The 72,089-nt window shown below is 34.9% G+C and overlaps 1 protein-coding gene and 1 pseudogene across 1 annotated transcript; both read right to left on the bottom strand.

Moving 5' to 3' along the window:
- Positions 1-21,665: 21,665 nt before the first annotated feature.
- On the bottom strand, positions 21,666-22,166 carry LOC149569923 (UDP-glycosyltransferase 84A1-like). The gene has a single exon (XM_089817037.1). The coding sequence runs from the start codon at positions 22,164-22,166 to the stop codon at positions 21,666-21,668; it is 501 nt and encodes a 166-aa protein (XP_089673163.1).
- A 16,625-nt stretch (positions 22,167-38,791) lies between these two features.
- Positions 38,792-55,572, bottom strand: LOC149569922 (TPD1 protein homolog 1 pseudogene; annotated as a pseudogene).
- Positions 55,573-72,089: the final 16,517 nt, after the last annotated feature.

Raw genomic sequence — 72,089 nt, 5'->3', positions numbered from 1 at the left:
TTGATCAGATAGATGGATCAACTAGGGGTAGTGAAGTGCTTTTCTACATTCAAAATTCATTCTAGAGTGGGTGGCATTGATCATGAAGATCAAATCACATAAAAATTCCCAAATCTCTTCATTCCTAAGCACCTGAATCAGCAGGGTCAGCAAGTCAACTAACTCTACATCCAAAATGGGCTACGTGGACCAATAACCTCTTTCCTTTCTGCCACCTCGCAAGGTCTTCCCAAGTTGACCACCCCTTTCATTACTAACTGCGCCATCTTCTCAAACTCCAACTTCGATGGTCACATTAACTGCCAGCACATCTAACTGTTACTGCCTCCACCGGACCCACTGAGACACGTGTCACTTAGGCACTATGTTGCTAGGCATATCCTCTAGGAACTTTCTCATAGCAAGATAGTGCCCATCATGGATCTAAACTGATCTGATGATCATGAAGACTCGCCATAATACTGTGCTATCTTCTTAAAACCTCTGGGTCCACGAAACACTTGGCACACCTGACATCTGACTTGGCCCGAACAGGTACCATCCCTGCAGTTTCATAATGTTCGACCCCACCCTGCTACATCTTGTTGAGGCACTATGTCACTATGGGTAATATTCTCATAGCTTTCCATAGCGAGATAGCACCCACCATTGATCTCCACGAGATCAATGATCATGGAAGATCCTCATAATACTGTGCTTGCCTCCATAAAGCTTTTGGTCCATGGATCCACTTGGCAACCACCTGGCACAACCCGGCATCCTCATCTTGGTGAGATCTAGTCCCACCGATCCACGTCGCACAATGGCGCTATGTTGCTAATGATAACGTCCTCATAGCTTCTCGTAGTGAGATAGTGCCTACCATCAATTTCCTTTAGATCTACAGTGATCAACAAATTTGTACAACTGTGCATCAACTTGGCTAAGTGGACCAATAAAAAACCACCATTGTACTATGACCCACCTGACAACTGCCACCGAGGATGAGCTGTACTATCACCTGGAGAAGGGCGGGCCCATTATGTTATCTGTGCCATGTGTCGTCGAGGCGATATGTTGTTATGGATAATGTCCTCGTAGCTTTCCATAGTGAGATAGCACCCACCCTTGATTTCCTTAGATCTAACGACGAGAAAGATGGATCTGATCTATCAGTACCAACCAATGAGAACTGGCCACGTACCAAATTGTCTAACAAGTCCTCGCAGGGCCCACATTCTACACAATCATACCTCAGCTAATGAGAAAATTGAGCACTGCCAATGTGTCTGACAAAATTCATCATCAATATCTGACGAGGCATACTTGGGACCCACCTTCCTTTTGATGTTGCTGTAGTATCACTTTTCGTCTGGCCGCTATGTTGCTAATGGCGAGGAACACCAATTTTTGATAGCGCCATAGCGCCCACCGTGGATAGAACAAAACCCAACGCCAGAGAAACAACAACATAAAAGGGAGGACCCACCTACCACGTGGCGAGAAGGTGCTATGTCGCTATGGAAAAACAACGTGCAACTTTCAATAGCGACATAGCGCCAACCATTACGATCTTGATCCGACGATGGGGACTTGCAGGCCCACGGAAACACTAAAATGTGCAGGGAAGGGAATATCATAAGGTTCGATCATTTAATTTTTTTGATATTCTTGGGATGTTTTAAAATTGACATTAAACTAGGAAGTGGTCGTTGGGCGGGCAATATATAAAATTCAAAAATTAGGCAGGGGGGCACAATATGTAACAGTTTCTCAGGAACAAAAATAGGTGTTTACAAACTAGTATTCTAATTTACTGCTTTTGCAACTTGACAAACTCCACAACTCTTTACAAATTACTGAACATCCATATACTTTTGGGGCCAATAATACTTATCCTTCAGCAAACTCAATGTCTTATCAATTCCAAAATGTCCATCCAATCCAACACTATGCTTTTCCTTGGTCAAATTAACTCTCGTATAACTTCTAGGGATACACAATTGAATACCTTTAAACAACGTGCCTTCTTGAATGAAATATTCATCATACTTACTGATCTGATATGTCAAATTTGGTGCTCTACACTCTCTCCATGCCTCAGAAAAATTAGCATCAACATGAATCAAGTCTTTCATTTCATCAAAACCAAGAACTTTAACCTTCATCTTAGTTAATAAAGAACATCTTCTGCTCAATGCATTAGCAACTTTGTTACTAACTCCAATCTTATGCTTGCTCAAAAATGTAAAAATCTGCAACTACTCAACCCACTTCATATGTCTCTAATTCAATTTATGTTGACTTCCTAAGTACTGTAAAGCTTTATGATCAGTATACAACACAAACTCCTTAGGAATCAAATAATGTCTCCACTTCTTCAAGGCTTGAACAATAGCATTAAATTCTTTATCATACACAGAATACTTCCTTTTAGCATCATTCAACTTCTCACTAAAGAAAGCAACATGTTTTCTTTCTTGAGTCAGTACAGCTCCAATTGCACTACCACTAGCATCACATTCAACTTGAAATACCTTGTTAAAATCAGGCAAAGCCAATATAGGTAACTCAACAACATTTTGTTTCGAAGTCTCAAAACTCTTATCAGCTCCATGTGTCCACTTGAATTCATTTTTTATCTCCCCTCATTTTCTTAGTCATAGCACTACAAACAACATAGAAATTCCTTATAAATGTTCTATAAAAACTAGTCAAACCATGAAATGATCTTACTTGACCCACATTCTCAAGTGTAGGCCATTCCAAAAAAAAATTAACCTTCTCTAGATCCATTCTCAAACCATCAGCTGAAATAACAAATCCCAAATACACAATCTCCTCTTGCATGAAAGAAAAATAGCATTAAATTCTTGATCATACACAATACTTCCTTTTAGCATCATTCAACTTCTCACTAAAGAAAGCGACATGTTTTTTTTCTTGACTTAATACAACTCCTATTGCACTACCACTAGCATCACATTCAACTTGAAATACCTTGTTGAAATCAGGTAAAGCCAATACAAGTAACTCAGTAGCATTTTGTTTCAAAGTCTCAACACTATCATCAGCTCCATATGTCCACTTGAATTACTTTTTATCTCCCCTCATTGTCTAAGTCATAGCATTGCAAAAAACACTAAAATTCCTTATAAAGTTCCTATACAAACTAACCAATCCATGAAATGATCTTACCTCACCCACATTCTCAAGTATATGCCATTCCAAAATTGTTTTAACCTTCTCTAGATCCATGTTCAAAACATCGGCCAAAATAACAAATCCCAAATACACAATCTTCTCTTGCAACTTCTCCTCTTTCAATATCTATAATACTTGTCTAACATGCTCAAAATGTTCTTCCTTAGTCTTGCTAAATATCAAAATATCATCCAAATAAACAATCACAAACTTACCCAAGAATATTTTCAAAACTTTATTCATCAATCTCATGAAAGTATTGGGTGCATTATTCAAACCAAAGGCATAACCAACCATTCATACAAACCATCTCTTATCTTGAAAGTAATTTTCCACTCATCACCTTCTCTGATTCTAATCTAATGATAGACACTCTTCAAATCAATCTTGGTAAAGTGCTTTGCTCCACTCAAACAATCCATTATGTCATCCATCCTTGGCATAGGAAACCTATATTTCACTATAATCTTGTTAATAGCTTTGGAATCAGTGCACATTCTCCATTATTTGTTCTTTTTAGGTGTTAACATAGCAAGTACAACACATGGACTCAAACTTTCTTCGATCAAACCTTTCTACAACAACTCATGCACTTGTCTATTAAGTTCATTCTCTGTGGGTGTCAATCTATATGGTGTTTTTTTCAGCAAAGTACCTCCAAGAATTAGATCAATACAATGACTTATACTCCTTACTAAAGGTAAACCATTAGGAATATCCTTAGCAACAATATCTTATACTCATTTAGCAATTCTACAATTTCTTCTAGCACTCTGCTACCACTAATGGTCATTACTTGATCATTACCAACTTTTGTTGCTTAGTCATTACTACCAACACTTGATGCTTTAGGAACCATAGTAAAAAAAACTTGATTCTTCTTTACTTCCTATTCAAATTACTTTCCATTAACCATGCAAACTTTGTTGCAATACAACTAACCTCATCTAGACTTTCAATTAGAGGCAGCAATATTTGTTTCTTCCCACTTACCTAAATAGTATATTGATTCAATCTTCCATCATGTATAGCATATCTATCATATTGCCAAGGTCTACCCAACAAAATATGACAACAATCCATAGGCATAATATCACATAAAACTTCATCAAGATAATCTCCAATCTTGAACTTCACAAGGCATTTCTCACTTACCAATATCTTATGCTCATCTTTGATCCATGAAAATTGATAAGGTTTGGGATGTTTCAACCTCTGCAACTGCAACTCTGTAACTAGCTCTTCTAATGCCAAATTTGTAGAACTTCCACTATCAATGATCACCTTGCAACATTTTCCAGCCATCTTGCATCTGGTCTTGAAAAGACTTCTCCTTAAAACAGGTTCCTCATCACTTCCCTTATTACACAAGGTTCTTCTTACTATTATATTTTCACCATCCTTAGGTCCACTTGGTGAACCCTCATTATCTCCTTGAACTACAACATTTTTGTTACCTTGTCTATTTTCAAAGGATCTATATTCAAAGGATCTATGCCCTTCTTTACCACATCTAAAACAATTACCATGAAAATTACCTCTAGAAGAAGAGTTACCTCATCCTCAGTAAGAACTAGTAGCTCCTCGGTAAGAACTACCACCTTTCTATTTGGTCTTCTCTTTGTCATCATTCTTCCATTCAGATTCGCCCTTGTCTTGCACAAAATTGTCAAATTTTCCATCTCCTCCATAAGATCTACCTCTACCTCTCTAAATCTACCACCTCTACCTCTTTGTCTTTGTTCATGCTTCTTTATCAAGATCTCCTCAACCTTCAAGGCATATTGATATGCTTCATCCACACTTTCCAATTTCAAAAAACTAATTTCATCTTGAATTCTAGATCTTAATCCATTTAGGTACGTTGTAATTTTGTCAACATCATCATCCACATGTCCAGATCTATTTTTCGATCTATAGAATTCCTTAGTATACTCCTTCATATTCATGTCTCTTTGTCTCAAATTTTACATCTTTCTTAGTATGCTAACTCGGTAATCAACAGGAAGGAATTTTTTCTTTACCTTGTTTACCATCTTTACACAAGTTTTGATCTTCTTCTTTCCTCTCCTTTGACTATCAGTTTGCAAGTGTTTCCACCATAGTGATGCATGTCCTTTCAACCTAGTAACTGCAATCTTCACCTTCCTATTATTAGGAGTGTTTTCATACTCAAAGAACTTCTCCATTTTAGAGATCCAATCCAACAAAGCATTGGTGTTCAATTTTATATCATAAGGGACAACTTCTATAGTAGGCTTTGAATTTTACATAGATAATACTCTCAACAACCTTGCTTCAACTTGGTCTTTTTCAAGTTTTGGATTAGGGTTTGGTGCTAGTGCTTCATCATCACTTATATCATCAAGATGTGGTCCTCTCCTCTGGGCTATCTCCACAGCATCTAATCTACCTGCAAGTTGTCTCAATGTATCTAATATCGCATTATCAGAATTTCCTCTACCTCAAACCATCTTTACAAATTAGGTTCCTATAATATTGTAACCCTTTGCAAGTTATAGGTCAAATTTGCAGATCTGCTACCCCATAATCAAATTTACTTAGGGCTCTACATAATCCAATCACCACAAGGATGACCCTGGCTTTGATACCACTTGACATAGGGATGGGGAAGAAGAACTAGGGCCAAAGGCACACCCAGTTATCCAAACCACCCTACAAGAGTTAACACAACAGAAACAAAACACAAGAACAACACCAATGAGGAAGAGAATAGAAATGGTTATTGATTCATCAGATAATCTACATACATGCCTAGCTTTATGGCCTTCTAGGTTACGACCAAATTTACAATAAACAACTTCTAGATTTATGATCCAACTTCAAGTTCTCACTTTTAGACTCATACCCTTATTCTATTCTCCACTATGTTCTACCTACCTCCTTAAACTCACTCCTAGACCCCCTTAAATACTTTCCAAAATGGCTTATAGAATATTCTAGAACATAAAAAAGCCACAAATTGGATTACATCAAATATTAACTACCTATACCATTATTAAATAAAAGCAAGGTCGGCCTAGATAGGGGTGGGACATAGATGACTTGGCAAATGAAAGCTTTTCAAAATTGGCACTCAGCATCCACATGAACTTAGTGTCCAAAGGAATCACTTGGTAGCTACTACGAACTCCACATCCTCCAATTCTCATCAACCAAAGGGTCACTTGACAACCAAAGGAATCTTTCAGCAACCAAAGGATCACTTGAAAACTAAAGGAATCACTTAGCAATAACTAAGAACTCAACAACAACTAAAAACTAGCACTTGGTAATAACTGGAACTTGATAGGAACTGGCAGAACGAACAAAAGTGTAGGATTACAAGGAAATCAGGATGCTCCTGCATCAAAAAATATATTCTTTTATATTTTTAGAGTCGAACCCTTGCCTTCTCTTTTTTTTAAATTCTTTGTGACAAGTTCTTGCATGAAGGTGTTCTTCAGGTTTTGTGTATTTGTATTGCTCAAATCCTTCAAGACTATTTCGATGGATCATGTTAATACTCCAAGATTGACCTCAAATATGGTAATCATCATATCTAGGAATAATACATGGTTATGAATAGAAGACAACTTTGAAAACTAATTTGGAATTGGATTAATGGTTTTTCATGCTTTTTGGGTTTAGAAATGCTCCAAACACATTCATGGGGTTGATCAATGAGGCCTTAGTTCAATTTATGGGAAAAAGAACATAGTATACCTTGATGAAATTTTGGTGTTTAGTAGTTCAAAAATGGAGTATCTAGAGTATCTTAGGCTAGTGATGCAAAATCTTGAGGAGAAAAACTAAATATCAACTAAGAAAAGTGTGAGTTCCTTACAATAGAGCTAGTCTATTTGGGTTTGGTCATATCATATGATAGTCTAAAAATGGACCCATTAAAGGTGGACACCATCTTGAATTGGCAACTCCAAGATCATTACAGAATGTAAGGATTTTTCATGGCCTTGCAAACTTTTATAAGACATTTATTAGAGGATTTAGTGGTATTTGTTCAATCCTATTCTCAACACCATTAAAGATGGACTAAAATGAAAATTTATATGGACTAAGGAGGTTGAGGATGATTTTCAATACCTTAAAAAGAGAGTTACAAGGTTGTCTACACTTATATTACCCAGTTTTGATAAGGTGTTTTCCATGGAGTGTGATGCCAATAAGTATGTGATTAGAGAAATGCTATGCCAAGAAGGGCATCGTCTAGCATTCTTTTTAGAGAAATTGAATGAAGCCAAGAAGATGTATTTTACCTATGATCTTGAGCTCTATGCTCTAGTGTGAGATTTAAGAAAATGGATGCAATAACTAATGCTAAGGGATTTATAGAATTTATTGATAACCATGCTCTAAGTTACCTAAACAGGAAGATAAATTGAACCATAGATATGTTTAGTAGATGGAGTAGTTTCAATCATTTACATTCATCATTTAGAACAAGAAGGGAGAAGGTAGTAAGGTAGTTGATGCCTTCAACAAAAGAGGTTTATTAATACAAGAGATCCAACTGTTATAATTCTTTAGAATAACTGAGAGGGGGAGTGAATCAGTTATTCAAGGTCCAAATGCCATAATAAAACTTTTTCCCTTTTTCTCTACAAATCCTTAATGGTGTATAACTAAACTTATCATGCATGCAATTTAAATATTGAAAAAACTAAGAAAAGAAAACATGCATCACACCATAACACTAAGAATTTGATAACCCAGAAACCCTCCAAGAATAAGAAGGTAAAACTGGGGTGGGGATGATACCCACAAAATAACTGTGCAATTGATTTTAACCACTTATGATGGTCTGCCCTATGAGAAGCCTGCCCTGTTAAAGGCTACAACACATTGTTAAATGCGGCCTTGTTAGATGATTTCACCAAAGTGTTAGGAATGGGCTTGGTTAAAGGACTTCGAAACATTCACTTGGAATGTCACCCTATTAAAAGATTTACAATATGGCTATTAAACCAACCTAAGTCCATAGGATTTATCTTAACTGTTACAATTGATAGAAAGTAACAATAATGGCTTTGATCTGATACAACTTACAACATAACTTGCAGATTACAGATCACACTTCAGTTCAATCCTTTGCTTGGCTTTTAATCACTTCAGTTCTGTTAGCTTGTCTTCCTCTCAAGATTTGTTTCCTTGAGTCTTCTTTACTCATCATACCAATGCAATCATATATGTGGTTGTCCAGTGAAACAGAGTATTCTTTTTTCTCTCTTTCTCCTTAGGACTTTTCTTCAACAGCTCATGCTTCCATAATTTCTCACCATCGCCACACTTCTGCTTCATGACCTTATGACTTCTTAAATAGAAACCTAAAATATCTTTCCTGCTCAATTCTCCCTCTCCAATTTAGGGTTTCAATGGATTAGGTAGGATACAATGTATCTACCTTATATTTCTTCTTCATCTAGAAACCTTGTGTAGTATCTAGTTGTATTTGCTAAAAACCTTTTTACTTGGTGTTTTGTGCCACTAGCTCATCACTCTTATCTTCTATCTGGTTTACAAACTTCTAGGTAACAACCTTGTTAGCTCAAATCTAGTGAATATTCGATTTCAAAATAATGCAGCAACTCGGCATTATTGGTTTGCTGATACTCAGCTTGTTTTGTGTTATTCGGCACTTGTTTCTTGCTCGACATCTATATCTTTACTCAGCACTTGTTTCTTGCTCGGCACTTGATGTTTACTCGGCACTTGATATTTACTCAGCACTTGATATTTACTTAGCACTTTTTTTCTGCTCAGCACTTTTTATTTACTCAGCACACTCTAAAAGTGAACTTGCTCAGCTTCAACTAAGAATCTGTTTGGCACTAATTAGCTTGCTCGGCATTCTCTTATGAACTTAGTTAGTCTGTCACAAATAACATAGCTAAACCCTTACATCTTTGATATGTTTTAATGTGTCTATTATATGTGTCTTAGAATATGTCAACAATACACTATTTCATCAATGTCCTAGTTGATCCTTGCACTTCATTATAACATCATAACTTCAACCTTTCTCTAGGTACTCTAGTTACATCTTATTGATTGCCGCCTCCTTGTCAATCAACCAATTGATAGTATTTGGATCAGTAAAACAATTGTCATTCCTGCAAGTAGCAAGTTTGACATCAATGACAAAATAATGATTGAAAATATTCTTTGCCAGTTCCATCATTCTTATTCAATCATTTCCAACAATATCCCTCTTTGGCATTGATGGCAAACCAAACTGATCATATATCTTTACCTTTTTAGTTTCTCATAAGTCTCCCTCTTTCATATATATCTCCCTTATGAGTATCTCTCTCTTATTTTGTTTATTTTAATCAGTTTCTTCATATCTCCCTCTTTGACATAAATGCCAAAGATGTAGCATCTTTAACATGTGAAATATAGGCTTTGCATCTCATATTTTCTCCCTCTGTCACCATGCTTGTGACAGATTTGGAGTTTCTTGTTTGTCTTGTCATCCTCTGCATCACTCTTCTAATATTTCAATGATCTATTCTTGTTGATGCAAGGCAACGTCTTTGTTGCTTTTAAACTGCTTGAGTTAGGGGTATTACCCCTAACTTGCCTCTTAGATATTCATAAGCATCCTTGGGCAATGGTTTGGTTAAGATATCTGCAATTTGTTCCTTTGTGTGAATATACTCCATCTTCACTTGTTTGTTTTCTACCAGTTCTCTTACATAGTGATACTTGATTGCAATATGCTTGATTTTTGCATGCGTTACTGAATTTTTGGATATGTTTATAGCACTTGTGTTATCACAATACAATATCATAGGTTTGGTTACCCCTTCTTTCATTCCTTTCAATAAATGTGTGAGCCACACAATGTTTGTGCAATTGACTGTTGTTGCCATGTATTCTGATTCTATAGTGGACTGAAATGTGCATGTTTGCTTCTTGCTGGTCCAAGTAACTAATATTTTTCCTAAAAATAGTGCTCCTCCACTTGTGTTTTTATGTCATCAATGTTACCTCCCCAATCTACATCTGTGTATGCATTGAGCTCAACTTTTCATTATTTTTATAATATAGACCAAAGTCATCAGTTCCTTTAAGATATCTCATTATTCTTTTTACTGCTTTGAGATGGTTCTCTTTGGGATTAGCAGAGAATCTAGCCACTATTCCAACTGCTAATGCTATGTCTAGTCTGCTATGTACAACATATTGTAGTTTTCCAATCATGGATCTGTACTTTTTTTATTAACTTCAACTGATAGATCATTTTTGGATAGCTTATGTCCTGTTGCCATTGGTGTGTTGATAGGTTTGGAATCTTCTAATCCAAATATTTTAAGTATCTCTTTGATGTACTTTGATTGTGTCATAAATATACCATGTTTTAGCTCATGTACTTGTAAACCAACAAAGAATTTGATTTCTCCAAACATAGACATTTCAAATTCATGTTTCATTTTGTCAGCAAAACTTTTGCAAAACACTTCCTTTCCTCCAAACATTATGCCATCTACAAAAATTTCAGATACAATAATGTCCTTACCTTCTTCAGATTTGATGTACATGTTGTTGTTGTCATCAGTTCTTTCAAATCCAATTTGCACTAGATACTTGTGAAGTCTCTCATACCATGCTCTAGGTGCTTGTTTCAGACCATAGAGTGCTTTTTGTAGTTTACAAACCATATCTTTGTTGTTTTCATCAACAAAACCATCTGGTTGTTCAATGTAGACTTCCTCTTCCAATATACCATTCACAAATGTAGACTTTACATCCATCTGATTGACTTAAAAAATTTTATATGCAGCATATGCAAGTAAAGTTCTTACTCCTTCCATTCTTACAACAGGGGCAAATGTTTCCCCATAGTCTAATCCTTCTTCTTGAGCATAACCTTTACATACTAGTCTGACTTTGTTTCTAGTAATTTCTCCATTCTCATCTAGCTTGTTTCTGAGTACCCATTTGGTACCAATCACATTTTTGTCAACTGGTCTGAGAACTAAACTCCAAGTTTTGTTCTTCTTTATTTGATCAATTTCTTCTTCCATAGCTTTATACCAGTCACCATCTTGTAATGCATCATACACTATCTTAGGTTCAATTTTTCTTAGTAGACATGATTCATTTCTTAGTCTATTCCTTGTCATTGGTCTTGCATCTTTGTCACTAATTATCTGTTCAGCAGGGTAATGCCTCTTCACATATTTGGACAATCTTAGTTCTGTCCTTGTTTCCATATTTGATCTTTCAGATTTAGGATCACTATGCACTTCATTGTCAGGTAGCTCTACATCTCTGTCATATGTACTAACTTCAAAGTCAGAATGAGCATTTTCTTCATTCTACAACTCGACTTTTGAATGCAACTCGGCATTCACTAGTTGTGAGTTGGTTGAAACTGAAACTTGTTGTTGAATCCTAGTTTGATTGATGGTATCTTTGTCAATGGGCATTCCTTCATAAGAATACATAAAGGTTCTGTAGTCATCCATTTTCTTTGATTTTTCAACTTGGACATTTGCATGCTCATCAAAGTTTACATTTACACTTTCCACAATTTTGTCAGTGTTAGTATTTAAACACTTGTATGCTTTACTTCTAGTGGAGTAACCAAAAAATATGCCTTCATCACTGTTTGCATCAAATTTTCCATTTCTAGCATCTTTAAGGATAAAACATTTGTAGCCAAATACTTTGAAATGCTTTACATTGGGTGAGTGACGATACCATAATTCAAAAGGTGTTGCATTTGTACCTTTTTTGACTTGTACTCAGTTTAGTGTATGAACAACCACACTTACAACTTCTCTCCAATATTTTAGAGAAACAGTCTTTTCCATCATTAATGTTCTTGCACATTCAATCACAGATCTAATTCTTCTTTCAGCAATTCCATTTTGTGGGGGAGTTCTTGGGGCTGATGTTTGTCTCTTGATTCTTTTGTCATTGCAGAATATTTCAAATTCATTTGATGTAAATTCACCACCTCTGTCCGATCTCAGACATTTCAAATTTTTTCCTGTTTCCTTTTCAACTCTAGCCACATACCACTTAAACATTTGAAAAGCATCAGATTTTTTCTTTAAAAACATAACAATCATCATCTTGGAATAATCATCAACAAACAACATTATTTATTTGTCTCCTTTGTAGCTTTGCACTTCCATTGGACCACATAAATCAGTATGGACTAACTCAAGTACTTCTTTAGATGTATAGTTTTTACTTTTAAAACTTGACTTGGTCATCTTTCCTAGCTGACATTGTTTGCACATGATATTGTTAGGTTTCTTCAGTTTAGGTAAACTTCTGACTTTCTTCATTTTACTGATATTGACCAGATTATCAAAGTTGACATGACATAGCCTTCTATGCCATAACCATACATCATCAAATTTTGCAACAAGACAAGAGGTATTTTCCAGATCAAAATAAAACATATTATTTCTTGTTTGATCTCTTTTTCCTATCAGTCTACCATCAGTATCATAGATTTTTGCAGTTTTATTTCCAAATTCTACTTTGCAACCTACATTGCCTAACTCTGAGACACTTAGCAAATTGTAGTTTAGTCCTTCAACATAGTATGCATTATCGCATGAAATTTTTTCTGTAAGCTTAATGGAACCTTTTCCTTTGACTTGACATGGAGCATCATTACCAAATCTAACACAATTTCCATCATACTGAGTAAAGTTAACAAACTTACTTTTGTCTCATGTCATGTGATGTGAGCATCCACTATCTATGATCCATTTATCATTATTGTTCATGCATGTTACCAGTTTTGTTGGCTCTCCTTCATTAGATTGGTCCTTCATGGCCATATAAACAACTTCATCATCATTATCATCAGAATCCTCTTCAGAAATATAGCACTTCTTGCCTTTGTCTTTGTAATCTCTCTTGTCATCTTCTCTTCTATTTTTGTACTTGTTGCCTTCCTTGTATTCCTTTTTCTGTATACACCTTGTAGCAATATTTCCTACTTCATTGCAATTAAAACAAATGATAGGCATCTTATCTTTGAATCTTCCTTTGCCTTTGTGAAATCTTCTAGCTAGTAGTGCTTCCAATTGTTCCACATCTTCCTCATCAGTGCTACTATCACTGGACACATGTTTCATCTTTCTTCTTTCTTTCTTTGATTTCACCTTATCAGCATCTTTTAATGATAGCTTGGCTTTGAAAGAAAATTCAACATTCTTAGGTCTGTAGTTGTCAATGTTAGATAACTCAAATGCAGTGAGTCTTCCTACTATGCCTTCAAAACTTAGATTGTTTCCTAGCACACATCTTAGCTCTTGTATAGCTAATATTCTAATAGCATAGATAGGGAGCAAGGTTCTTAAAAACTTACTATTAACAGTATCATCATCTAATTGACCATTCAAGCATCTTATTTCACTTACCACTTCCTTTATTCTAGCAGCATACTGAACATCATTCTCACCTTCTCCATTTTCATATCATCGAAAACTTTCCTCTGAGACTTTCTCTTTTTGCTCTTTGGACATTTTGATCTCCTCCATAAATATCAGACAGGGCTTTCCACATCTTGAATGCAGTGTCACATCCTTTGATATCATCAAATTCAGCGTAGTTGAGTGCAGAAGCAATTTTCAGCATTGTTTGATTGTGGTCCCGTTTGTTTTTTAAATATTCTGTAGTAGGAGCACCAGTTGGATCAACATGTTCAGTGTCAATTGAATTTTGGGCATAATCTCCTATGGATCCAAGATGTAGCTTCATCAAGCTTTGCCAAGCAAAAAAGTTGTCTTTGTTGAGCTTAGGAGCTTCTCTCTTAGACATTTTGATCTTTTCTGCTTCTGGTCCTTTTAAACTAAATCAGCAGTTGATGCTCTGATACCAATTGTTATAATTCTTTAGAATAACTGAGAGGGGGGGGGGTGAATTAGTTACTCAAGGTCCAAATGCCATAATATATATTTTTCCCTTTTTCTCTACAAATCCTTAATGGTGCATAACTAAACTTATCGTGCATGCAATTTAAATATTGAAACAACTAAGAAAAGTAGACATGCATCACACCATAACACTAAAAATTTGATAACCCAGAAACCCTCTAGGAATAAGAAGGTAAAACTGGGGTGGGGATGATACCCACAAAATAATTGCGCAATTGATTTTAACCACTTCTGATGGTCTATCCTATGAGAAGCCTGCCTTGTTAAAGGCTACAACACATTGTTAAATGCGACCTTATTAGAGGATTTCACCAAACTGTTAAAGGACTTTGAAACATTCACTTGGAATGTCACCCTGTTAAAGGATTTACAATATGGCTATTAAACCAACCTAAGTCCATAGGATCTTAACTGTTACAATTTCTAGAAAGTAACAATAATGGCTTTGATATGATACAACTTACAACATAACTTGTAGATTACAGATCACACTTCAGTTCAATCCTTTGATTGGCTTTTAATCACTTCAGTTCTGTTAGCTTGTCTTCCTCTCAAGCTTTGTTTCCTTGAGTCTTCTTTACTCCTCATACCAATGCAATCATATTTGTGGTCGTCCAATGAAACAGAGTATTCTTTTTGCTCTCTTTCTCCTTAGGACTTTTCTTCAGCAGCTCATGCTTCCATACTTTCTCACCACCACCACACTTCTGTTTCGTGACGTTATGACTTCTTAAATAGAAATCTGAAATATCTTTCCCGCTCAATTCTCCCTCTCCGATTTTAGGGTTTTAATGGATTAGGTAGGATACAATGTATCTACCCTATATTTCTTCTTCATCTAGAAACCTTGTCTAGTATCCAGTTGTATTCACTAAAAACCTTTTTACTTGGTGTTCTGTGCCACTAGCTCATCACTCTTATCTTCTATTTGGTTTACAAACTTCTAGGTAACAACCTTGTCGGCTCAGATCTAGCAAATCTTCAATTTCAAAATAATGCAGCAACTCGACATTATTGGTTTACTGATACTCATCTTGTTCTGTGTTATTCGGCACTTGTTTCTTGCTCGGCATCTATATCTTTACTCAACACTTGTTTCTTGCTCGGCACTTGATGTTTACTCAGCACTTGATATTTACTCGACACTTGTTTTCTGCCTGGCACTTGTTATTTACTCGGCACACTCTAAAAGTGAACTTGCTCGGCTTCAACTAAGAATCTGTTCAGCACTAACTAGCTTGCTCGACATTCTCTTATGAACTTAGTTAGGCTGTCACAAATAACATAGCTAAACCCTTACATCTTTGATATGTTTTAATGTGTCTATTATATGTGTCTTAGAATATGTCAACAATACACTATTTCATCAATGGCTTCGCTGATCCTTGCACTTCATTATAACATCATAACTTCAACCTTTCTCTAGGTACTCTAGTTGCATCTTATTGATTTCCGCCTCCTTGTCAATCAACCAATTGATAGCATTTGGATCACTAAAACAATTGTCATTCTTGCAAGTAGCAAGTTTGACATCAATGACAAAACAATGATTGAAAACATTCTTTGCCAGTTCCATCATTCTTATTCAATCATTTCCAACACCAACTACAGAGTGTGGGATTAGATTAGATCAAGGATCTATATCAGGAGGATGGTGACTTCAAATAAGCTACTAATGTTTTCTCTAACTTTGCTAACCATTTCCATGGTGAGTTATATATATATATATATATATATAGTTGAATGTATGGTTATATTTTGTATGTCATGGATGTATGACATGTAGTTCAACATCATTGAATTGACATCATGAATGCTTTATTAATGAATAATTATTGTTAATCCTTGATTTTGTTTAGTAAAATGGATGGTTGAATAGACAACTAAGTTTCCATGTATGTTTTCCCATAATTTTTGCAATTGATGATCTGGTAATTGTTTAGTAGAATTGAGATCCTATAGTCTTGCCACATTACTATGTTTGTTCATCTTTTTTTCCATATCATGCTTTTATAGACCGTCATTTGTTGTCCACCATCCATCATTTTGTCATAGTAGAGATAAAATCAGTTTCTATAGTAGTAAATTAAGTTGACATCTAGTCCACAAAAAGTTGGTCCGTAAGGTAGCTGGAATTAGAACAGAATTGGCATTCAAAATTCTAAAAGAAATCTAATCCATTGTTTGGGTCCGCACAATCGGAATTGGAATTGGAAAAAAGTAGAATCCGGTATCCCCAGTTGACCCTCAAAACAAGGATTCCAAATTCCTTCAAATACTTGTCATTTGGAATTCTCATTTTAATTCCCATTTTTTGAAAATGAGGATTTCAACTAAAGTAAAATTTGATTGGGTTTGACTTCCGGATGCCCATTTGGGGGCACTTTTTTTTGCACTAATTTTTTAAATTTAATTTTTTTAAATGGGGGGAAAATTTTCCGCTATTACTTGCTCATATATTTGCCACTGTTGAGTAATTTATCAGTCTTTTTCTGCCTGATCCGCCTCAGTAGTTACGGCAAAAAAGTTTGGTGAAATAACTTTTTCACATACATTGTTTCTTAGTTAAATGAATTGTATGCAGGACAAAAACAATCTACTCTATTGATTTTTTTTCTGGCGTAAAAGTGTTTCCAGGTAAGATTTCATAAAAAATTAATATAAAAATTTAGACTTTGCACCTGCGAGTTTGAATGTTGTGATGATCAAATTTTTTATTGGATCTCTATAAATATATATATTTTTAATGGGATGTTTTTTACTCTTATTTCATCAATTCTTGTGATTCGGATTCATTCAACGAGACTTGAACAATATACATATTTCATATTAGTAATTATGTGAATTATAATCGATGGTATTTTTTTTATAGAGCAAGAGTCATAAAAGTTTTAATATCCATTAGTACAATCTCGTCCTCAGCCGTTATGATAATGTTTACTTTCAACATGACTTAATCTTTTTATACTTGTTAAAAATGTTTGGACTTCAACAAACCAAATAAGTATTGAATTTTTTTGCATGATGATAATGCTACAGCTGGATAATAATATTTTGCATGTTATTTTGGCTAGTATTCCAATTCCACAATGTGCAACCAAACGAAGGAAATCTGTATTCTCACAATGAATTCTTGGTCAACCAAACAGTCTCAAATTGGATTCCCTAATCATAATTTGGATTCCAAGTTCCAGAATCCCAAAGCCAACATTCTGAATTTCAATGCTTAATTTATATTCCAGCAACCAAACGTGCCCTAATGGATTTGAACCGAAGACATATCTTGTGAATTTGGAGTGCTTTATCTATCTTCAACATTCTCCTATCATTTTCTTCCCCACATATTAGCATCGACAGAGGACATACTAACATCACGCTTAGAACTTCAGCTGAAATGTTTGACATGGGAGGCAACTCCCCCTTATTTTTGTTTTCAACCCTTTCGATAATCAACAGTTAATGATGTTACAATAAATTCTCAAAAATGACATATTAATGTTTGATTCTTAAATTAAATATGTTAAATAGTCAAAATTGATATATTCCTTAATGTATGATGTTTAAGAATGACCCCTTAAACCAGTCCAAACTACGAAATGCAATAAAAGTGGTGACAATGCAACATAAGGGAATTACGGAGAAGGTACTAGCTTACAATGTACATAATAATGATTTTAGTGCAAAATAGGAAAATTGTATATTTGATATGATTTACAATGGGCGATTCAGATAAATATTGCCATCATTGTTGTCACTCCCACGATAAAAGTGGCAAAGCAATCATTAGGAAAGAATCGAAGTAAAAGCTATACACCATATCACATCATAGATATTTTATGACTAATTAATTCAAGCAACGTCTATACAGCCACCAAAATGCACTTCCTTACGAAAGAGAGGACTTAGAATTTTTTTTTGAAAAATTAGAAAAAGCAATGTAAAGGAAGTGCATTTTCGTGGCTGTATAGCCACAGACATTAATTCACACCCTAAGGAAAAAGATTACACATGGCTTGACAAACTTGAAGTGCAAAATACGAGGGCTACTTACTATTCCCACCTCTTCACCAACTATACGTACCTATCATTTGGGCTCTAAGTAGTCTACATTATGTAGTTGTGAGTTGTTGTTTTCAAATATGAGATATTGAGTTGCTGGCTATTGCATGAGCCACATATTATACTTTGCTTTATGCTTTATGCTTTGCATGAAATGTACGAAGATTAAAAAGTACATTGGAAAAAGTATGCTAACACTATATTTTTAATAAAAAGTAGAATGGGAAAAACAATGTTAATTTGTGGTACGTGAGATTTTCAGACACTCAATAATGTGCATGAAATCTATGCTGTCAATGTGAGTAAACCAATACCCTAATCGCAATAATAATAATAATAACAGTAAAACTTTAATCATCCTCTGACAGTCCCTTTTCGAGGTCCCATCTCTTACAGTCCATTCATGTCTGCATGTTTAAATTCCATGGCAGAGGAGTTAGGTGTGACATTGAGTTCAATTGTGATATGAATATCAGGATTTAACTGTGTGATTTTGAGTCAAACTCGATGACCCATATTTCATGAGTAGTGATTCAACATGAATCCATCTCTCATGAGAATAAATGGAACACTTAGCACTCATTGGATCTAGGTGATGCTCACAGGGGTGAAGCACCGGGACTTCCCGGGAGGTCACCCATCCCAGTACTACTCCAGCCTGAGCACGCTTAACTACGAAGTTTCCTCCTTAGTTAAACCCAAAGCTTGCAACCCCATTTGCAAAAACTTCACCAAGTGTTGTGCCTTATGAACCATTCATTAGAAAGCCCCTTAAGCTCATCAATTGATAAGTAGGAGATAATTTCCACAGCTAGTCAAATTGTGATATGAATATCAAGATTTAACTGTGTGATTTTGAGTCAAACTCGATGACCCATATTTCATGAGTAGTGATTCAACATGAATCCATCTCTCATGAGAATAAATGGAACACTTAGCACTCAGGCTGGAGTAGTACTGGGATGGGTGACCTCCCGAGAAGTCCCGGTGCTTCACCCCTGTGAGCATCACCTAGATCCAATGAGTGCTAAGTGTTCCATTTATTCTCATGAGAGATGGATTCATGTTGAATCACTACTCATGAAATATGGGTCATTGAGTTTGACTCAAAATCACACAGTTAAATCCTAATATTCATATCACAATTTGACTAGCTGTGGAAATTATCTCCTACTTATCAATTGATGAGCTTAAGGGGCTTTCTAATGAATGGTTCATAAGGCACAACACTTGGTGAAGGTTTTGCAAATGGGGTTGCAAGCTTTGGGTTTAACTAAGGAGGAAACTTCGTAGTTAAGCGCGCTCAGGCTGGAGTAGTACTGGGATGGGTGACCTCCCGGGAAGTCCCGGTGCTTCACCCCTGTGAGCATCACCTAGATCCAATGAGTGCTAAGTGTTCCATTTATTCTCATGAGAGATGGATTCATGTTGAATCACTACTCATGAAATATGGGTCATCGAGTTTGACTCAAAATCACACAGTTAAATCCTGATATTCATATCACAATTTGACTAGCTGTGGAAATTATCTCCTACTTATCAATTGATGAGCTTAAGGGGCTTTCTAATGAATGGTTCATAAGGCACAACACTTGGTGAAGGTTTTGCAAATGGGGTTGCAAGCTTTGGGTTTAACTAAGGAGGAAACTTCGTAGTTAAGCGCGCTCAGGCTGGAGTAGTATTGGGATGGGTGACCTCCCGGGAAGTCCCGGTGCTTCACCCCTGTGAGCATCACCTAGATCCAATGAGTGCTAAGTGTTCCATTTATTCTCATGAGAGATGGATTCATGTTGAATCACTACTCATGAAATATGGGTCATCGAGTTTGACTCAAAATCACACAGTTAAATCCTGATATTCATATCACAATTTGACTAGCTGTGGAAATTATCTCCTACTTATCAATTGATGAGCTTAAGGGGCTTTCTAATGAATGGTTCATAAGGCACAACACTTGGTGAAGGTTTTGCAAATGGGGTTGCAAGCTTTGGGTTTAACTAAGGAGGAAACTTCGTAGTTAAGCGCGCTCAGGCTGGAGTAGTACTGGGATGGGTGACCTCCCGGGAAGTCCCGGTGCTTCACCCCTGTGAGCATCACCTAGATCCAATGAGTGCTAAGTGTTCCATTTATTCTCATGAGAGATGGATTCATGTTGAATCACTACTCATGAAATATGGGTCATCGAGTTTGACTCAAAATCACACAGTTAAATCCTGATATTCATATCACAATTTGACTAGCTGTGGAAATTATCTCCTACTTATCAATTGATGAGCTTAAGGGGCTTTCTAATGAATGGTTCATAAGGCACAACACTTGGTGAAGGTTTTGCAAATGGGGTTGCAAGCTTTGGGTTTAACTAAGGAGGAAACTTCGTAGTTAAGCGCGCTCAGGCTAGAGTAGTACTGGGATGGGTGACCTCCCGGGAAGTCCCGGTGCTTCACCCCTGTGAGCATCACCTAGATCCAATGAGTGCTAAGTGTTCCATTTATTCTCATGAGAGATGGATTCATGTTGAATCACTACTCATGAAATATGGGTCATCGAGTTTGACTCAAAATCACACAGTTAAATCCTGATATTCATATCACAATTTGACTAGCTATGGAAATTATCTCCTACTTATCAATTGATGAGCTTAAGGGGCTTTCTAATGAATGGTTCATAAGGCACAACACTTGGTGAAGGTTTTGCAAATGGGGTTGCAAGCTTTGGGTTTAACTAAGGAGGAAACTTCGTAGTTAAGCGCGCTCAGGCTGGAGTAGTACTGGGATGGGTGACCTCCCGGGAAGTCCCGGTGCTTCACCCCTGTGAGCATCACCTAGATCCAATGAGTGCTAAGTGTTCCATTTATTCTCATGAGAGATGGATTCATGTTGAATCACTACTCATGAAATATGGGTCATCGAGTTTGACTCAAAATCACACAGTTAAATCCTGATATTCATATCACAATTTGACTAGCTGTGGAAATTATCTCCTACTTACACATTGAGTTCAGATAATACATCTCAAATTGCGTGCAACACTCAACCCAACACAATTGACACAGACGCTATAGATGGTTAATACATAAAACCTACCTAAAGCATTATCTATGAAGGCCAATCACAAATGGCCCTCAGACATGATTTTATGGTCGCAGTTATCTTCCCTACAAACTGTATAGTTGACCAATTTTCAAAAAATGGAAAACATCATAGATTTTTCTGAAAATTTCAACATTTGATCTTTGATCATTGCATAATTTGTAGTCAAAACAAGCCACCCTTAAACACCACTCACTAAGCTTTGACCGCTTAGGTGGCTGGTGTGGGCCCATCCAACATTTTGTCCCTTTTCCGTTTTCTATTACGGATGTTTTAACTCTCCCTGGGCCCGACAGCTGCAGTTAGCCAGTGACACCGACAGCTGCAGTTAATTTGAATTTCATTTTAAATTTCCACTCCCGCCTGTGAAATGGGATCGTACGAACCTGTAAAGATAAAATTTGATTTAAATGAGACACTGACCGGTCTTCAAGTGGTAATAAAGAGAGAAAATTGTGGCCGATTGCGTCCAGAAGAAGGCGTGGGGAATGTCGAGCTTTGCTGCAATTTTGGGAACCCAGGGAAGGAAGGAATCATAGATGACGCATGATATAGGATTTGGGGAAGTTTTGAAACGGAGGAGGGAATCGAACCCGTGACCTGTCATGGTGTGGTGCATGTGATGGAAGAGGAAATCATTCATGTGGGGATCAAATGGCACATCAGAGGGGATTTCATCGGGAATCCATTCCAACTGAACAAGTCCTGGACCGCTCAAGCAGTTGAGATATTCTGCAGCCTTTTCAATTCTGCAATGATCGAAATGGAGGCTTACGAAAGAAACGAGTAAACCCTTGGAAGCCAGATTTTTGGCGAATTGAAGCATGGGATTTGTGTGGCCGAGAGTGGAATAGGGCACCACCGCAACATGCCCTGAAAATTTCTCGCTTCCAATCTCTTTCTCCATTTCCTAGCTGCTCCTGGTCAAGAGCACAAAAGCAGGTGTGCATATAAAATTGAGTATGGTGATAAATGAATATCTATCATCTGCGAATCTTTCCTCCATATGGATTGACGTGCAGGTTGGCTTTATTTTATATGAAAGCTGACAAAGATTCAATATCCTAATCACTTATTTCACACTTTGATATATATATATATATATATATATATATATAATTTGAAAGAATGTTTTGTAGTGAGTTCATATTTATGTGCAACCGCAACCATTAGTGGATAGAGTGAAAATCTTGTAAGTTTATGTGTTTTATAAATTTTTGAAAAATTCGTATAGTGTATTAGTTTTTTTAAGAAAAGAAATATCGATTGAATTATTCTTTAATTTTCAACCTTGAATAATGATTTTTTTATAATAATAAAAAAACTATTATTTATAAATATTTTTATTTTAATGATCTTAGGTGAGTTCTTTAAAAGTGAACTAATATGATTAAAAGATGAAGGATTTAACTTTATATAATTTCATGAATAATTAATTTTAGAGAGAATTTAATTCTATGATTTAGCATGTGATGAAGGATGACGAAATTATTTTCTACATACACATTTAATATAGGTAAATTGTTAGAAATTGGACATAAATTTGAATTTGGTTTTTCTTTATTTTTACAATTTTACATTTCAATTTTTGAAATTGATATTTCTAGATTTTCTTTAATATATTTAATAAAGTATAAATATATATTAATTATATAATATGATCAAATTCAATTTGTCAAAATAATTCTCTTATTCATAGCAATTTAATTTAATTTTTTTCCAAATTTATATTCATATCAAGGATTCTAAAATCCATATATTCCAATTATTAAAAATAAACAAAGGTAAAACTACATCACAATAGCATGTTAAGATGGAAAGAACTTAGCTATCTACAAGAGGAAACATGGTGGCATTTTTGTTTTTGTCTAAGGATATTCGTTCAATGACAAAGGCAATAAATTCACAATTTGTCATTTATAAAATCATGTATCTATTTAATAAAACAACTTAATCGGTTCCTACTTCTAAGGTATGGTGGTCACAGAGAGTCATCTTTAAACAGTTGCACATAGAGGCATCAAACAAGAATCTTTACTATAAAATTCAATAATGTAGTGTATTATTAATATGCATGATGCAACATTGAAAAACAAAGTTGAAGAAAGAAGTTGAGAGTATAATACTAACTTAAAAATAATGATTGTATCATGTTGGTTATATTCTATATATGGGAAATAAATCTTTCCTGTGTCAATGAGTTTCCTTGTTCATACCTTAGGAGTAGTTGAAGATAATAAAATGGGAATTACAAGAACTTGCATCATAGATTCACATGATGGATTGTTGGAGTTCAATGGAAGATGGTTTTTTGAAGGATTACGATGATACAAAAAGATTATTTTTATAGGATGGTATGCTTTGATGCAATGTACAAGTAAAAGGGACATGAAAGCCCCAAATTTAAAATGTTATCTAGTGGTCCATGACTCTTACCAAGTTAGAATGATTTGAAATCAATCTATTGAACTGAAAGATGTGGATTGTATACTACAAAACCTAATCAATATGGTAAAATTGAGTATTGAATAATCACCAAAAGTATTGATGCAGATCTAAGATCTAAAAGAAGCTGAGGACCGTTATTTACAGATGGGTCATCATTGGCCTTTCTCAAACTCGTAAGAAAACTGTTCACACTGACATTTTCTCTATGACTTTTGCATTCATTGTCAAGGATAACTTTAAGAAACCCCCCTTTGGAGAAATGTATAATTTTTTGGCAAATCAAACATTAGTTCATGGGAAAACAATTAATTTATATTGGCGAATTATTTTTTTTGAGTCAAAAAAATTGTAATTTTATTGGTGATTTTTTTCAACTATATGAAAAATCTATAAAATCCTGGTGAATATTTCATTATTGATGAAAATCATGGACATAACTACACATACCTAGAAACCATGATTTTATTATTATTATTATATGGATCCTAATTGATTATTGAACTTGAACATTAAATTTATTGAACTTTTATCATTATAGTTTCCCTCTAAAATTGTGAATGGTGGTATGCAAGAAACACCCCTATTATTTATTATCATTGGAGGATCCTAAATCAATGGCTTGAATCCTATTTCGGGCCAAACTTTTAAAAGGATACCGAGTTTTTAAAAAAGTTCCAAAAGTAAAGGCACATGTTCCCAATCAAATCTATTTTGAGCCAAAGTGAGAAAGGATAAGAAGTTTCATGGAAAGTCACTAGAATAGACACTAGTACATTTTTACTCATTTTTCAACGAAAATTGGTCAAATTTTTGACCAATTGTAGTATCACTATTTTTGTGGTCAAAAATTTGACCAATGATTGTATGTGTTGGAAGTTCAACCAATCATTTGGTCAAAATAGGCTTCTTTTGGTGTGAGGACCATTGGTCAAAATTTTGACCAATCTTGGTTGAAATGGCCACCAAACATTGGTCAAAAGTTTGACCAATGTTGGCCCTTCATCGATCAGTACGCCAAACCCACGACCAATGTTGGCCCTTCATCGACCAACATGTCAAACCCACGAACAATGAATTGGTCAAAATTTCCACCAAAGTTTGGTCAAAAGTTTGACCAATGTTGGTCCTTGATCGATCAGCATGCCAAAGCCACGACCAATGCGTTGGTCAAAATTTTGACCAAGATGATTTGTTTTTAAAAAAATTTAGTGAGAGATAAATATCCAAACTAATCATCGACAATAGACTAGTCAGTGATTAGTTTGGATATTTATCTTCAGGTCTTTGGTGGGTCTACTACCACGTTGAGATGAGATTTCACAGACCTATATTGATGGCACTACAAGTGGCTACAGATGGATGAGGTTCTGATATTGTCTGCATATACAAGTCCAAATGTGATTGTACCTTGATCATTACCCTCTCATACCCTTCTAAATCAAGCCACTTCAACCAGGGAATTTATAATCCCCAATATTAACACACCCATGATACACAAAAGACTCCTCAATCACCTTGGAAATAATCTCCTTCAAGACCCCTAACTCCTCTCCAAAATACTTCTCATTAATGATCATAGACATGGGCATCTTGAAGTTTAAGAAGGAGAAGAACCTCTTCATGTTAACACTATTCTACAGCTGAGCCTGCTCAAACAGAGAAGCAACTGCTTTGCAAAATTGGTGATTTTTTTCAATACAAGTGTGTCTCCAAACCCTAGAGTTTTTTTTCTCATGATGAAATTGGTTATTTTTTAGAAGCAGGTTATGATTTAAACGATTTAGTTTTTCTTCATGAGAATAGATTGCCAAATGATGATGCACAACAAAATCCAATGGAAATGCATGCACTGAAACAAATACCAAGAAAAAATGAAAATGAGATTCAAATTCCAAATAATAGTGAAAATGAAATGCCAATTGAAAATAACAATGGTATGAATGTAGACATGGAAACACCAATTAATGAACAAACATGTCAGAATGATACTAAAGTGCGTGAACATAATTTTCATTTTCCTAGTGATGTGCTAGATAATCTTGAGGGATTGGTTTCATGGAGACAAATTAGGACACATGCTAATAGATTATATAGACATTTTTTTTATAATAAGAAATTTGGGTTTCAATGTCAGTTGATGTTGCAACTAATTAAAATGTCTAAAATGTGAAAAGTAATGAAAAGGTTAGGAATGTATGCAAAACCCAAGAATAAAAATGAGTCTTTAAAACAAGTTGTATCCATTGTTGCTAGTGCCTTTAATGTTATCGGAAAGAGAAGTCACTCTAAAGATAAGAATGCAACACATCAAGCAATAAAAACAGCTTTAGTTAACAAATCAACTACTGACAAAAGATTGATTAGTAACATATAAGTGGATATCTTAATGTGAATCGTAAGACTTTAGAAAGAGTTGTAAAGAGAAGGGTTAACTTTGAATGTGATCGAACAAATAGTTTGTGGACTTCTAGTGGTAGATTTCTGAGATCTGATATGAAAGTTACTAGTGAAGTCAAAAGTTTGGTTGAAATTTTTTGGCATGATAATACAAGAGTATCACCTAATTCAAGAGATGTTCTCATTGGAATACTTTAGAATAACTAAGAAGGGGAGGGCGGGGGTGAATCAGTTATCCAAGGTCCAACTATATAAATAAAACTTTTCACAGCTTAGTGAACCCATAAAAGATTTATCATCATGCATACATCCATAAGATTATGCAATCACTTAAAACTTGTAGGTTACTGTTAAATCAACTTGCAAAAATGTAAACATGAAACATAACAAATTCATCAACACACTTGACACAATAATTTACGTGGAAACCCAATTTGGGAAAAACTACTAATAACATGCTACCCTTTTTCACTCTTCTAAAGTGATGCCCTGTGAAAGGCCAACCCTATTAAAGGTTACAATACACACTGTTAAATGTGACCCTGTTAAAGGATTTCAATCACCCTGTTAGGAGTGATCCTTGTTAGAGAACTTTATACCATTCACTTGGAATGTCACCCGATTAAAGGATTTACAATTGACTGTTAGGTCAACCTTAATCCAAAGGATTTTCCCTAGACTAATACAATTATTAGAGAGTAACAGTAAGGCTTGATCTAATAACAACTTACAACTCCATTTGCAGATTACAGATCTCTGTTTTAGTCCTCCATTCTGCCTGGCCTTTACTCATCGCAGCTCTGAGAGCTTGTTCACCCTTCAAGCATTCATACCCTTAAGCCTTCTTTCTTAACATGCCACTGCAGACTCTTCAATTAGGTCACTTGATGAAGCAAAACCCTTGACTCCTTATCTTCCTTAGGTTCTTGCACATGACAACCTTGCTTTATGACCAGCCATTCCTATAAATAGGAAATTAAGATCTTTTACCACTCATTCTCCATCGTCCAATTTAGGGTTAGGATGGATTAGGTAGGATACAATGAATCTACCCCACATTCCATATCTCTTCTAGAAACTTCTCCTTGAATCCTCTTTGAATTCACCTCAAAATGGTTTACCTTGAATTTTGTGCCACTAGCTAATTAATCTTATCTTCTTCCTGGTTCACACAATCCAAGAAAACAAACTTGTTGGCTTAGATACATCGAATTTGTGATCTTTCAAATAATGTAGCCACTTGGTATTAACTTGCTTCTGATTCTCGACACATACTGCGTTGCTCGACATCTTTTTTAAAATTACTCAACACGAACTAAAGTTTACTAGTGCTCGACATCAACTAAACTTTACTCAGCATCCACTATTATGCTCGACATGCACTAGAATATACTTTTACTCGACTCCAATTGATTTTCTTCTCGGCTTGCACTGACTTTGCTCGACACCTACTATCCACTCGGTCAAGCTTTGCAGACAAACTTTGTGTAACTTCTTTACTAATTCTTAACTAATTCTTGTACTTCTTTACATAATCATAACTCAACCTTTCTTCTTGGTGCTATTGTTACATCTTTTGATCAAATCCTCTTCATCAATCAAATAAGTGATAGTACTTAAATCATATAAGCAGTTGTCATACCAGAAAATAACAGGTTTGACATTAGCGACAAAACAATGATTGAAACATGGGTAAGTGCACCCAGTTGTGGTGCCAAAAGGGGGGTATAAGTGGACACCTTTTACCTAAAATTTGCAATTTCTGAACTTCTACAAGAATTTGAAGATAGTTATGCTCAAAATTTTAAGATATGACAAAAACAAAAGTCATAGTCCTTTGAATCTAGTTTCTAAACTACTAAATTTTTTTCAAAATGGTTTAGTTTTAGGTCCTCAAAAAAGGGGGCCACAAAAAGTGGTATTGTTTATTTCAAAAAAACATAACACAGTACAAAGTGTGGCCCCCCTAAAATTTTAACTTTTTTTTTGAAATTCTTTAATCGCTTTAGTCAAAAGTTACTTAACACTATGTAGTTTATCCCAAAATTTTTGGGTAATTTTATAATGTGTATTTATTTAATGAATTTTTTAACTAGACACATCCCAAAAATGTGAAATATATGTGTGCTCCTCCTAGAAATAATTGAAAACTAATCTAAAATCAAAACTTTTTTTTTTTCAAAGTGTGTAGAATGGAGTCTAGTTTCTAAAAAACTAAGTTGTTGCAAAATTCGATGAACGAGCTAAAATCTATAGCCCAATTAGTACATGGTGGTTTTTGACAAAAAATGAGCATACATCCAAAAGAAATTATAGATGAAAGGCTTGAAATAGTTCAAATTAAAAATAAATTATATGGTTAGATAGCTAACACAGAGACCTACAATGTCATGTAACCCAATCTTATCAATACCCAACCACGAGGAATCTTGAAGGAGAGCACACAAGAAAATCAATCATTTTTTGTATGTTTTCTGGAAAACATGTCTCAAACCTGTTTATAAACTCAAAACCTTTGGGTTGGATCTCCAAGGAAAAACCAAGCCTTAGGCTTGGTTTTAATGGAAAGATTTCAATAGCGCGTGCGCACTATAGCGCGCGCGCTATTGAAAGCATTTGAATTCTCAATAGCATGTATGCGCTATAGTGTGCATGCACTATTCGAACCTAAATAGTGCAGAGTTGCAAAGCAAGAGTGAGAGAGAGTGGGGGGCAATGGCTATGTGTGTGTGTGAGAGAGAGAGAGAGAAAGAGATAGAGAGAAAGTAGGGGATGGGAGAGGGGAGAGAGTAGGGGATGGGAGAGAGAGGAAGTGAGAAAGAGTAGGGGTGGCAAAGAGAGTTCGTGATGGGAGAGAGGAAGTGAGAAAGAGTAGGGGTGGCAAAGAGAGTACAGGATGGGAGAGAGAGGAAGTGTGAGAGAGTAAGGGTGGTAGAGAGAGTACGAGATGGGAGAGAGAGGAAGTGTGAGAGAGAGTAGGGGTGGCAAAGAGATAGTATGGGATGGGGGAGAGAGGAAGTGTGAGAGAGAGTACAGGGTGGGAGAGAGAGATTGAAAGTAGGGGATGGGGGAGAGAGAGAGTAGGTGGTGGGAGACAGAGTGGGAGAGGGAGAGCGAGAGAGAGGAGGATGGGAGTGCATGTGTGTGAAAGAGAGAGTAGAGAGTAGGGAATGGGAGAGGGGGGAGACAGAGTAGTTCGAGAGAGAGTAGGGGATGGGAGAGAGAGTAGGCGATAGGAGAGGGAGTGGGAGAGGGAGAGAGAGGAGGGATGGAAATGTGTGTAAGAGAGAAAGAGAGAGAGAGTAGGGGATCTAGGAGAGAGTGTGAAAATGTGAGAGAGAGTAGGGGGTAGCAGAGAGAGTAGAGAGGGAGAGAGTGAGTGAGTGAGTGAGAGAGAGAGAGAGAGAGAGAGAGAGAGAGAGAGAGAGAGAGAGAGAGAGAGAGAGTGAGAGTGAGAGTGAGAGTGAGAGTGAGAGAGAGTAGGGGATGGGAGAGAAGAGAGAGAGAGGGGGATTGGTGTTAAAGAAGCAGAAAATAAATCTCTTAATAGACTTGACTTGATAGTCATTTTGTAAATCATCTTACAAGATGACATTTCAAGATTGAAGATTTTGAAGACCTCCAACCAGACCACTCATAATAGGGTCATACTTAGCAGTATGTTTTATAACCTTTAACAAGGTTGGCTCTTAATAGGGCTCACTTAAAAAGAGTGAAAAATATTGTAACTACATGCATGGTAGTTTTTCCAAATTAGATTTTGACGATAAATCTTGGTGTCATCTATGATTATGTTATTTCCTTTATGCTTTAAGTTTTTGCAACTAAGTTACTAAAAGTTATAATAGACTAATAATCATAATATTGCTTTGTTCACTAAGTATTAGTAATTATTTACCATTAACTAAGCTAGACAGTATTGCATTATCAGTGAAAATCTGTATTGACATCTAAGGGACAAGGAGTTGTTTTTGTGGTAAGTAATTCATAGTATTATATCAAGATAAGTTCAGTATTATGAAGCCTCACAAAGCTAAACTCATTATCCATCTTAGTGACATTAACTAGATTAAAAGGGTTGAAATAATAATTATACCTTTGCTACTTATCATAAATTACTAAATTCTCATCAAATATTATATCCCAACTAGAAATTACTCAAATAGCCAAATTGTTGACTACTCTGTTTAAATAAAAATTAAAGTGCAAATTCAAACAAGAGCGATGAAGGGGAAGGAAAAACTCAATCTCTAGTCTACATTCAAATCACAAGCAAAATAACCCATATTAATATATCAATTCCTCACAACTATAGATCATCTTATTGCTCTAACATAGCCTCTGTTATGATTAATTGCATATAGACATCCATATAGCACAAGTCAATGCTATTCTATTATAACAAAACCATTTGTTCATAAATAAAACCAATAGTACATTTATATACCATTTGTTCATAAAACCATTTGTTTTATCCAAACTAACAGGACTGTAGCTCATACCAAAAATGCCAGAGAATGTCATTCCATCCATACCTAATTCAAGCAACCTAAATACTAACTGTATATCCTAATACTGTATCAGCTATACTTATATGGGGCCCCTATACCACTGAGGCTATAACCATGTGAGGAAACGAAAGGAAAAACCAAAAGGAGCCAGCCCTAGGGCCATATCAATTCTATACTACTAAATTGATAAATTTAACCAGAGCCTAAAAGGACAGACTTAAACATAGCCAAAAACCTAAACCATCACAAAGCTTTTTTAAAACCAAACCTCCTCCTCTTTCTTCTAGCAAACCATGACTATATCCTTAGCTTTGTCCTCGTCATCTACAGTTGATCCTGGTGGAAACACATACATCATGAGCTCTCTGCTGGATTTTATAAAATTCAGCAATATGAATTCCACTCTACCTAGATCATCAAAATTGATACCTGGCTCGACATAGGCTTCAAACACTTGAAGAAAGTTGATCAGCCAATTCTTATTAGGGTCTTCATGAATTCCTCTCCATCTCAGCAGGAAGTTAATATTGGCCTCCATCTTTGGCCATGCATTAAAGAATTTTATATTATCTCAATGAACATAGACGACCTCCAAGCGACATTAATAAGCAGAAGCTCCTTTGGTTCATATGCCATGTAGACCTCAAGAAGCGGGATACGTAGTTTCTCATCCATGCTCATAATAGCATTTTCTAGACCCACTAGCCAGGTGATGTCAAAGATGTTATAGCATAACCTAACGATTTCCCCTTTCTCAACATTAGCCCTAGCTAGTTATCCTATAAATGAGCCTATGACAGAGTTGTTAGTGCACCAGGTATAATCATAATCAAACATTCTCTCCCCAATAGCCCATGAGATAACAAACCTAGTAACATTGTCTACTGGATTTAGGATCCTATTCCACCTCTCATCTTTCACAAACCCTCTAAACGCCATAGTCCTCACTTCTAGAGCATGAAAGAGGCAATTGAAGACTCCATGCTAACAGAGAAACTACAGGGTATGCAAAGAAAGAAGAGTTGTGGAAAGTTTTAGAAAGTCATGCCTTAAATAACATATGGCAACACTCGGGGTGTTAAGCATTAATTAATGTCAGCTAACATGTATGAAGACAGTCATTCAAAGACACTAATAAGATTAGACTTAATATTTCATGATTATTACCAGGATACCTCATGAGTATTAATAACACTTCTCGCTATGGGTGTATTTCTAATAATTGCTACTTATAATGAATCGAGATTGATCCTCTTAACTTTCCTTTACTTTAAGCCTTTGTTTTTTAAACTAACTTAATTTAATTATATCCTGCTATGTGTATAAAGTCTTCTCCCTCCACTCCTTGATTCGCCAACTTATCAAATACTAAATTGCATTCAGGATAAATATGTTGGATTCTAATCTCCTCAAATTGATCTATAAGGCTTAATACACTTTCCAGTTTAGCATTTAAAATCTAGTTCAATGTTTGTCACTTTCTGATTGCATTTAAGATAATTTGTGAATCTCCTTCAATTATTATTTTGAAATCTTCATCTTTATGCTTAATTTTAAGCCTTCTTTTAATGCTTCCAATTCAGCTATATTATTAGTTACATTGCCTAATGGTTGTTCTCTTTTTAATAACCATTCTCCATTTTCTAATTTTACAATGCATCCCAATCCTACTTTCCCAGGATTCCCTCTAGATGCTCCATCAAAATTTAATTTCTTTCACCCTATCGGGGGTGCTACCCATTTGCATTCTTTTATGGCTATATTATCCTTTTTTTGGATAAACTAATGGGGGGTTAATCATATGTATCCAATTTTTCCTCATAATCCCATCCCATTTTGAGAATGTACCTTCAACTTTAGGAGTGTTCCTAAGATGGAAATTCATAAATTTTGTGATGCTTGCCTCGACTTTGTTAAGAAACGATGTCTTGCTAAACTTAATATTTTTAAATATTCATCTATTTCTTTCCTTTCATATTTCCCACACAATGATTGTAGGTGTGAGATTCTATGGAAAAAGGTCATATTTCAATCACCCTCCTTCAACCACTGAACTCCAGATCTTTGTTTCCAAAAAACTTCCTCCCAATTTAGGAGTGTCTTCCATAAGTTTCGACATTCCCTCTCCTCCTATTGATGTTCAGCATTAGTATTGTCCTGAATAATTTGGTTTTGAAGGGATTCCAACTAGCTCTCAGTAGATTTCTTTTCTTTGGAGATGTTTCCAAAAGAAGATTTGCTCCATCCCTGCACTTCTTTTTGGATTCTTTCAATTCTTTTGGCGATACGAAACATGGTCATTCCCTCAACCAGGTCCTTCCACCACTACACAATACAATATTTGAACTCAGTGTGTGAGAGCCACATGATTTCATACCTAAAAGGCCTCTATCTAGTAGGTTGATTCTCCAACCATGAGAACACTAGCATAGAGTGATCTCCGAAATGGTCCTTGGCTCTGCCTTTAAGGAAGAATGTTGATGAATGTCCCAACCAGAAGAAATAAGAGCTCTATCAAGTCTAACTTGAATCAAACATTTCCCCAATCTATTAATTGACCAAGTGAATGCAAGACCCTGAAGATCAATATCAATCAAGTCATTCCTTGCAAGAAAGCCCTCCAAATCTTGCATACTATCAGAAAAGTCTTCCAAACCCCCCAGTTTCTCCAACAGATATAGAGGGGTGTTAAAGTCCCCCATGCACAATATTCTTTCTTGTCTCATAGTCTCAGCCACTTTAGTAGCCTCATCCCAGACAGCTAGTCTACCATTCCTAGTGTTAGGGGCATAGAAATTGAAAAGATTCCAACTAACAGCATGGAAGGTGAAACTCGCGACCACAAAATGGGGATTAATATAGGTGATCATTACCACCACCTTATCTGGGTTCCACAATGTGGCAATGCCACCAGAGGCATCATTAGCCTCACTGTAAGAAAATTTAGCCCCCAGCCAAATGTAAGTAGCAACTCTAGAGAAAACCTTCTCAGTTATTTTAACTTCCTACAAAAGAATCAAGTCAGCCTTAAGCTCTATGATCTTTTGTTTTATTTCATACTGTTTCCTAGGGCTATTCAACCCTCTCACATTCCAAGATATGAGCTTTATCTTTTATGATATTGAGTTTCCTTCAGGGCATTTTGTTTCCCTTGTGCTATATCCTTCTTTGTTTCCTTTTGACAGACATTCCTGGTCAGAGGTCTCCCAATCCTTGAGGATGACCCTACATCCACCTTATATTCTCCTCTAGGCTTCCGCTTCGGGACCGTCGAGTCAGCATCATTGTTGAGAAGGTCAAGATTTGGTAGCTCAGTTGTGGGGGAAAGCATTTCAACAATACCTAGGAGTGAAACCATGAGTGTGTCATCAATGAGCAATGATCCATTCCCTAAGAGGAGGGGTGAACAACACGAAGTAGCACCACTGTCAGCTTTCATCGCTTTAAACATCTGTCCATCTCTAGGTTGGAACAATTGTAGAGTGAGCATGTCAAAGATCCCCCCCTCTTCATGGACAACAATATCATCTGTAATAGTTTGGGCTTCTCCACCCTATCCAACGACATCCTCCTTCACAAGGGTTATTTCTTTCTCACCATTTTTCTAGGGGTTTCAACTAGGTCCTGAAAGGCCTCCTCATAAGTTTCCTTCAGGCCAATCGATTCCTTATTCACTGGGCTTTCAGCCTTTTCATCCCTCTCAGCAATTTTTGAGCTTTCAACCACCACCACTCCCAGTGAGGACACTTTGCCTTTGAGTTTGTCACCCTTCAGACAATCCACAACCAAATGGCCAAATATGTTACACTTTTGGCAAAAGGGGGTTGCATCCTCATAGATTATCGGTTGTGACCAGTTGCCCCATTTAGATTTTAGGTCAACCATTGTCGACAAGGGTTTATTCATTCCAACATTGATACATAATCTAGCAAAACTCAGTTTAGTTCTAGAACTAGTCATATTTTCCATTTTAATGAACTGGCCAAAGGAGTTGCCAATCCATCTAAACACCCGCTCATCCCAAAATTCTAAAGAGAGACTAGGCAACCTTATCCAGATCGAAGCATACTTGTAGAGCTCCCTCTCTTGGTTGAAACTTGGCTTCCATTTTGCCATCAACAAGGGGTGTTTTCCAAAATTCTTGGAGCCCACCATGACTGAGTCACGATCTTTTTCCACAGTAAAGTTGAATAGAAAAATGGGGTTAGTCATAGCAGAGATGGACACCGACCTCGAGAGTTTCCACTTCATAGAGCACCACTTCCTTACCATATCAACCATGGGTCAAAACGAGACAAACTTTCCAACAAGACAACAGGTAAAGCCTGAGGTGATCGAGTCGACCATTGAATCTGGAAGAGAAATCATGGGACCAATGGCCCCTGAGGAGATCACGGGTTTCGCACCAGAGTCCATAGGAACCTTGGATCCAACAACAACCCGCAACTAGTTTGACTTAGGGGACTCCGCCGATACAGCCGTCAACGAGGGACCACCAAGGGGTTTGGGGCCCAAACAAGCACAATCATCAAGGACAGTGCAAGGTTCCGTTAGAGGAATATCTTCCTGGAGCAGGTCACAAACATTTTGGGCCTTAGCAAATAAAACCAGTTCCAGATCCAGACACACAGGGCCCGTCGGCTCCAGCGGGGGGGAGGGACCATCCCCCCGAGATCAAAGAGGGCATAAGCTTGGGAGGAAGCCAAGAGCAAGAAAAGAGTTGCAGAGCCCAGTTAATAATAATAAATAGTTATATTTTTGTGGGCATCTAAAAGATACACCATTATTCATAAGTTGAATGTATAGTTGAAAAGTTATTGTGGAAAGTTATAATTAATAAATTGTCAGTATAATAATCAATATATAAATAGGATCTAGATGTTAAGTACAATCATGTGTTTTCTTGGGTAGCTTCTAGGTTTTGATGTAGATTATCCTCTGTACTGCACTTTGTGTTGCAATCAATTATGAATAGAGTTTTTCTTTCTGGTTCTTTTCTCCGGGAGCCCTCTTTTGAACTAGGTTTTTTATTAATATAAATATAAAGTTTCACAGGAAAAAATATTAACAATAAATATAATAATAAAAGAGTATAAAAAATTAAAATTTGTTATATGTATGCACAATATAACTAGATATTATTTAAAACATATAATAGATCTCACTTTTCACTTGTATAGGATCATAAAAATAAATTAATTGAAAATCTAATTTAACAAAAAAATATTATTTATGTTAATGTTACAAAAATATATTATGTTTTTAAAATTTGATATTGTTTTTGGTTGAAACCAATATATTGATGTTGAGTGCATTTTTATAATAGATTTCACCTTAATATTTACTTTTTCAACCATTCATATGATGTAATGTGTTTATAAAATAAATAAAAATATAATTATTTTAAAATAATCATATTATGAAATATGTTTAAGTAATATAATCTACAAATAAGAAAATAACTCCCCACAAATCTAGCCGAAAAAATTGGAACTAAAATTGGTGAGAATTAATTGAGTTTACAGAGAGAATGAATGCAATAGTCACCAAATACAAGGAGTTCCAAATAGTGGTTGGTATTTTTCATAGTTTTAAATGATATTGTGGAAAGAAAAATTGTATTGTAAACGATAATATGTTATTAGAAAATATATGATATATTGTAATGTATTTATATTATTATATTATATTTAGATTATATAATAACATATTTTAGGTATTTTAAATTGTAATACTAATTTGTAGAAATTTTATATAAAGATAATAAAATTTGTTGTAATATATAAATTGTTAGTAATGAGTAGTTTTAAATTATATAGTTTTATTTATAATTGTATATTTGTAGTTTTATAATAAAAATATATTACTATAAACAACTCATAAATAATAGTGAGCAAAAATTTGGCCTACGAAAATGGAATATAGAGGAGCCTTGGAAAAAAGACTTAACACAATCAATTCAACCAATAGTATTTGACATGAATAAATTATATAATATTGAAATGAAAATTAATAAATAAATATCAAACTTTCCAAAAGTTTAAAATATAAAAAAATAGTAGTTGTTGATTGTGCAAATACAATAATCAAAAAATGTTTTTGAGATATTATTTTTATAGACTTATTTTAATATGTACTAGCAATATATAACCTAAGCATATAAAATATATAGAAGTTATAAGTAAATGAATTTTTTTTTGATATATTTTAATTTTTAAAAATAATTACTTATTAATTGAATTTTTCCTAGAGTGAAAGTGTGTAAGTACAATAATTTCTGAACTATAACTTAAAATACATGTCACTTGTTCCAATACCAAAAAATAATGCTTTACTAGATTATAAGTTCAAAATCTTAATAAGCTAATAAAATTAGTTTAAAATTTCTACAAAATATTTAATATATTTTAAGAATGTTCATTTTCAAAACTAAAAACACAAAATATAAGGTAATAGACTATAATAGACTATATTTTACCATTCCACCACCAAAAAGACTTTTTCAAATATTATTTTTCCAACATCCCACAATAGGAAAATTTTCCAAAATACAATATACAATTTTTAGAACTTATGGAAGAAGAGGGGACATCCAAATTGTTCAAATTAAAATATATTATTTTCCTAACTAATAGTATGCAAAGAGTTCAAATTAGAAAATACAATTTTCAAAACTTTAGAGCACAAAAAGTCCAAATTAAAAAATAAAATAAAATAAAACATTATTCATCATCAACGCTGTTGGCTCAAATCCTAATATATTAGACTTCCTTATTTTTCTTATACTAGTTTTTTTAACTACTAAACTAAAATAAATATAAAACTTTCACTATATATATATATATTTCTTTTTTTTTTAATTCAACTTCACCAATAGACCAAGGATCTATTGACAAATATTTTTTCTCAATTAGTCAAATAAAAAAAAACCAACAAGATTTCTCCATTTTAATTATACTAATTTTTCAACTAATTTTACAAAATATTTATTAAAAATGTCTATTTTCAATTACCCAAATCACAAAAAAGGCCTAAAATAATAGACTCAATTTCCTTTTGACCCAACTAATATCAATATTTTCCACAATCAACGAATATTTATTTTCCTAATTTTTTACAACAAATAGAAAGTTCTACTAAAATAAAATCATTAATTGCAAATTTTGTAGATAAAAACGAGAGGTACCAATAGAATTTCCACTTTAATTACATTACTTTTTTAATGGATTATAACGATAATTACTAAAGAAAACTAAACTATTATAAAATTATAATAATTAGTAAAGAATATTCATTAAATTCAATCTAATAACTGATTAGGGTTTTGCTTCCCCCTCTACTTTTCTTTCAGCATGCTCGATAATGCGCAAAGTTCATATAAATTTTCTCAGACAACACTATCAGATTTATTACTCATTTTCCCTCTTTTTTAAGCTCACCCAAATTTTCCCGTTGAATTTCGTTAAATTTTCTGCGACTGCATTGATGATTTGTTATTACTCATTTTCTCTCTTTTTCTAAGCTCACCCAAATTTTCTAGTTGAATTTCGTTTAATTTTCTGCAACTGCTTTAATGATTCGCTTTAATTTTTTATTCTAAGATTTTTATCCTTAGATTCACTTTTCCAAAAATTAAAATACTGAGATTGGCGTACCAGACTACGGTTATGTCCAACTATAACATTATCTGAGGCCTAAAATAAAAAAAAACATTATCTGAGATTAAATCTCTAGGAAGCGTCCGTGCGGACCCTCGAAACAAAAATCATGCTACAAAAATTCAAAAAGCCCTATGATGGCAGAAAAGGCAACCGTACGACGAGTTTCCATCTAATCAACAAATTAAATAATAAAAGACCGAACAGTTTTGTAAACCAGAGGAAATAAAATATATACCACTGTGAAAAGTACAAAAGTGGCGACCACAACATCAAACCCAAAAACCACTCGCTAATCCCAAAAACCACTCGCTAATCAGTTTTTCTCTACTAATGTGAAAAATCTGTATTGTTTACATGATATGCTTGCATATTCTATTTACATATTACAACGGGAACTACACATGTAAGGTACTGTAAAATCCGCAGGCGTAATATTTTCCACCCGCTATATTTTTATTTAACCTTCGCAAGGCTGAAAAAATGAGACGGAGGAGTCTCTGTTATATGGAATATACTTACGCGCATTTGACTGAAGAAACAAACAAGGGATATTGAAAAGAGTTGGCGTACTGGAAGGATATGGAGCCTCCTGATTTTAACGGCTTTCCATTGTTAACTAGACAGTCGTTGTATTTTAAACGCTTGAATATCTTGGGATTTATGAGTCGTGCGGAGCTGAACCATCCACATGCGAGGTGGATTCCTGCGATTGGGCAGCCTGTCAAGCACACATTCATTATTTGGACTGTGTATACGGGAATGCCGTTCGGCATCGGAGTGGTGGCTCCTTGAAATACTGCTATGTCTTCTTTTGCACGTGATTCTCCTATCTGCTCTGAGCTACCTGCATATTTGGTCAATACAATGGTCAGGTTTAAAGCTATTTAGTTTTTTTGAAGGAAGGTGTGAAAATGGCGTTCCCGTGATTCGACCTACCGACATCCAGCAGCCCGTGGTTTTCGTAGCTAGAATTCGCATCTTTCGACGCGAGATTCGATGCGCCGATGTAGTGGGAAGTTCTCGTTCCTGAGAGGCCTGCAACAAAAAAATTTGAATTGTTATGCAAATGTTGGAAAATATTGGCCGAAAATATTGGACCGATCGAGTCAGGATTTCTTTGATTGAACCGTTTCCAGTTGATGTTTATTAAAAAATTCACCAGATGAAATTTGCTTTGTAACAAAAATTTTAATATTGTGCAAATGCACGCAAATATGCTTGTGATCTAGTCAGATTTTTCCGTGCTTGAACTAATAACCCCTTCTCACAGGCGGGAGTGCAAATTGAAAAATGAAATTCAAATCTAACTGCAGCTGTCCCTATCACCGTCTAACCGCAGCTATCCCTATCACTCGCGAGAGTTAAAAAGATCCATAACGGGAAACGGAATAGGGACAGAATGTTGGATGGGCCCACACCAGCCACCTAAGCGGTCAAAGCTTAGTGTGTGATCTTTAAGCTAGGCCGTCAAAACACAAAAATGTTTGAAAAAAATTAGTACATTCCACCTCTTATCCTATGGATGAGTGCGGATCCCTCGTCTTATCTCTCGCAGTCCATTATGTCTAAATTCGATAGCAGCTCTAATCTGTACCAAATTGAAATCAGCAAACACGACTCGAATTGAGAACAACGCTCTGCCAAAAAAAAAAAACACACTGTCAACAAATATAGATGATGAATATAACTGGAAGAAATCACAATCCCAAACGAGTCTGTCAACAAACTTCAATGCTGGTCAAAGGGTCAGTTACTATTGAAATTGGAAATGTGATGGAAAACAAAATTTCTTGGTACGATTTGGAACCCATTGGTCATATTTGTTTGGGTCGTAGTTTGGGTATGAGTGAAAATGCAAAAATAGTTGTATGCAAGATTTAGCCTGTTAGGTTAGACATCATCATGTGACTAATCAGTGATTGGAGTATTAGTATATAGCAATAGGAAGTTAATGGAGTTTGAAATAGTGTAATAGGTATATTGGAGTGTACTTGAGATGGAAACATAAATGTGACATTATTTTAAGCAAAAAAATTAGAGGTATTAGAATGTATCATAGGTTTTTGCGTGCCAAAATCCTGCCACTCACAATATCCATGCAAGATTTAGCCTATCAGGTTAGGCATCATCTTCTAACTAACTAGTGATTGGAGTATGAGTATATAACAAGAAAAGTTAATGGAGTTTGAAATACTATAATAGGTCTATTGGAGTGTACTTGAGATGGAAACATAAATGTGACATTTTTGTAAGTGGGTATATTCCTAAACCTTGAATTTGTGTAAACCCTGATTTTTAAGCATTAAACCCTTAATCCAAGGGTTTAATGGTTTGGTGACTTAGTTGTGGCTTGGAGAGCTAAAACCTTGGAATCTTGTAGAATGCCAAAAAGGGTGATAGAATATCTACTTTGCTTTGGGTGTTTTGGAGAAGTTTTAAGTTATTTCCAAAAAGAATCAATATGGAGACCTAATCGAATTAGGTTTGTTTTAGGCACTTTTATTATTTTCTCTTTGTGTGTGTTTGAATTGGATCTTGTAACCTTAATCATGGTTGAATCTTGGTTTTTTGAGTGTCTGAAAGCATCTGAAATTACTATGGGATGCTTTGGAGGGGTGGGGTGGTGGGGGGTGGTGTGAATTGATAGGAAGGTGAAGGGTCATCTTGGAACATGCTGAACCATCGTGTGTGGGAGTAGGAATAGGTGAGATTGGGGTGTTTGGTAGAGTTATGAGTACCATTACTATTCTACTTGATTTTCTAACTCATTGGAGACTTGTTTATTTTCCTTTCTTTGGCTTACCTTAACCAATTGTTTCTAGGATCAACCACAAACAGAAATAACAATTACATGCAAGTATAACCAATATTACAAAATAATAATCACATTGAAGAGAACACAAGACACGAGGATTTAACATGGGTTTCCCAATCCTTGGGCTACATCCACCAATATCAAGTCCAATATTATTATTATCTAGTGATTAGAATCTGCAGTTCCTTACAACTCAATATTGCCACAAAAATCTACAATCTCATCATACATTATGAAATCCCAAAATGTAAGGCATTTTATACAAGCTTTTGCTACTTACAAAATTAGTGCCCACTCTTGACTCTGCCTTTAGACATAATCTAGGGGAAAACCTCTAAGTCTAATTAGGGTCCAAATCACAAAAAATCTAATCTTACCTTTCCTAAAACTAGTTCTACTTGCACCATATTGATATTAGATCCATACCATGTAAGTTAGAGTTCAATTTAGAAGATGGGCATTCAATATGCCACCTAGAGGTGTTAAAAGCACCTTAAAATTGTGATTAAAAAAATGGAGAAGAGGATTAATCAGAACTAGGAAGAGAGATTGAAGAAGATGGTGGAGAAGTTGAAATCCATGGAGAACATGTTAGTGAGCAAAAGGAACAGCTAGAAGAGCATGAATAAGATTTGGAATGGACCAAAGAAGTAGAATAGTCATGTAATAGTGTTGTAGATGAGGATAGGAAAGACCAAAAAGCCTTCTTAGATGTCATTAGAGAATCTAATAAAGAGGAATTGAAGGTTGAGGTTTTTCTTTTAAGTAGGAAAATGGAAGGAGAGGAGGTAGTCAATTGGATGGCTTCCTTAGATACCTATTTTGATATGAATGATGTTGAAGAAGAGAAAACAAAAAAAAAGTATGCAGAAAGGTTTTGCACTTATTAGGTGGAATTACACCCAAACACAGATTAAAAAGAATGGTAAGAAGATAATTAAAAAAATTAGTTTCTTTGATGAAAAAAAATTCATCCTTGCTATTTTGACATGTAGATGATAAGGAATTTTATAATCTTGGGAAGCAAGACACCGATTTTTCCACCTATATCAAGGAGTTTCCTAACTCAGTATGAGAGAAAATCACAATGAAGATCAAAATGAACTTCCAGCTAGCTGTATAAATGGATTGCAATATAAAATCCAAGATGAAATCAAATTTTTCATACCAAAAATAGTTGATGAATGCTTCCAACTAGCAATTAGGGATGAATAAAAACTTAAGAGGGAAGGTGATCAATGCAATAGGAGCAGGGGAGGTAGGAATAACTGTACAGGCAAATGAACCTATTGAAGGGGTAAATGAAATATGAATGAAGAGAAATAGAGAAATGAATATAGAGGCAAGAATAATAACAAAATGTGGAAAAAAAATTTAAGAGGTCAAAGAAGGCCATATAATAGAGGCAGAGGACATGGTGGAAGACCATGTAGAGGGAATGAAGCCATCTCTTACAAGTGTTAGACATTTGATCAGACTAGGAATGCAAACAATCAATGTCCAAACAAACCTTCTAGTTCATCAGTAGGTAGAGATAGGAGGAATCAACTCATAATGGATGAAGAATGTAGTACCACTAGTGTTAATGCATTAGTTAGGAGTGCAAAACCTATCTTGGATGGACATAATAGGATAATAAAGGGACATATCCTCAAAATTCCATTGAAACATTAACCTCCTAAAAGGAAGTTACTATTAGGACACAAGGTAATGCTTATGGGAAGTTTTGTATCATTGTTGACTCTTGTTCAATAGAGAATGTTGTATCAACAAAGAGGGTGGAGAAGAGGAAACTTAAGAGGTTACTTCATACCCAACCTCACAAGATATCTTGGTAAAGAAAAAAACAATTTTTTACTATGGAAGAGCAAGCATGAGTTAAGTTTGATATTAGAGAGTATAAGGAAATAATTTTTTTTTGAGATAATATCTATGGATGCATGTCATTTATTACTAAAACAACTATGACAATTTTATGTCAAAGCTTAGCATGATAGTAAATAAAACACCTACCTTATCACCAAGAATGACCAAAAAAGGTCAAGATCAATCCTTTACCTAAATAACATGGAAATGATAAATTAGGTGAGTCATTTGTGATGTTATTAGAAGGAGAGGATTTTTTGAGTCTAGCCAAGGAGGATGATTTTTGAGGGTATATTGGTTAATCCCAAGGATGACAAGAAGAAACTAGAGCCATCACACAAGGAGGGGGATATTTTGTTGAAATAATTGCTAAATGTTGTACATGAGAACAACCTAAATATTTTCCACCAATGATGAGTATAAGTCATCAAGTTGACTTAATTTTAGGAGCTACACTCCTTAAAAAAGCTTCCTACAAGCTTAAAACTCAAGAAAAGTGGAGATAAACAAATAAGTGTAGGGTTTTTTTGACAAGCAACCGATAATGAAATGATTGATCCCATATTCATAGCCCTCAATTCTAGCATCTAAAAGAATGGAAAGTGGAGGTTTTGTGTGGACTCAATAACTATAAATAAGATAACTATAGGATATATATTTCCAATCTCAAGGGTAGAGGGCCTATTAGACTATTTCGGTGGATCATTTCAATACTTCAAAATAGACCTCAAATATGGTAATTATTAGATCTAAGGATAAGCCATGATTATGAATGGAAGATGACTTTGAAAACTAATAAGGAGTTTTATGAAATTATCCAAACACATTTATGAGGATGATAAATGAGGTCTTAGTTCAATTCATTGGAAAAAAATATTGTATACCTTGATGACATTTTGGTGTTTAGTAGGTGAAAAGTAGAGCATCTAGAGAATTTAAGGCTAGTGATGCAATATCTTGAGGAGGAGAAAAATGGAAGATAAACTTAGAAAAGTGTGAGTTCCATGAAATAGAGCTAGTTTATTTGGGTTTGCTCATATCATAAGGTAGTCTAAAAATGGATCCATTAAAGGTGGATACCATCTTGAGTTGGCCAACTCCAAGATCATTATAGAATGTAAATATTTTTCATGGCCTTGCAACCTTTTATAAGATTTTTTTTAGAGAATTTGGTGGTATCTATGATCCTATTCTCAACACCATTAAATGTGAAATAAAATGAAAATGTGTATGGACTAAGGAAGATGAGGATGATTTTCAATACCTTAAGAAGAGAATTGTATGGTTGCCTTCACTTATATTACCCAATTTTATTTGGGTATTTTCAATGGAGTGTGATGCAAACAAGTATGCAATTGGGATAATGTTAAGCCAAGAATATGTATATTACCTATGATCTTGAGCTCTATGCCATGGTGTGAGATTTAAGGAAATGGAGGCATGATATGATGCCAAACAAATTTGTAGTTTTTATTGATAACCATGTTCTAGGTTACCTAAATAGGAACATAAATTGAACCATAGAAATTTTTTGTGGATGTAGTAGTTACAATCATTTATTTTAGCATTTAGCAAAAGAAGGGAGAATTTAATAAGGTAGTTGACGCCTTTATAATAAGAGTGTTAGCAATACAAGAGATCTAGATGTAGGGTGTGGGATTGGATCAGATCAAGGATCTATATTAGGAGGATGATGACTTCAAACAAGATTATAATATTTTCTATGACTTTGCTAATCATTTCCATGATGATTTTTATGATTTTGTACTATAGGAGGGACTTCTATTCAAAGGAAGTAGACTATGTCTAGCTAAGTTACATATGAGAGAGAAAATATTCAAGAAGAAACATAATGGGGCCCTTGCAAGATATTTTGGAGAAAAAGTGACTTAACAGAGTTGAGAAATTCTAATAGACCAAGATTACAAAAAGATGTAAAAAGTTATGTGAAGAGTCATGTGACATGTCAGGGGGCTTAATGAGCCTCATAAAACATATGTCTATAACAACCCTTCCCAATACCACGAATATCATGTGATAGAATAAATATGGACTTTGTACTAGGATTGCCAAAAATTGCTAGGTGTCTAGAAACTATTTTTTTTTTTATGGAGAGATTTAGTAAAATGGTCCTCTTTGTGCCATGTAGGAGTAACTGTGACACCTCATAGATAGCAGGCTTGTTCTTCAATTAAATAATCAGAATCCATTGGTTACTATTATCCATGGTTAGTGATAGGGACACCAAGTTTGTAGGTCACTTATGGAGGACATCGTAGAAGTAATAAGGCACTCAACTCTTATTTTCATTAGCTTACCATCCTCAAATAGAAGGGAAGATGAAACTCGTTACTAAGACCTTTGGTAACCTTTTAAAGTGCTTGACCAAACAACATGGATTAGATTGGGGTAAACTTTTGAGCCAACTAAAGATGTTAGAGTAAAAGGTTTATTATCTTTTACTTACTCTTAATATTTCACTATTGGAGTATTGACTTTTGTCTCTTCATGAATGTGACATTTAATATTTGTTTTCTTTTATTAAATATCACATCATCTCTTTGAGGTTTCCTTTTTGAGAATGACTGATCTCCTTTGGATTGATCCCCTTGTATTTTATGACACATTTGGTTCATTATTTTCTCTCTTGAATATATTTTCATCTTTGAGAGCCACTCTTTTCTCCTTGCTTGTCTCTTCCTTATAATAGGTTATTTGCTTGCAGGTGATCATTGTGGATTTGGTGAAGTTAGAATTTTCATCATTTGTACGAAAACTTCTATATGGTATCATAGCTCTTCCTGCAACTTCCTATACTTGTTTGAAGTTTTCTAGTGAAGCTTTTGGATTGAAGGTTTTAGATACACCTTTTTCTAGGTTTTGAAGGGGTTCAAATTTTTTGGTGCATTTTGAGTCCAAACAAAACTGACTGTTGTATTCAAAAGACCAAAATACCTCTATTTTCATTTAAAGTTTGTCCATTTTGGACAAAGTTGATGTTGGAGGCATTTTTTTTGCTCTATTTTACATGTCTTTATGGATTTGGGGGGAGGAGGGTCAATTTTTTGGAGCACTTTGAGCTCAAATGAACTCACCATTAGAATTAGAGCAACCAAAATCCTATATTTCCATATAAAATTTGTCCCATTTGGACATCATTTCATTTTGGACGCCTAGGCATGCCTCACGAGGTCAAAAAATAAAAATAAAAATATTTTTTTAGAAAACTTTGAGCCTCACATGCTAATACATAGTTAGCCAAGAAATGCCACCCATAATAGCATCCTAGAGGCTGCCTAGACAGCCACCGCGACCACTTGTCAACTACCCATGGGTTGTTGTCACCATTATCGCCAGTAGACCACTCACTAGTCACTGTCTCCTAGCCTTCACACTTAGCAGTGCCACTTCTGCTTGTCACCTACCTTAGAGATATCAATCACCACATGATAGAGTAGGAATGCACCATGTAGCACCCAATAAAGTTCCAACCATGTGGCAGTTGTTCTATCAATAGCCATGTGACCCACCACTATCTGACATGTGTTATCCTTGCCACATTATCCTCCTTCATGGAAGCCATGACAACATGCCACATGTCATGCCATGTCAATAGTATTTTTTTGTGATGATCAAATGGTCATCAAATCTAAGCTATTGGAGTGCTTATGTCAACACTATGTCATCACTTCATAAGAATTTTGGATGCCTTCTAAGACATAAGGAGCAACATTCGATTATTTGCTCATAACTTGAGCATACCGACTCTATTTTTGGAAAACAAAATATCAGTTAAAATTTAGCACTGAGTCTATTACAATGGTGTAGGTTTCATTAGATTTTGATGCTTTTTAGGTACATGTTTTCACTCTCAAAGGTTGAACTTCCTATTTGCACTCTGAGGGCTATATCTTTTGTGTCCAAGTTCTATTTTTGGTCAATGAAAAGGCATTGTAAAGCTCTTGTAGTGCTCCATCTAGATCTACTATCCTCTTCATTAGAATCTTTCAAAGGTACATAAGTCACTCATCTTAATATTTATTTCTTTTCTTATTGTATACGCATTGCTTTTAGGTATTGGGGTTAGATTTCTTATATTGTGGGGTGTGTTTTCAATACATTATTTATGTCATTTACTTAAGTACAAAATATATCTTTCAAAACTAAAAGACCTTCTCTAAAAGATGGCCAAGACTTCTTCTTGGTTAGCTCCTCTAAACCCACATAACTATCACACATGGGATGCTACCATGACATGGTTACTTTGTTACAAGGGCTTGTGGTCTTGTTTGGATGAGGATCAACCTCTATTTCAGAGTCTATTTCAAACATATTAGCATAAAAATAAGATGGATGAGAACATGGGTGATCCAGAGGATATTTTCACCAAAATTGGAGTATTTCCAAAACTCTAATAATCAGCACCATGTTGAAGTTCTCAGAATTTAGAATCTAGCACAACTCAAACAAGCAAAAAAGGAGTCCATACACTTGAGTTATGGCCAGTCAAAGTTGTGTCAAACCTTGGACCACATGCCATAAAAAAGTGAAATTTTAAACTCTCCAAAATAGGATGAAGTTGTCATCAAATTGAACATTTTGTCGAGATCTTTCCAATGACATTCATTTCATCAAAATTGGAGCCCAAATGCAAAAGCTATGCTCGGTCAAAGTCATGGTCAAATAGGCATATCAGGGGTTGACCAAAAATAGGCATGAAATTTTAAACATCTCCAAATCAGTTGAAAATGGCATCAAGTCAAAGGTCTTGTTGCCACAATTCCAATGTCATTCATTTTTTCAAAAATGAAGTTTGTATGCAGGAGTAATGGGTGATCAAAGTTGTTGAGTTGACCAAGTCAAATGATGATGTTAGCAAAGGTGCAGTCAACATGACATGGAAAATTGGGATGTTGTGGCACTACATGGAAAAAAATTATGGTGCCACGTGGCATCTTGGTGTGATATTAGTGATGTACACATGGCATGTTAGTGGTGCCCATATGGTAGTCTACGTGGCTAGCAGGGTCAAACCCATGACCACTGGGACCTAAACCCTGGCTGGTGGCCATTAGGCTACCAATCGACTTTAATATGTATTGGGTGCAAGTTGTATTTAAACTTTATCGCTAGGAAATTAGAGTATAAAGGGGAGATCGTTGGTGGGGTTGAAACCCCTGACCGGTCAACCCCTAGCCAAAAGTTAACCACCAACCACACTATTTAAGCACTCAAACATATGTATAGCATAGTTTCTATATAAAATTTAACAACCCACAACCTTTTTAGAGGGTTTTGTTATATGGGTGTTAATTATAACCCCATATTTGGGGATAATCAAATCTCTTAAGAAGGTAAAGGGGGGTTATTTTGAGAGGGGATTAATTATAAGCCCTATTTTTATATTCTTTTTTTATAGCTTATTTTAGGCTAAATTTTTGTATAAAAGGGTGGGAGTTTTTCCTATGAGGGCATTCCACACATTCTAGACATTCCAGAGGGTTCTAGAGAGGAGAGGGTCATCTGAATGCATTTTTGCATTTGATTCAGTCGATGCCAAGAGGATTGTGAGTGTTTCTCTAGTCAAGAAGAGTTCTTGTAGGAGGAATAAGGAGAATGTGATGTAATGATGTTCTATTTCTATGGTAAGCCCTTTTTAGGTGAAGTCTTCCTTGCTCTTCAATAACCAGTCTTGCGCCTTGAGAGCTTGTATGCAAGATGGTTTGAGTCGAGATTTTTTTACTAACTTTATGGATGGACTATAGTATGTTGTAAATCAACTTTTATGAGCATAAATTATACATTGGTCACTCAATTGAGCTAGACCCAAAGACATAGTTCTCTTAGCTAGATGAACTTTGAAATCAGATTGGTTCTCTTGCTCTCCTTTCTCCATATCTAGTGAAATCATTCTCTCTTTCTATTGCTCATTTCATTTTTAATGTTTGATGAATTTTTAGTTATACATTATACATTAAGTATCTGTACACTTTGATTCAATTTTTCACTTATTATATAATTTCCTAGATCGTAAAATTAGATCAATGGGTCTTATCTTTCTCAGTATTACAAAAATCTTACAGTTTCATCCTGATGAGTGTGCTACTCCGCCATAAATGAGGCTCAAGTTCAAGACCTTGTTTGGTACAGTTAGTGAGTTCAAATAACTTTAGCTTGAGACAAAGCTTACATCACTTATACCTAATTCTTTCCCCACCATTGAGGAATTTCTAATGAAATTCAAGTAATAGAGATTTTTGTTACAAGGTTGTCGCATATTGAAGACAAATAAATAATGCATTTTCTTGATATTGTCAAAGATTTGGTGACACTTTTATATTTTCTCCTCTACTTTAAACTCCATTATGGATGCATTGGGGAATCATTTCACCATGCTGACATTTGACGAATTTTGTGACCATTCAACTAGATAACAAGCCAAGCTTTCCCAATTGTATTCTCTATTAGGATCAAAGACCACAATGTTGGTTGCACAATCATCTATAGTGAAGAAAAGTAGACACCAAAGCCCAAGAGAGATTCATTTGATCATGAGCATCCCTCCAAGCCATCTACACAATCTCCTTCCAAACCATAATCCAAACCTAAGAAGGGTAATTCTTCTAAGATTGGTGAGTCTTCCTCCCAGACTATGAAGTCCATAGGTGATCCTTGTCTTTTTTGTGGCAAGGAAGGATATCTCATATCTAGGTTTTGGAAATGGTTAGAGCCTTTAGAGGAGGCTATCTAGTAGCATTACATCTCCTCTCCTCAATAATCTTCCTCATCTACTAGAAAGGGCCATGCTCTTCATACACAAGCCTTGTCATCAAGATCATCTTAGATCTTTAATTCTAGTGCTTCACACCATATGAATCACTCATAGGATTTAGTCACCACACTTGTTCATAGTGACACATCACATATTGCATTTGGAAACTCTACATAGCTACCAGTAATTGGTTCAAGTTTAGCTTCATTGGATGATGGTTTTGTTCAGGTCATTCTTCTAGTTGTTGACATTTCTATGAAGCTTCTTTTAATATATCCATTTTCCTTTTTGGCTCTGGTAAGATAGTTTAGTTCTCACCACATGATTTGTGCAGGACTCTTCATTTGTTTTTAGGCTTTTACATTCATTATATGGCCTCAAACAAGCCCCTTGGGCTTGGTATGAGAAGATGGTCTTGTTCCTCCTTTATACATACTTCAAATGTAGTCATTTTGATCATACAATGTACATTTAGTGTTAGGGGGTTGATATTATGATACTTGTTCTCTATGTTGAGTATCTCATCATTAGTGATAGCTCATCCTCCATGATTTAGATTATTCAAAGAGCATTTATGGAGCAATTTGAGATGACATATCTTGGTCTTTTGCATTATTTTTTGGGCCAACAAGTTACTCATACTTCTGATGGTATTTCCATCTTTTTGTACTTTAGTATTCTTGATTGCATGCCTTCCCCTACAACATTTCAATTAGGTGTTGTTTTGTCTACCACTTTTCCTATGGCTTTAGTGGATCCTACTTTATACTAATAGTTGGTTGGCAGTTTGTCGTACTTGATGCATACTCATCCTAATCTCTCCTTTGTGGTTGGTCTTGTTTCTTAGTTTTCCCATTAACCCTCCTAAGAGCCATTGACAAGATGCCAAACATATCTTGAGGTACACTCAAGGCACTATACACATTTTGGCATTCACTACACTATAGGATCCTCTCACATTTTTTTCTTTACTAGCTCAGATTTGGTTAGTGATGCTGATAATAGGAAGGCTACTTATAGCTTTATTTTTTGTCTTTTCTCTTGTCCTACAAAATGGTCTTGTAAGAAGTAGTCTGCTATTACATTATCATCTATAGATGTTGATTACCAAGAAACAGTGTTATCTAATAAAGAGATTTTGTGGCTTCAGTAGTTGATGACTGAGTTTGGGTTTCCTCCCAATAGTCCCACTATGCTTTGGTGTGACAATCAAAGTACCATTCATAGTTTTTGCAACCTAGTAGAGAATTAGTGTACTAATCATATCAAGATCCACATGCACTTCATCTGATGATTGATTCATGATGGTGTTCTCCTCTTTGAGTACATTCCTATAGAAGCATAGGTTTCCAACATCTTCACTAAATCTTTTGCATCACAGTGCTATATTCTTTAGTTGAGCACCATGCTTAGGGTGAAGGAAGTTGTCCTTGGGGGGTCTTAGTGATGGCTTCCTTCCTTTCATGTTTTTCATCATGTTTTCTCATCTCTTTTTGGAGTAGAGTTATTCCCCATGTGGTTTTCTCCATTTCTCCACTTTATAGAGATTTGGCTATGATTTGGGTACCTAATTAGGCCTTGTTACTAGGAACCAAGCTTCCTTCTAAATTTTTTCTCATCTTAAGGGGGGTGTTTGAGTAAAAGGTTTATTATCTTTTACTTCATCTTAAGATTTCACTATTGGAGTATTGACTTTTGTTTCAAGTCATGAATGTGAGAGATTTAATAATTGTTTTCTTTTATTAAATGTCAAATTCCCTCTCTAGGGTTTCTTTAGGGTATACTTTTTTAAATTGGTTGATCTCCTTTTATAAGGATTGATCCCCTTGTATTTTGTAACACTTTTGGTTCATTATTTTCTCTCTTGAATATATTTTCATCTTTGAGAGCCACTTTTCTCTCCTCGCTTCTCTCTTTCTTGTAACTAGTTATTTTCTTATAGGTGATCATTGTGGATTCTGTGAAGTTGGGTTTTGCATCATTTGCACATTGACCACTACAAAAGATGCATATAATTATTTATTAAATAGATCCATAGGAAATACCCCATTTGAAGTGGTTTGTCGATTTCATCCTATATGCTTATTAGAGCTTAGGGATATTTAGAACATGCATATTAGGAGAGCAGTAGCTGTGACCTTTATAAATGCAAAAAAGTCATTTCATCAAGAAGTCAAGTCTTAATTAGAGAAATTGGTGTCAAGAACAAAAAAATGGTAGATCAAAGAAAGAAGTATACTTAAGGTTTGGGGACCTAGTTATGGCTTATTTGAGGAAAGAGAGGCTTCCCAAGGGTCAGCATAGTAAGCTTTTGAAGCAACAGATTAGACCACAAAAAAAGGTTCTTCGCAAGTATGATGATGGTGTTTACAAGATTGAACTCCCACCTAATATAGGTATATCACCCATATTTAATATTTTAGATCTAACCTTTTTTAAAGGAGATAGTGTAATTCATGATCATAATAGGGTAGGAGACATAACAAAATATGTGGAATGCATTATGGATTTTTCACCAAGAATACCTATGAAGCTAGAGTTCAAGTATTTTTAGAGTTAGAAGTAGTACAAATTTCAAAAGATGATATAATTTAACATGGAGCTATTATGCAAGAGCCAACAATTCAAGGGACTTGAGTTATCTAGTCATGGGGAGCATGGTGCAAGAGAAGAAAGAATGTCCTAACCATGTCTATTGGATTTTAGCGTGTCAATCAGTAGGAGAATAATATTTCATTTTTATAATAGATTGGAGTCATTTAAGGTTGATTAGAAGTCATCTATTGATGCTTTTTGCATAATAAGGCTATGTGACCTAGCTTCTCAACAAATGTCAATGTTGGTCAAAGGGTTAGTCAGGGTTGAAATTTAACATGTTATGGAAAAAATAATGTTTTGGTATGATTTGAGATCCATTGGTCATATTTTTTTCGCTCATAGTTTGGGTATGAGTGAAAAAGCACAAGTGTAATTTTCCAAAAAAAATTGTAAAATGCAGCTTTTTACAATTTTGGTGAATACGAATAATCACTTGAGTTTGACCATGGATATTCCTTTACAAAAGTCCAAAAGAACACTTGTATGTGGTGTATGTAAGACATTTTAAGGTCAACAAAGTTTTGTGGATTAAGTTTTGGGTAGAAATTTAGTATTACAGAAAACTATAAGTCTTTATTTTATCTTGCATATTAATCACATTTTCTTAGAATAAATAGGATTTTTGAATTTGATCATTTGTACATGGAGACATTTCTCATTGTTACTAGTAAGATTGTATGTAGGGTTTCCATTAGGATTAGATAGACAAGAAAATAGTAACTACTTGCAAATATAGAAAATATCACAAAGGAATAAAGAACACATACATAAATAGTAGACATACAGATATAATGTGGTTTACCCAATCCCTAGATTACATCCACCATATAATGAGACCAATATTATTATTTAATAACTTCAACCTATTATAATCTCCAATCTTAACTTATAGCTCAATACTCCTACAAGAGGCTAAATACTCATCTTAGAAAACCCTAACCCTAAGACAATATTACATAAATTATGTCATCTTAACTATTTAACCCCAAATATACTTTACAAGTAATCCTTGGGAAATTGTTGACAAGTCAAATAAAAAATTCTTGATGGGTTATGAAAAGTGCATAGTACTTTACTAATTAGTCACCAAATATTAGCAATTTGCCTCATGGGAACTAACTAGACTCAATACTAAACCACCTCCCACTTGGATATTGACCATATAGATAAATGACTACCCTTTAAACATTGAGTGGAGTGATGCACCCTAAACTCTTTTGTTCTTTTATTATGTTCAGTCTAGAAGACCAACCAAGGATGAAAATTAATTTAACATGTCCCTTGGCATCATCTTTTTAAATATGTCTACTATCTTTTCATCTATATGTATCATTTCAATCTTTAGATCTCCATCATAAAAAAACTGATTGAATAAAATGGCACCACAACCGTATGTGTTTTGTCTTAGAATGTAAAACAAAATTCTTGGCAAGATGAATGATAGTTTATTTATCTATATACAAAAAAATTTCCATCTATGGGTGTCCAAATTCATCAATAAAAAATTGAAGCCAAATCATCTCCTTAGTTTCCTCTAGAGCAACAACATATTGTACCTCTATAGTGGATAAAGCCTTCACCTTGTGTAAAGGATAAATCAAACTCATTGTTATCCCACCAATAGGAAATACATATCCCATGGTACCCCTCCTAGTATCTAGATCTAAGTCAACATAACCTTGTAAATCAGTAGTAGAGCCCCCAAGATCTAATAATTTATTGGTTATAGTTCCCAAGTATCTAAGAATCAATTTGACTACATTCAAATTCTCAATTCTAGGATGATGCACATACCTACTAACCACTCCCACATCATGTACAATTTCTGGTATAGTTCATACCATGACATGCATTAAACTTCCTACAACTAAAGCATGAGGTATCTTATCCTCCTCTTCATATTCCTATAGCTAAAGCATAAGGTATCTTATCCTCCTCTTCCTATGTCTTTGGACATGTCTCTTTAGTCAATTTCAAAATGACTAGGTACAGGTCCACTAATAGCTTCAAAATTCTCTATATAGAAATGCTACAACACCTTTTGAATATAATCAACCTAAGATAGAGTTCATTTTTTTCTTTCCATCTCTCCAAAATTTTACACCAAAAATTAATTTTCTTCCTCCAAATCATTCATAGAAAATTAATGTGCTAACTATTGTTTAAATAACTTGAGGTGGGCCTTATTAGACCCAGCTATGATCATATCATCAATATGTAATCATAAATAATGTAGGTGACATCATCCAACCTCTTCAAATAAACACAATGGTCTGAATGACACTGAGTTTGTCTATTTTTATTCATAAAACTATCAAAATTAACATACCATTTTTGAGATGCTTTCTTCAATCCATATAAACTTTTTCTTCAATCTGCACACGAAATTCTCCTTGCCTTTGATCTTGAATTGTTGTGGTTGAGCTCCATGTATATTTCTCCACCTAGATCACCATGAAGAATAACATTTTTACATCAATTTTTCCTAATACAAATCTTCAATAGCCACAATAATTATAACAATATGAATAGTAGTCATTTTAACAAATGGAGAAAACATCTCATCAAAATTAGTGCCCTTTTTATGTGCAAATCCTTCTACAACTAACCTAGCTTTACCTATTTTCTTACCTCCATTCTCTTCTTTCATCTTGTAAGCCCATTTATATATTGTAAATCCCTTATACCCATAGGCAACTTACATAAAACCAAGTCTAATTTTTCAGCAAGGAGTCCATATCTTCTTTCATTCCATGCTCCAACTGAAACTTGGTATCTAGCTACATATCTTCATTATAATAGTGTAGGTCACTTGCATTTGTTACTAAAATAGATTAAAAAAAGGGAGACAATATTTCTTGAGGAGTCTTAACCTTGTTGAACATCTAACATTCACTGGGGTTTGTGCTACCTATTGTTTCTATTTTTGTGATGCACGATGAACTACTAGAATATCATCTTTTGGAGTATTATCAAACACTATATAATTATTATTATTCTCATTTTTTTGCAATATATTTTTATACAAAACTTTCTTATTGAATATGACATCTATATTTCTTATATTATATTTTTATTTTCAAAATTCAAAATTCTATAAACAAATTCATCAATTTCATATCCAACAAATATACATTTCTTAGATTTAGCATCCAACTTAGTTCTTTTTTTTAGAATCTGTATGTGCAAATACATTACAACTGAAAGATTTAATAAATAAAAAACTCACCTTCTTGCCTTTCCATGCTTTCTCTAGGATAGCACAATCTAAAGTAGTAGAGGGACCTCTATGATTAAATATATAGTAGTATTGATAGTCTCTTCCCAGATGATTAAGGGTGGCCCTACATGCAAGCTCATACTCCTTGCCCAATCCATTATTTCCCTATTCATGCATTCAACCATTACATTTTCTTGTGGATTACTTGAAACAATCATCTACCTATTTATACCATTTGAAGAACAATTATTGTCAAACTCATTTCTACAAGAATCACCACCTTTATAAGATTTATGATATTTTATTCTTTTACCAGTCTTATTGTCAACCAAGCTATTCTATTTCTTAAAAGCTTGAAATACATGATATTTATGTGTAAGGAAATAAATATATAATTTTTGAGTTGCATCATCAATTGATATAGCATAATACAAAGAGCCACGAAGGGAGGATACCTAAGTTTGTACATGCATCTATGTGCACAAGCTCTAATTTGTCATTTTTCTTTTCCTTCACACTCTTTAAAAACCTAACTCTCTTTTACTTTCCATACAAAAAACCTTCACAAAATTCATATTGTCACATTTTAGACATGGTAAAACTCTTTTTGAAGCAAGACATTTTCTACCCTTTTCACTTATTTTCCCAAGTGTATTTTTTCATAGTGTTATTTGTGAATCTAAGACAACTATTTCATCATCTTCTTGCTTAATAGCAACAACTATTCCTAAACATTGGTTTTTCTTTAAAATAATTAAAGTAGCAAGAACAATATGAGTTTCACACTTTTTCTATCACTAAGGAACATTTTGAACCCTTTTAATTTAAATAATCAATACTAATTATGAAACCCTCTTCACCCAGTTTCTCTACTGACATTAAATTTCTACCTAACCTTGGAACATGTCTTACCTCTTGTACTAGGCAATAATTTCTATTCTATAGATTAATCTCAATTCTTCTCTTTCCAACAATCTAATAGGGCTCATTATCTCTTGAAAAAAAAACTGACCCAAAATCCTCTTGGACATAATTAAATAAATAAATTCAATGGGGTGTAGCATGAAATGAAGCCCCTAAATCTAAAACTCATGAATCATAAATATCTTCTAAACAAAGATGCAAAGAATCATCTTTAGATTTATTACTTATTGGTGTAAAGACAAGTCTTCCTCCTTCACCCTACCTTCTCTTAGAGTCTCCTCTAGGCCACTTCTCTAGCCTATTAGGGTTCTTAAACTAACCCTAACTTAGATGGATTACATTCTCAATCCTCCCTTCTTTCAATTTATCCATACAAATTTATAACTCAAGTACATCCAATCAACACTCCTTACATGCCTTACCAGGTCATCCACACTAAACGACCACCCATGATCACAACCTACCCAAAATGAAGAGAGAGGGTTTTTCCTAGGGCATTGGGATCTTCCCAATTCTTATCAACCAAAAATTCATAGAAATTTGTATTGATTTCAAGCAATTCCTCCAAACTAGGCCTCATAGGACTACAAGGAAATAGGCCTCCAAACTCACCTTTTGGCACACAACTTGGAAAAACAATTAACAAGGTGGCAAAAAAAATCATATCTTGATACCTTTTTCGAATACCTTCGAGATTCACCTGGTCTAACTTCCCCAACCTATCCATATAGTGGGTTGCTATTTTTAAGCCTAAAATTAAGGATTACCCAATATGTTGACAAACATTACAAGGGTTTGTTCAAATACCTAATAAAACATGTCACTGGGGCTTCAACTTGGGCATAGGACTTCTCCACTCTCATATCCTACTCTCCATCTACTTGGATTGAAGCAACCAGTGCACTTAATCCCATCAAATGTTGTTTCAAACATCATGATCCCTAGCCATGTTCCCTTGGCTTTTTGAGGACATCAGTGTAAAAAGGCCAAATTTGCATTCCAAGGCCCACATAGTTTCACACCTATAATACAAGGAGTCATCTCACACATTCCAAGAGACCATACAAATGCCATGGTGGAAAGGTGAGTTATGACCCCATCTTCCAAAACTACCTAGTTCAAACTAGTGATAATTCAAAAAATAAATATTAACAAAAATGCAAAGAAATTGAAACAACAACCTATCTAATCACACACAAAATTAAGTACTTACATCTATCAACTTAGAAAATAATTTAAAGTATGGAGTTCAATCCATTTAACTATCCTAATGAAGCAGAAGACTCTGACTGTGGTAAAACAACTTAGTATAAATGCTTGTTCATTAAGAAAAATTTCATCAAAGTGTCATCCGACCCTTGTTACAAGTTGAGAGAGGCCTTATATAGGTCCAACTACTTGTCATGTTGCTTGAAATTTTTTTTCCTAATGAGACCAAGCTTGGTCAAAGCCTTTTGAAACTCTACTAAATGCTTGATTATGTCACTTAGGACATGAAACTACCATTCTACCCTTTCTTTTTCCAATTTGGCCTTGTAAATGCATAATTGGACCCTTAAAAATGATGACATCAGTTGCACATACCCTAGAAACCTTAGACAAACAAGTGGCATTGAGGACCTAATTAGATTTCCTAATGGCTATGTCACACTCGAGGACTCATTAGCTACTTTATTACACTAGTGGCTTTGCTAAGGGTACTACAAGCCAAAACTAAACTAGGAACCCTAGGTTACCAAGTAGCCTTACCCATGTGCTCTTGCACCATGCTCCCACTAAAGTAAATCATGTCACTTTTGTAGACAAGATGTCATCAACAATTCCCAAATTCTTGAAGTTTGTATCTAGAACATATGTTGCCTCTGACTTTGGGTTAGCTTTCCATTTGATGAGGTGTTCCTTGTACACCTTATGTCTAGTAGTCATCTTGACCCTTGAATTCAGTACATTCTCTGCCTCCAGTTCCAACTTGGGAGGTAAGATGTTAGGTGTTACATCCTCACCAACCTCCTATTTTTATATATCTACTTCTATTAGAGGTCCCTTGAATTTGGTTAGGTTTGCCACATTGAAGGCAGGTGAGATGTTCAAATGACTTGGAAGATCCACCTTATATACATTAGCTTCATATTTATCTATGATATACAGGGTACCACTTTATTCATCTATAGTTTTGTTGGTACTCCTTTCTACAACCTTGATTTATTCAAGTCTACCATGACATAGTCACCTACTACAAATTGAACATCCCTCCTTTTCGAATCCACTTTAGCCTTCAATCATTGTGTAGTCTCTTGTATAGTCTTCTTCACCTATTATTGAATCTCCTTCATCGTATGAGTAAATTATTCTTCCTAACCACTCCTATACTCCATAGCTCAAAAGTCTCTAAGTTAAAACACTCCCCTTAGATGCATCCCATAAACAATCTCAAACTGAGTTCTACCTTTTTTTTTGTTCACACTATCATTATATAATTACTCTTCTTGAGGAATAATCACATCCCATGTCTAACCATATTGTTTAGTTTGGAACCTTAATAAGTTACCCAAAACCCTATTAACAACCTTATTTTGGCCATCAGTCTGAATGTGGTAAGTTGATCTAAAAGACAAGTTAATTCCCAACCTACTCCAGAAGGTTTTCCGAAAATGGTTCATAAACTTGACATTCCTATCTGACACAATAATTAAGGGTAGTTGATGGATTCTCACAATATATTTAAAGAATAGAAGTGCAATATGGCTAGCATCATGGGTAGTTTTGCAAGGTATAAAATGACCCATTTTGCTAAATCTATCCACTACAACATAGATGCTATCACATCCCTATTTTTTCAGATAACCCTACAATGAAGTCCATGCTAACACACTTCGATGGCCCATTAGGGACTGGAAAAGGTTGGTACAAACCTGCTTTGCTAGCTCCTCATTTTTCCTTTATGCACTCTACACATTGTTCAACATATCTTGTCACATCTCTTGACAACTTTGGCAAATAGTATAACCTTTGAGCAAACTTTAGGGTCTTTTGATGCCAAAATGACCACTTAAGCTTCCATTATGTTTTTTCTTGAATAAAGTTCTATCTCATGGAACCCTTTGTTGATCTCATTTTGGTTTTAACAATTGAGTGTCAACACACTTAAGATATTTACTAAGTTCATGATGAGTTATAACACATACGAAGTATAATATGTATAGATACTGAGTTGCAATGAGTGCTAAGTCACTCATGTGCCAAACAATTTAAGTACTAAGTGAATAGTTGATGCCAAGCAAGACAAAATTATAGCAAGTGCCAAGAATTAGTATTATCAAGTGTCAAGTAACACAAAATGGACCTAGTTGTTTGTGATGGCACAAGAAACTATGTAAACCATTTTTGAGCTAACTTATGGATAAATCATGAAGCTTTGAGGATAAGATCAAATCTATTTGGATACCCTATGTGATCAACATGCAACCAATCAAAAAAATGGAAGGAATTAAGTGATAAAATGAACGAATCTTAGTTGTAGATTCATACCTAACCCTAACCCACCAAAGTATTTTTAAAGGGAGATGAAGCCCCATAATTCAAAGTGAATGTGTATGCAAAGAAGTGTTGCATGTGAAGAATTGAAGGAAGTGAAAGGGGTGAATTGATTAGTAAACATTCAAGGTGACTTAGAAGTGTGAAAGAATTATAGTTAAGAGGAGAAGCTATACAACATTCATATAATAGATCAAGAGGATCAAGATGGATAGAATTGCAATCTGAAATCAACAAGGAAAAGTTCTAAGTTACCAGATCAAACATTCTACTATTACTTTCTAACAACTGTATCAGTAGGGTGAAATCCTCTGGACTATAGTTGATTTAATAGTCATTGTAAAATCCTTTAATGGGGTGACATTCCAAGTGAGTGTTTTAAATTACTTTAGCTAGGCACACTTCTAATAAGGGTGTTGAAATCCTTTAACAGGGTAGGATCTAGCAATCCTTTGTAAACCTTTAACAGGGCAAACCTTTTAGATGGCAGATCATGAAAATGGTCAAACTATGTGACCTTAATAGGTGACACTTTATTGCTGCAGTAGTGAAGAATTGTGGGTGTCATCCCCACCTTAGTTTTACCTTCTCATTTGAGGGTTTCTAGGTAATCATATCTAGTGTCAAGTGTTTATGTGGATGCATTTACTTTACATGTTATTTTAATATGTTAATGCATGCATTGTTTTTAAATTAAAAGTTTTATTGGTTAAAGACTAGTACTTTTGATTCACCCCCCCCCCCCCCAATCTCAGAAGTATATATATCCCATTTGTATTCCAACAATTTGTATAATAGCTAAGTTGTCATTAGGAGAAGCCTTATAGATTGAAGAAAACATCTTGAAATGGAAGTTTGCAAGTTGGGAAAGACCACTGAAAATTTGGAGATTGAGATACATCTCATACTACAACAACTAAATGATGCCAGAGATGCTTTGAGAATTTCACTGAAGAGAAGGAAAGAGATTGCTATGGCAGAAAATGACACACAATACAAAGAGATTGACATCACAAAGTTATTTGTAGATGGTAGCTCTAGTGAATTCAATGTAGCAATTATGGATCTCATGGACAAGAATAAAGTACAAGATGAAGAAATCATAAATCTTAAGTTGGAACAAGAATCACAAGCTATACTACTATGTGAGGTGACTGAACAAAATAAAAAAGTTATAGAAGACACGGCCATGATTGAAGAAGAAAAAAGAGTTCTAGCAAATAGATTGGAAGAAAAGTCAACAGAGCTACCCAGGATCTCAAACATGCAATTGGACACCCTAAGCAAAATGATGAATGCTCATCATAAGTTGAATGTCAAGGACATTAAAATAACTACATTGAAGTTGCATAATGAGCACTTGTAGAATGACCTGAAAAGAGAAAAGGAGTTTGCTGAAAGTTTCAACAAGCAAAATGAAGCCATCAAATACTTTGACCGACTACTGGAATCTCCTAAATCTAGTAAAGACACATTATGACTGAGCTACATAAGCACCGAAGAAGGAGAATCATCCAAATCTACTAAGGAAAGAAACAACAAAGGCAAGAATTCTAAACCTACTTGTCATCATTGTGGTAAGAAAAGACACACAACCAATGTTTGTAGGAACAAGAATGCTAAGCCAAAGAACATGATCATTGTCACAAGTGCAACAAACAAGGTCATTAGGCACATGAATGTAGAACCAGAACCATGAATGCACCAAAATTTGAAGGACACTACTACAATCGTTAGAAGCTTGGACACATAGCTTTTTAATGTAGATCCAAGTCCACATGATCATCAAACAAACCAACAAAGGAAAGAAGCTATGGAAACCCCTATATTTGGGATTACAATACAAGACATATCTTTCATTATTGTCAAGAGTATGGACACATCCTTGAGAATTGCATAAGAACACACTTTGATGGTAGCTACAACACATGGTTGAGTCAAACTACATGGTTTAGTTGTTTGAAGATTGGTCATATTAGAAAGCACTATCCAACAAGGACAAAGGAACCTAACTCAAAGTTCAACAAAGGAAAAGGCAAGGTAGATGTTGAACACATCAAAGGAGAGATGAAAAAAACATGGAGGAATGGATACAAAACATGAAATGAAGGGATCACTTTACCTAATAGGTCAAGTGGTCACATCTCTTCAAATTAAGCAAAAAGAAGTATGTGGGACTGATATTTAAATTTTTTTATCACACATTAGTTCCAAAAGAAGTTAGCACTGAAAAAGATGTATTAACATGAAGGAAGATGCAAGATAATAAGTAAATTCCATGGTTAAATCTTTATGTTTTCACATTACTGCCAAGTGTGAAAAATCCTCTTCAATTATTGAGTAAAGTACTAGTATGTGTTGACCTATCAACCAAATTCAGTTGAAGTCGAGTTAGTAGTAGCTATAGAGTGAAGGAAATTTCTATAAGTATTGAGTAAGGGTAATTCTTGTAGCTGCCAAGTGATGGTAAAACCAATGAATGTGGAGTAAAATAGAAATTGCATTAGAGCCAAGTTTACAGTTGTACATGTACCATGCAATAAATTCTATATTTTGAAAGGGTATAAGATCAAATTTTACATATTTTTTGTCATTACAAACATAGAGTAAGAGTGAGTAGAGTGAAGAGGTGATTTACAAGAAAGAACGAAGCATTTGCATGAATTATAGTGAAGATCGAGAATCAATTCATCAATTTCAAAGGTATTCTTCATCTACTGAGCTACACAGTTTCATATTTGTTAAAACCCTAGCTTGCATAATTGCCTCTAGTTCAGAGAATGTAAAGGAGAAGGAACCATTTGAAGTTAAATTAGTTAGCAATGCGGTCAAACAACTAGATTTCAAGGCCATACCAGAAGTTACATATAAGAATGACCCAGTAAGCACATTATCTATCATTCTACCTAAGGTTGTAATATCCAAGATGTGAGAAAGTGTTATAATTACAAGGTAGGAGGAGTTGGAGACATGGAAATTAGAAAAGCATATGACTGATTATGCAAAATTGGGGAGTTGAAGGAGGAATTTAAAATTGTAGAGAGGAAATGCTTAACCCATGCCCTAGATTTCCCAATAGTTTTGAAAATTGAATGGATCAAAATTATTTTGAGAAGAATGCATGATGGATGTCTATGGCTAGAAGGAGGACCTATCAAAATTTAAAAGAGAATTGTAGATAGGGTTATTGGATACCCAACCTTAGATCGGCCCAAGACATTGAGAAGCAATTCAAAAGACGTAATTGGGCAAAACAAAGAAGCCAAGTGGAACAAGCATGGAATAACTATTAACACTATCAAAGATCCACTTCTTGACTTTTCTATTAGATTCATATCACATAAATTCTACCAGTCAAGCAGACTAAATAGTGTTCCCTGTATAGCAATTGATGTAGGCTATAAAATAGTCAAGAAAGATCAAACCTATGATCTTGCAGAACTCTAGTTGTAGCAGACAATGGAGAACTTAGCAGCAATAAGGAAGTCAAAGAGTGCTCAATGTAAGTTTGGTTCAATACTGATATGTATATTTTTCTATGTTCAAAATGAATTCCCATCTTTTGTTTGAGTAGGGTTGAAGACCAATAGGTCAATTGCTGTGAAAATCAATAAGTATATTGAGCAAATGAAAGAGAATTTTGAGTTAGTAATGATTAGCTATTTTGAAGACTTCATGAAGTCCATGAAACAAAGGTTGAGAATTCCTGCTTCCCTAGTAGAGAAATATTACAATGATATTTTCTTTCTTGTATACATTGACTACACTTTCATCCAGGCTGTAGTATCTAGAGTTCGATGGTTAAGGCCTCTAGGATATGAAATAAATATTGATGAAGCTTCAGCTGCTATTACTACACTTCTTGCAAAAGAAGTTGATAAAATTGCCAATTATTTTGGTAATTATGATGTTGTAAAGTCAAAAGTTTAGATGGAATTAAAGACAACCTCAACTTTGAAGAAGAAAGATAAAATAGTGAAGAAAATAAAAGCTAAGTTTGTGGAAGGTGTAGGAGATAATGATGGAGAAGATGAAGAAGAAGAAGAAGAGGAAGAAGAGGTAAAAGGTCAATAACCTCTTGCTTTGACCCAAGGCATGGGTGAAGATCAGGAAAAAGAAAATGCCAAGGGAGAAGATGCTGAGAAAGCACCAACTAAGCCACAACCAAAGAAGAGAAAAGCCAAGACATAGCCTGTTGCACAACCTAAGGGAAAGAAGATAGGAAAACCTAGTATAGAAAAGCTTATAGCTCCAACAACTAGAGCCACTACTTCAAAAGGCCAAGGAGAAAACAAAAGAGAAAACTAAGGTAAATGAGTAGACTGGTCCTGCGCAGAAGAAACCAAGAAGAAACTATGTAGCGCAACTAGAGATAGATGATGAGAAGACAAAGTTTGAGGACACAAGACAATTCAGAATGGTAAGTCATGCTCCCAAATCTAATCTTGAAAAAATTAGTGATAATATTAGGGATAATGTAGATTTGACTGGTTTGAAAAACATTGAATTTGATAAGTAGGAGATCATTTCCACAGCAAGTCAAATTATGATACTACTATCAAGATTTAACTGTGTGATTTTTGAGTCAAACTCATTGACCCATATTTCATGAGTAGTGATTCAAAATGAATCCATCTCTCATGAGAATAAATGGAACACTTAGCACTCATTGGATCTAGGTGATGCTCACAGGGGTGAAGCACCGGTGACCTCCCAAGAAGTACCGGTGCTTCACTGCTGTGAGCATCACCTAGATCCAATGAGTACTAAGTGTTCCATTTATTCTCATGAGATATGGATTCATGTTGAATCACTACTCATAAAATATGGGTCAATGAGTTTGACTAAAAAATCACATAGTTAAATCCTGATAGCAGTATCATAACATTAAATTTGGAAAACTTGGTAGAGAAGACCAAAACATAGCTGAAGAGTCATTATATATGCCATGATGGAAAAATTCAAGAACACTCCTCTTGAATTTGATAACACAATACCAAAATATTTGTATACAATTGTTGAGAATAAGTGGCACTATTGCCTAAATATGGAAAAATAAATAAGAGAGTCTACATCAACGCAAGTAATACCAAAGTTGTCAAAAGGACAAATAACTAAGGCTAATAAGAAGTATGCTAGCAAAATTGCACCAAAATATAGGGCATTCAACATTTTACAAAATAGAATTGAGGATGTTGCGAAGAAATCCACACAAATGTGGAGATTAATATATGGATTAACAACTGTCAAAGTAGGAGAAGAAGATCCCTTTGAGGGAAGAAATAATGAGGAAGAATTTGAGGACAAGGAGGAAGAAATAGAAAAAGAGAAATAAGGCACTACTATGGAGGAGACTAAATAAAATAAAAATGAGATTGCAGTAGTTGATGAGCAGCGGGCAAAATAGATTGTTGAAGACTCACAATTGCTAGCTATGAGCCCTCCACATGACACAAACAGAACTACAAAGACCATAACAGTGAAAGATTTTTCTTAAAAATCACCTTAGAACATTAATCCATTAACTACAGAGGATTTGAAAAAGATACTTGACCAATCCACATTACAAGCAAGGTTATGTGAAAATTATGTATTGGTCAGTGTGGATTAACTTCAAAAAGTAGTAGCTGACATAACAAGGGAAAAGGTGAACACACAAGAACCACCTACTACAATCCCTATAGCTACCAATGCTCACCAATTAATACAAATAGAGGATAAATCTCCAAAGGTAGACACTACTACAAAAATTGATGAAGCTCAGACTACAAGAGCAAAGGAGCCTACAAGAGAACAAGTAGGATAGATAGATGTTTCTATACCTAATGCACAAACACAAGGTGCACCACAATTTATCATAATTGATCAAGGTAGATGTAATGCAGAAACAAACATACCCAAAGAGAAGGAGAAAGAGACCATACAAATGTTGTTAAACTTTCCAACATCTGGCACTCTTACTAAAGTCCTTCATGGGTCGAGCACTGATGCAATACCATTGCAGATTTCAACACCAGGCTCTAGCTCAACAAAGGTTGTTAAGGTATTTAACTATTTTGATGCACTTTTAGATGAAGACATAGTGATACCCAAATATGATTATGCAAAAATGACCTTAGAACAAATAAATATAATGCAAGAAGCATTGGAGAGAAAGAAGAATCAAGAAATACTCAGAAAAGAGTATAAAAAAAGCAAGCAATTTAGGAGATCAAAGACATCATTTTAGATGCTTTTAGCTTATATAGTAGCAATTTCTAGAAAAGATTGTCTTAGATTTTTTTTTGTCAACGTTTCAAATCACATTATATGATCCATCATTAGGACAAAAGAGAGCTAGAGGATGAGTAAGAAGAGAGATTCTAGCTTGCAAACACCTAATGAATCTAAACCTATATTAGAACAATTATCAAAAATTATTGATCAGGTGACAAATGAAGACTTGGATACTAATGTTAAACTTATGGAATGGTCTGAAAAGAAATTCCAACAGAAAGTTAATGAGAAGATATTTGGTGGAATAACACTATCACAAGTTGAGTTGGCTAACAAAATTGAGAAAGTGAAGAAAGTACTTTAGAACATATTCTCATTGTACACAAAATTGTGTGATCCCACACTCTCCACATAAGAAACAAGCCATAGAATTTTGAGTTTAGAATGGAACTTGAAGGTCTTAGGTATCCAACTACCCCAAAATCTAACTCAATTTGAGAAGCACTTTAATTCAGTGCTTCGTACACAAAATCAACTAGCTATGTTAATAGCAAAAGAGGCTAGCATAAGAGCCAAGTTGATTAATATACAACCCTCCCTTACCCCTCATATGAAAATACTCCAAAAGGAAGTAGCATATGTAGAAATAGTATTAAAGAAAGATCCTAATCATTCAACATTGGATAGACTAGTTCATCTTGTAGCCGAGACAACCATCCAAATCAAGTCCTTAAAGGTTGTATTAGACAACTGGGATGCTACTTTAAAGATTATAATTCAAGTCTACAAGAACTTTTCGAATAAATACACAATCAATGTATAGACCCTTTGACATCAGTGTCAAGAAGGAGGAGAAATATTATTAATGGGAGAGACAAATATGAAAGGGGAGATAATAAAGAATAAAGGAGGAGAGCAAGAAAATGGGGAGCAACTAGCAAAAAAAAAGTATATCAAATAGAAATAGAGTGTCAATACTTTTGAAGACCAAGAGAATCAACATGAAGAAAATCTACTCAAAGAAAAGAAGAAATTTTGGATACAAAATGGGGACATTAACTCAGGGGGAGTTACACAAATTTTGAAATTTTTTTTTAGGTATATGAGTCTATTACAGAGTTTTGAAAATTTTGAAGTCTTGTATACATATGCCCAAATGTATGTATATTATACTCAAGGAAATTAGACTTTTTATGTACAGTTAAGTGTTTTAGACACTCATGTCAAAGGGGGAGATTGTTGATCTCAGTATGGTTTTGACAATTGTGTGTCAAAACACTTAAGATATTTACTAAGTTCATGCCAAGATAGTAACACATACTAAGTATAATATGTATAGATATTGAGTTGCAATGAGTGTTGAGTCACTCATGTGCGAAGAAATATAAGTGTTAATTGAATAGTTGATGACGAGCAAGTTCAAGTGTCAAGAAAGGTAGAATTATAGTAAGTGTTGAGCATCAGTATTATCAAGTTTTGAGTAACACAGAATAGACTTAATTGTTTGTGATGGCACATAAAAATATGTAAACCATTTTTGTGATGACTTATGGATAGATCTCAAAGCTTTGAAGATAAGATCAAATCCATTTGTATTCCCTATTTGATCAACATGCAACCAATTAGAAAAATGCAAGGAATTAAGCAAGAAAATGAATGAATCTCAGTCCTAGATTCATACCTAACCCTAAGCCACCAAATTATTTTTAAAGGGAGACAAAGCCCCATAATTCAAAGTAAATGTGTATGCAAAGAAGTGATCTTAGCAAAGAATTGAAGGAAGTGAAAGGAGTGAATTGATCAATTAACAATCAAGGTGACTTAGAAGTGTGAAAGAATTGCAGAATCAGTTTATAGAATAGAGGAGAAGCTATACAAAATTGATATAATAGATCACAAGGATCAAGATGGATAGAATTATGATTTAAAATCTGCAAGGAAAAGTTGTAAGTTATCAGATCAATCATTCTACTATTACTTTCTAACAACTGTATCAGCAGGGTGAAATCCTTTGGACTAAGGCTGATTTAATAGTCACCGTAAAATCCTTTAACAAGGTGACATTCCAAGTGAGTGTTTTAATGTTCTTTAGCCAGACACACTTCTAACATGGTAGGATCTAACAATCCTTTGTAAGATTTTAACAAGGCAGGCCTTTCAGAGGGCAAATCATGAAAATGGTCAAACTATGTAACCTTAATAGGTGACACTTTATTGCTACAGTAGTGAAGAATTGTGTGTGTCATCCCCACTCCAGTTTTACCTCCTCATTGGAGGGTTTCTAGGTAATCATATTTGGTGTCAAGTGTTTATGTGGATGAATTTACTTTACATGTTATTTCAATATGTTAATGAATGCCTTTTTTTAAAGTTAAAAGTTTTATTGGTTAAAGACTAGTACTTTTGATTCACCACCCCCCCCCCCCCCCCCCCCCAAAGAAGTATATATTTCCCATTTGTATTTCCAAAACCCTTAGGAAGACATAACTAGTTTCCTTTGAACAATAGTCCACTTTGCAAGGTACAATCAACAATAGAACTATGAAAATAATTCTAAAATTCAGAACATACCTTATAAGCTTCAACAAAGTCTTCATCATCCTTGTAGAGGTCCTTAAAACTCTCTATGCTAGTGCTATGCAATTTAACTTCTTGAATGGTCAATAGCCTCCTACTTAGTGCATTTGCAACCTTATTTAGCTGCCCCTTCTTGTGCTTGATGGTGAATGTGAATTCTTGAAGATATTATATCCACTTAATAAGCTTATTGCTCAACTTGTCTTGGGTATTGATGTAGCTAAGGGCTAAGGGTTTGGTTGTTAGTAAATACTAAAAACTCCTTAGGTAGAAGGTAATTCCTCCACTTCCTAAGATATTTCAGTAAATAATACAATACCAAGTCATAAGAAGAGTATTTCTTCTTGGCCTCATTTAGTTTCTTAGTAAAGAATGCTACTAGCCTACCTTCTTGTCTAAACACACCCCCTATTGCCATACCACTTGTGTCACACTCTAGGGTAAACACATTGTCAAAACTAGGAAATTTAAGGATAGTTTGTGTTGCTACTTGTTATTTCAATTTTTCAAATGTATTTCCTACTTCATAAGTCCACCTAAACTTGGTTTTCACTCCACCTTTAATGGTGTCTAGTAAGGGTGCACAAATACCACTAAAGTTCCTAACAAATTTTCTATAAAATTGAGATAACCCATAGAAGCTCCTTACCTCTGTTGCTATGGTAGGTGATGTTCATCTTATAATGTTGTAACTTTGTCCTGGTCCATCTTCAAATACCCCTTGGATACTAAAAATCTGAGGTATACAAGCTCTTTCTACATGTATTCACATTTCTCCAAATTGATTGCCAACTTCTCTTCATGCAACTTCCTTAGTACCATCTCCACATGTTCAAGGTGGTCTTCTCATGTCTTACTAAAGATGAGTATATCATCAAGATATGCCAATAAAAACCTTCCTTTATAATCTTTCAACACTTCATTCATGAGTCTCATGAATGTGCTAGGAGAATTTGAGAGCCCAAATGGCATCACAAGCCACTCATAAAATCCATCTATGCTCTTAAAAAATTTCTTCCACTCATCACCTTCCTTTTTCCTTATCTAATGGTAACCACTTTTGAGGTCCAACTTTGTGAAATATTGAGATCCTCCAAGACAATCCATCTAGTCTTTAATTCTAGGTATGGGAAACCTATACCTTATAGTGATCATGTTTATGGTTCTTATATTTGTACAAATCCTCCATTTTTCTCCTTTCCTAGATAACAAAATTACTAGTACTGCACAGGGACTAATGCTCTTCTTTATCATACCCTAGTCTAGAAGCTCTTGTAATATCCTAGCTACCTCTCTATTCTACTCTGGAGTAGGCTTATAGGATTATTTATTTGGAAATGAAGTACTGGGTACAATTTCAATATGATGACTTATCAATCTCCAAGAGGGTAAAGTTGTAGGTGTCCCATCACTGATAATGTCCTTATACTTCACAAGCATTTGTTGGATTTTAGTCGGTAAGGGCTCTTGATTAGATTTATCTTCTTCCTTAGGATTAAGAATAACAACATACCCTTCATTATCTTCATGCTTAAGGGCATTGATGATATCCTTCCCACTACTCAACAATACACTAGGAATCTTGGACTCTGATTCATCTTTCTCCAACAAGGATTAAATTTTGAAAGTTCTCCCATCTTTCTTGAAAGAAATAGAATTTTCCTTCCCATCATAGATAACACCTCTATCATATTGTGAAAGTCTTCCCAATTTAGAAGATGACATGCATCTAGCGGTAATATATCACAAATTAATTTTTCTTTATAGCTTGTGATTGAAAAATCAACCTAAGTTTTCTCATTCACCAACACACACTACCCCTTACTCAACCATGTCACCTTGTACTTGTTAACATGAGGTACCTTTACCAACTTGATTTTATCCACTACTTCCTTTGATATTATTTTATCTATGGGTCATGAATGCATAATAACTCTGCACACCTTGCCTGAAATCTTCCACTTGATTATGAACAAGGCCCTTCTATGCTTGGATTCATCCTTGGCTAGTTTTCTAATCAACACTCTCTTGAACATTAAGTTATCTCCTCTCTCATACTCAATATGATCTACCTTAGATTCCTTGGAACTCATGGTGTCCTCATGAGTATATGCAACTCTCTTATTAATGTTTGAACAAATAGGCTTGTCAAGACATCTACAAGTAGGGTAACCCAACTAACCCCAAGTGTAACATTTCAAACTTGCAAAGTATGAATTACTCTTACCTACACCTCTCCTCTATATTGGAGCTTCCTTGAATACCTCTTCCTCTTGAATAATATCCTCTTGAAGTAGTTTCACTACCCTACTCAACAAGTTTAGACTCACCTTGGTTTCTTTGATCATTACTTCTGCATTGGTATCCACCTATATGCCCTCTTTGGTCTCTCCATTCTGCTCTACCTTTGAAGTTTGAGTCTCCCTTCTTCCTATTATTCTCTCCCACCTTAATAGCCAATTGATGAAACTTCTAAACAATGGTAGGGGTCCATAGGCTTTGCTCTTCTTCAATGTTCCATTTTAGCCTATCTTGCTACTTTAATAGGTTCCTCCTCTTAAATCTTTGACCTTAGGCATAATTTTTGAAACTCCTCTATGTAAGAGGCCACATCCAAGTCTTTTTTCTTCATATCTTTCCTCTTTCTATGTAATTATACCTTATACTCTTCAAGTAGATAATTCTCTTTGATTGTAGTTACCATGGCATTCATATTAGCTATAGGATTTTTTCCCATATTGATCCTTTCATCCTACATGTATTTCCACCATGTCAATGTTGAACCTTTAAGTCTTGATTTTGTAACCTTTATCATTTGTACCTCTGTGATACCTTCCCACTCAAATTGATTATCCATTCCTTCACTATATTAGTGTCAATCTTTCAACTAAACAATGAAATTCCTTCTTGGGATTTTCCGCCTAGTGCCTTGACGGTCTTCAAGTATGGTTCCTAATTCAATGTAGGGTTTGGTTCAGGTACGACTTTTTCTTGAACAATATTTTATTTCCCTCTATCACTACTCTCACCTTCTTTTTGTTTATTCTTGGCTACTTTAGCAACTTCTTCTAGCTTAGTCTTCATCTCCTCTAGGGCTTCTTCAAGGATTCTATTTCTCTCCTTTTTCTCACCCATATATTTGGCTAACTCTATATTAGTCAAGATTATTGTCTCACGTATTGATTCTTCTTCAGTCTAAAACATCTATCCATAGTCCAAAATCTTTTGGGCATTGATACTACTCTAATGTAAAGACAAATCAAGCTTGTTAACCCTATCTTATCTTAGGTT

This window comes from Cupressus sempervirens, chromosome 3 (genome assembly GCF_028749045.1).
Source record: "Cupressus sempervirens isolate cs-2001-9-10 chromosome 3, ASM2874904v1, whole genome shotgun sequence".
NCBI classification, from domain to species: Eukaryota; Viridiplantae; Streptophyta; class Pinopsida; order Cupressales; family Cupressaceae; genus Cupressus; species Cupressus sempervirens.
This window is presented reverse-complemented; position numbering and strand designations above follow the sequence as displayed.

Coding starts and splice junctions, on each gene's coding strand:
- LOC149569923 (XM_089817037.1), bottom strand. CDS start 22,166: ATGGAGAAAGAGATTGGAAGCGAGAAATTTTCAGGGCATGTTGCGGTG.